At 35.5% G+C, this 72089-nt stretch overlaps 1 protein-coding gene across 4 annotated transcripts; it reads right to left on the bottom strand.

The window, feature by feature from the left end:
* Window positions 1–18959: 18959 nt before the first annotated feature.
* LOC131162558 (B3 domain-containing protein REM16-like) lies at window positions 18960–48463 on the bottom strand. Of its 4 annotated transcripts, none has more exons than XM_058119167.1 (5): window positions 48191–48463; window positions 47943–48064; window positions 20243–20723; window positions 19790–19977; window positions 18960–19506 (listed from the first exon to the last, which is right to left on the bottom strand). In XM_058119167.1, the coding sequence occupies exons 2-5, from the start codon at window positions 48051–48053 to the stop codon at window positions 19213–19215; spliced, it is 1074 nt and encodes a 357-aa protein (XP_057975150.1). In that variant the 5' UTR covers window positions 48054–48064; window positions 48191–48463; the 3' UTR covers window positions 18960–19212. The 4 variants fall into 4 exon arrangements, with proteins under 4 accessions (XP_057975150.1, XP_057975151.1, XP_057975152.1 ...); XM_058119168.1 differs by having other exon boundaries at window positions 48205–48463; XM_058119169.1 differs by having other exon boundaries at window positions 20246–20723; window positions 48205–48463.
* Between the last annotated feature and the right edge of the window lie 23626 nt (window positions 48464–72089).

The raw sequence follows: 72089 nt of genomic DNA, 5'->3' as shown, positions 1-72089 counted from the left end.
GAGGGTCCAATCGTACCTCAGTGGAGTTTCAATTGACTTATCCTAGAGGGCCGACTAGGATCAAGTCCCACCTTTGGGCCGCACAACCCTGTCATGAGGGGATTTGAATCATGACATCCAGTTATCCATCTAGGGAAGTTTTTACAGTTATTATATATGTACAGAAAACAACAGAATTACTTATAGTTATTAAAAGTATATTCAAATAGAAATTTCAGTAACATATGTATATTTTAAGAAACACAGGAGTGAGTTACATGGTATTTTACTATTGCATGTTAATTAGATTCAGTTAATTACAGTATATGTATATAGCTTAAAGAAGCTCATGTGTCACGCACTAGTAATAACATATTTTGTCTTACTGAGTGTTGTCTCATCCCAATAATTTAATATTTTTTAAGTGATCCAGCTAGACGGGTAGATTAGGCTTGTACATAAAGGAGATATCAGTTCTGCCCTATTTATAGGGTATGTCATTTTTGGGTGAGATGTATTTGTATATAGATCCTAGGGGGAATCTGGACTTTTAAACTAGAGTGATGTACATTAGTGGTGAAAATTCTGGTATTGTGTTTCTGGTTGCACACTTTATATTTTCCGCTTGCCTAGGTATTATGTTCATGGGTATCAAAGAACAGGATATATTTACCAGACAGTATTATGTTTATTATTATTATTATAAAAAATGGCATGAAAAATCAAGTCGTTACAGTTACACACATGATTAGAGAAGCCAAAGCCCTCCAAAACCCAAATAAAAAATCCCCAGTCAACCCTATCATGCCTTTGCAATATCCACTTTTAATACTACATTTCCCCCTTTATTCTTTTTGTTGATTAAGTGAACCATTTCCTAATATTTTCAAATAAACTTTCACCCGGGAGAAAAGCCCCTTGCGTTGGAGAGATAATTCTATTTATGCAATGCGTCAATCGACCTACAATTATATCTTGAGAGATCAAGCTAATAAGGTTTATGCAATACACATTATTCATTCTATGTACAATGAATAGTGACTTATGATCCTTAGAATTATTTATTATGCATTTGTCTTTCTTAAACATTATTTCAAATCCTTTGTCACTAAGTTGACTAATGCTTAATAGATTGTGATTTAGACCATCTACTAACAAGACATCATCAATAGTGAGTGAAGAGTCTTTATCTATTTTACCAATTCCGATGATCTTGCCTTTTGCATTGTCACCGAAAGTTATATATCCTCCATCCTTTTGACTGAGAGAAGTGAACTTTAATTTATTTCCTGTCATATGTCTTGAACATCCGTTGTCCAAGTACCATTTTTCTTTAGATGGAGTGGACCTAAAGCAAACCTACAAGAGAGGATTCATGTGGTTACTTTTGGAACCCAAACTTTCTTAACTCTCTTTAAGTCTTGTCTAGTTTTTGTGTTTATCTTCCATTCATTTTTCACTTTGATATACTTTTTCTTGAGTGGACAATTAAACATTATATGTCGTTTATTTTTACACATGTAGCAAGTAGTATGCTCATAAATGTTTGTGGATGAAGTACTTGCATAGTGTTTAGATTGCTTTACAAAATACCCTATAAACAATTGTTTCTTTTTCTTGGTTGGTGTTCCATTGTAACCAATTCCTTCTCTATTGTTAGTCATCCTTTGTTGTCCTATCATTTTTTCAAAGTTTACTTTACCTCTAGTAAAGTTATAAATAATCTTCTCCTTATCTTAAATTAAGTTTTTAAGATCAATTATTTCTAGCTCTCTCTTGCCATCTTTATTCACGTGAGACTTAGCTAATTTCTGAGACATGTCATTTACTTTCTTCTCAAGGTCATCAATTTTTAGGTCTTTTTCTTCTTCAAAAATTTTCAAAGATTCAAGTTGATTTCTAAGTGTTTCATTTTTTTATTTCAATCTTATATTCCTTTTTGAGACCTTGATGAATTTATTATGAAGAGAGAATAATTCAGCTCGAAGTTCTTTATAAGAAGGCATACTTTCACATGAATCATTACATGATTCATTACACGAATCTACCAAGAAGGAGTAGTAAGAGTTTACCTCTTCGTTGTGTGCCATGAAGCACATGTTTGCTACTTCTTATTCGCTGGATTCGCTCTCTGATTCACTTGAGCTTGTGTCGTCTCAAGTTGCCTTTATTGCAGGCTTCTTTTTCTTCTTTTCTTTCTTGAGTTGAGGGCAGTCTGACTTGATATGTCCAGCCTTTTTACTGTGATAACAAGTGGGTGGTTCATTTTTGCTCTTGTATTCCTTTTTACTTTTTTCACCTTTTTCAATTCTTGACCCTCTGAATTTTCTAGTGAACTTCTTGTTTCTTTTAAAGAATTTTCCAAGTCTTTTAGTTATGAAAGCTAATTCTTCATCTTCTAATTCAATAAAGTCATTATCTTCTTCACTTGAATTTTCTTTCGAGGTATTTAGAGCTATAGACTTTTTATTTTTATTTTTGCTTTTTTTTCTTTTATAGTCATTTCATAGGTTAGAAGTGATGCTATGAGTTCATCTAATGAAGTTTTTTTGAGGTTTCTACCTTCTGTTATTGTTGTGGCTTTTGGTTCCCAAATGGGTGGAAGTGCTCTTAGAATTTTTCGAATCATCTCATGGGTGGAATATGTTTTCCTTAAGGCACTTAGTGAGTTTATGATATGTGTGAACCTAGTGTACATGCTTGTGATGGTTTCATCGGAGTTCATCCTAAAAGCTTCGTACTCACTAGTCAACATATCAATTCTACTATTTCTAACATCTACTGTGCCTTCATAGGTTACTTCTAATTTATCCCAAATTTCCTTTGCTGTTTTACACGTCATTACTCTATTAAATTCATTTGCATCAAATGCAGAATATAGGGCATTTATTGCACTTGAGTTAATTTGCAGCATTTTGTAATCTAATTCGATTAGATCTTTTTCTTCTCTAGGTACTTCTTTTCCATCCACTACTTCAGTAGGGATCATATTACCATTCGTAACAACATTACATGCCTTCCAATCCATTGCTTGAAGGTAGATTCGCATTCGTTGTTTCCAAAAGGTATAATTGAGTCCACAAAAAATGGGTGGGAGTTGAGGATTGACCCTCACCAAAGGGAGCTACTCCTATTTATGCCATCTAGATCTTTATATAGCTACTTGTTAGGATTTTCTATAACCGAGCTCTGATACCAATTGAAACCTAACGTGTAGTCCCAAGAGGGGGGGTGAATTAGGTTATTTAAAATTCCTTAGAGCCTTTTTATGAGTTCTTGACTTTTTACAATTCTTTTAAATACTTCTTATATTCTTGTTGATTAGGCAATCCACACAAACATTTACTTCTTCTATTCAATCCACAATCACAACATACACAACCAATTAATTAACTATTCAAACCAAACAAACACAATACAAGTAATCAACATATGCTTTACAATATTCAACTTAATTATTAGCAGCCATGTATATGAATGTGCAAATCCTGTAGTTGGCCTTTGAAATGAAAATTAAAATAATATCCTATCACTCTTTTCAATAACTTAGATTTTAAATAAACCCTTAGTTAAAAGAATTTAGGAGTTGATTAACCAACGTACTCCCTTTTGGTTTCCGCAATCAATGATAATCAACCCAATCAATTTAAATCTTAGATTTATTTAATATCCAAGGTTGTTTGTAAACACATCCACATAGTTTATATTGTTGCTAGAATTTAAAATAGAATAAGATAAGAGAGTGACACGGTGTTTTTACGAGGTTCGGCTTACCCCAGCCTACGTCCTCGCCTTAGGTCAACCACCTAAGGATTCCAGTATACCTTGTTGCTTCCAAGTGGAACAAAAAACTTTTACAATAACCAACCTCTTTTTCAGGAAGAGAAACCTCTCCAAGCAACAACCTATGCTTGGTGCAACGATCCAACTATACCTTGAACCGTTAAAGATCTAGTAGAAAGGAATGGATATCTACGTACAAAAACACTCTCAAACACAAAACAAGTTGTACAAGTTAAATCACTAATTGTACTTCAAAACCAAAACTAAATAGAAAATATGAAGCTCAAGGTTTAGAAGCCACCAATGGTTCTTTCTTATTGATATGGAAATTTTAGTTGCAAATAAGAACCAAAACTTTTTAATCAACCAGCAATTTCGTAGAGTTTCCCCAACAAAAGTGTGAGCAAGTATGAGTTTTAGAAGAGCTTTAGCATAAAGATCGTGTATTGCTTGAGCGTATATTTTCATTGAATAAGAAAGGTATTTATAGACTTCTTAAAGAAAAGTTTTCTCCTTTAACATCGAGTATTTAGGTAACTTTTCAAAAGATATTAAATCATAGAATTAATTTTGAAAAACTTCTCGTATAGTTTGAAATTCAAAATCTTTGTAGAGTCAATCGGTTGACTCACTTAACTGGGTCATTTTTGTACTAGTTAGTCGGCTAGACAGGCGGCTGATACCATTCTGTCTCTTAAAAACTAATTTTGATAAATTTTCAATCGGCTGGACAGGCGACTGACACTATTCTGTCTCTCAAAAAAAATTAATTCTGATTAATTGTTAGTCGGTTGACTCGACTATGTTCAAAATAGTCAATCGGTTGGACAGACCAGGGAGTCAGTCGGCTGACTAATCCCAGTTCAAAAATGGTCATTGACTGGATAAATGTTTTTCCATTCTTTGTGCTTGTTAGTCGGCTGGCCAAACATGGTGTGTTCTGGTCAGTCGGCTGACCAATCCTCTCTTTTTCATTTTTGATTTTTAAACTCTAGTTCATTTTGAAAAAACTCAAGTACCACTCTTTCAAAATCATTTTCAAGGGTTTTAGAAGAAATGGTTTCTAAGTCTTCTTATCCTAAAGGGCTTCACATATCTAAATTGTAATGAATTTGAAGTACTTGCAAACATTCTTCTAAGCATTATCTCCTTAATCACTAAGTTTTACAGCCTTTTGAGGTTCAGTCACTAGCTTCAAGTCCTACTTAGCCTTTAAGCTCTTAATTTGTCGTTCATTGCTTCAATATACTAAGAAGCTTTCACTTGATTGACTTTGATTTTAAGATTACTTCCATGATTAACCATGAGTGTCTTTTTCCTTAGACCTAAAATAAAGTCACTCAACAACACATGTTAAAACATCTTTCATTGTTATCATTAAAACAAGATTGAAAAACCCAGTTAGGTCAACATGGTGTTATCTCAAGAGGGGGGTGAATTGGGTATTTTCAAAATTGAGTCCTTCAAGTTCTAATTTTGAAATTTATTAATTACAAACTTGCAATCTACTTAATAACTAGCTCAATGTTTCACAATTAATCAATTTAATGTGTGTCTTTGTCAAGCATACAATTTTACCCAATTACTCACAACCTTATCAAATGCTCAATTCATACACAATAATAGATAATTTAATTGCAAGCAAAAATTAAAAGAAGTTAAGGGAAGAGAGAAGACAAACACGATTTTTACAAGGTTTGGCCTACCCCAACCTACGTCCTTGCCTTGAGCAACCCACTCGAGGATTTTTATGAAATATCCCATGTAAAGATGTCTCTGTTTTAGATTATCCTTTCCATTATAATCAAGACCTTCCTTTTCTAGGGAGTTTCTTTGAATTCCAAACAGTTTTTCAAAATTAGCTTGTCCTTCTGTAAATTCACAAATAATCTTAGATTTATCTTTTAAATCCCTTTCTAACTCTTGAATTTTCAAGTCCTTGTCTTTTCATGAGGGATGCATGAGATTGATTTTGACTTGATACAAACTTAGAAAATTCTTTCAATTTCAATTTCAGCCTATTCATTTTCTCAAGCATTTTAAGGGTATACAAATATTCTTGATGCAGTTCATCATAAGAAAGCATGTTATTTTCATTTTCTGAATCATTGGAATAATAAGAAGAAGCAAAAAAAAAAGATTGTACCTCATGGTTTTCATGAGCCATCAGACATAGATTTGCAATCTCGTCATCACTGGATTCAGATTCTGAACTACTAGTACTGTAAGTATCCCAGCCAACCTTTAGCGCCTTCTTCTTCTTCTTCTTAGACACTTTCTTCAACTGGGGACAATATGGTTTGATATGTCCAACTTCTCTACACTTTTGCTTCCTTCTGCTTGACTCTCCCTTTCCTGTTTTTGAGCCTTGAATTTCTTGGTGTATTTCTTGTTCTTCCTCATGAACTCTCCAAATTTCTTAGTGATAAGCGTCATGTTATCATCTGATTATGAATCACTTCCCTCACTAGAGCTGTTGGATGATTCCTTAAGCGCTGTAACTTTCTTAGTTTTGCTTTACTCATTCTTCTTTTCATTTATTGCTAGTTCATAAGTAATGAGTGAACTGATCAATTCATCAACAGACATCTCCTTCAGATTCCTTCCTTCTGCTATTGCAGTGGCCTTAGCTTCCCAAACTGGTGGTAGTCCCCTAAGTATCTTGCTGATCAACTCATAAGTAGGGTAAGATTTACCAAGAGCATTTAAAGAATTCATGATGTGTGTGAATCTTGTGTACATGGATTGAATAGATTCTTTAGCAGTCATTTTAAATGCTTCATATTCACTAGTAAGCATGTCTATCCTACTATCTTTTACTTCCTTAGTACCTTCATATGTGACTTCTAACTTTTCCCAAATCTCTTTAATAGTGTTATAAGCCATCACCCTATTTGCATAGTAAGTTCATTGCAGTAGCATTTATTTGCATAGATTTCCAGTCTTCCTTTGTATATTCATCTTCAGTCTTAGGAACATTTACCATATCAACTACTTTCATGGGAACATGGTTTCCCTTAGAAACTATTTTCCACACTTTCCAATCTACATTTAACAAGTATATACTCATCCTACGTTTGCAGTAAGTGTAATTTACACCATAGAAAATTGGTGGTCAGGTGGACGAGTGTCCCTCACCGAATGGAGTTACGCTGATGTGTGTTAGGTGATCATTTTACAAAAATAACGATTAAGTCTATGTAAACCTGCTCTGATACCAAATGTAAATTCAAGTGTTATCCCAAGAGGGGGGTGAATTGGGTATTTTGAAAATATTTAATTTTACTTCAACAGTCAGTTCCTATTTTAAGATTTAACACAACCAATCACCAGAGCTTGAAATTAATTCAATCCAATAATTTTATATTCAATTATACCCAATTAATTACCAAGTGTTTGTAAGATCATTCAACATACACACGTGCAAGATAGATAATGAAATGCAATGTGGAAATTAAGAGTAGGGAAAGAGATAAAGCAAACACAATTTTTACGAGGTTTATCCAACCTGGCCTACGTCCTCGCCTTGAGTAACCCACTCAAGGATTCCACTAAATCCTTGCTCCTTTAACTAAGACGGGGCTTCCCTTACAATCTGCTGCTTACAAGAGGTATAACTTCCTCCTAATCCGCTGCTTACAAGAGATACAACTCTCTCCTCAAACCCGATTCACAACCCGAACCGTGATTACAATGTAACAACTATGCAAAAACTCAATGACGCTTCTACACATGCTGATGAGTACAATAGAAATTCCTAACACATATTCATATGATAAAACTTGGAGATCAATGAGTGTATGTAATGTGGTCAATAAAATCTCTAAATAATCTTTCGTTAAAAAATTATTCCGCTTCAAATATTGAATCCAACTAAATGATCTTAATACAAATATGTAATTCACTTTTGCTCCAAAAATCTAGATCGATCAGTTTTGTTCCAAATATCCAAAACACAATATGATCTTTATATATGAATATGTATATATATAATATGTGTTCCAAAGATCAAAAACCTAATATAATATTTTTTTAGAAAATATCCCTCAATAATATATATATTTATGAGCTCTTATGATATTTAATCAAGTGGTTTTGTAATATCGAAAACATCGAGTCTTTAAATAAATAAACACTTGAATAAAAAATATTCAACCTTTGGTAGAACTTTTCTCAAGAAGTGATCTTTTCAAACAATATATAAGCACACTCAAGATCAATCTCTCAAATAATATTCAATGATAAATTTTTTGAGATGAAAAACTCTTTGACAACAAATAATAACAAATAAATCGATTTACCAAACCTCAATACCAAGTTGAATGCACAATAATCGTTAGAATGCCTTTTGAAAATCAATGCAGCCTTAACTCAGTTTTGACGTATATGCTTTGAAATCCCAAGAAAAAGTTCACCAGTGTATTCAATGCTCTCCCAAGTTGTGCTAAACGTTCCAGACACTCAATCTCATGCCAAAAGTGAGGCACTAGGGTTTAAGACCCAATTTATAAGTGTTCTCGGCCTCAAATTCAATCTTGGCCGTTAGATTATGATGATTAAAACCTAATTTGTCTATATTCTCGTTGACACTTAAGTTCAGCGCCCGACATTCATCGACAAGAGGACACCTTCGTCGACGAGTGTTCCACACTCGTTCGTTGACGTGAACATGAGTTCATCTACGAGAGACCCATCTAAAACTTTTGGGGTCTCGGTATTTTCTCGTCAATAGGAATGAAGTGTTCATCGCTGAGTGACCTTCATGAGTTCGTCAATGAGGCCATAGTGTTCGCCGATGAGGCCTCTAAAAATTTGCCTCTAAAATTGTTAAAGCTTAGGACATTGTAAATAAAGATTTCATGATATGCATGTATCCTAAAGTCAGTCTAGGGTATGATTTTGAGCTTCTAGCTATATCATATATATTATGTAAATACAATGAAATCTAAATACCCATTCCCATGACTATCTTGAACTTGACACTTGTATCTCCATTCTTCTACTCTTTTAGTTCCATGGATTGTGTGTGGTTGTATACTCTTTAATCCTCATGGCTTCCATGACTTCCTCAACTTCCGTGCGTGCTAAATAATGTTCCTGTTCACACTCTCAATGCACATATCAAATACCAAGTAATTTTTCATTATCAAAACAAGATTAGACTCATAGAGCCAACAAACTGGTTCGGTGCTGGCACTACGAAAGAGCTCCATCAATCCCCATCACTTATATACACCAAAAATCTTCTCTTTGTCCACCTTATAAAGGAATTAAAAAAGAAGTATAAGGAAAAAAAAATGAACCGCTCCACCTTATCAAGTTATCAATAAAGAATATATATCTGAGCCCCCAAGGCATTGACGCAGTGGTAAAGCAATGGGCAATCAAGTAGGAGCATCAGAGGTTTGAAACCTAGTTGATGCACTCAGTTGTTGCTCCTGGTTGATGCAGTATGGCTGTAGCAACCCCAAATTACTACCATTTTTTTTCTAGTCTCCGATACCGTGTTATAATATCCTAAACCCGAAATGGGTACCGAGCTAACCTGTCCATCACATAAATCTAACCATGCGACGAAAGGAAAATACATATAACATCCTAGATACAATACGAGAGTACTAATGCCATCATTATTGCAAAGGTTACTCTTCAAATGTTTTACTTACATTACAACCCCAATTGTATCAAAAACATCACTATATACATAAAGGGTCCCACCAGCACTTACTTTTAATAACACTATCTAAGTCCTGTCCTGGAGTGCTAAGCTCGATCCCCTTATGGTCTTGAAATGTTGAGATATTTATTGGGGTGAGACTCCTCTCAGTAAGATGGGATAAGTTATTACCAATGTGGAGCAGATGAGCTTTTACACAAATAACATAACTATTAATTAAATTGTAACTGAGATGGCAATTAAATGTAAATACGTATCATTACTCACACCTATGCCATTTAAAATACACGTTTTCTATTTGATCATACTTTTAGTTGTATTACATAGTTTCTGTTTTTGTAAATCTACGTATATATATATATAACTATGAAGACTTCCCTGGATGGATAACTATAATTATAAAGTAACCCCACATGATCAGGTTGTGCGGCCCGTGGACTAGACTTAACCATGGCTAGCCTACTAGGCTAAGTCAAACTATGATCCGTCTGTAGTATGATAGGCCTACTCAACCTGGTCCAAACTTCCAAGGAGCTCCTCTACTCTCCTCTGAGGCACAATCGACTACCATCACCACACTCTATCTGAGATGTATGGTTGCACTATCTATACTGTATTAGTTATGGTACCGTGCTCTGTGTTCTATTCTAGTCCATCAGGATTCTGATATTGTATAATACTATTCCTATATATTACTTTTTTACCATGATTCTATATAAACTGAAATATCATGATTCTGTAATAACTATAATACCATGATTCTGTAATAACTGTAATATCATGGTTCAGTAATAACTGTAATATCATGTTTCTATAAAAGCTATAATATCATGATTCTGTAAAAGCTATAATATCATGGTTCTATAAAAACTGTATAAAATTCTATATTAAAACTCCATACTAAAACTGATATTTCTCATGCCACACAATTTGAATGATGCTACAACAACAAAACCAAGGCTTAGTCCCACTAAGAGGGATCGGCTATATGAATCCTTTTCCACCAATTTATGCGATCATGGACCATTTCTTTTGATAGATTCAAGGATATTAAATCCTTACTCACAATCTCCTCCCAAGTTATTTTACGTCAACTTCTACCCTTTCTACAGCCCCTCGCAGTAACTAAGGCACTCTTCCTCACAGGTGCACTATAAGGCCTACGTTCATAATGCTATATAATATGTATGGGAAAAATTGTATTTTACTACTGTATGAGAAAACTATATTTTCGGCTGTATGAAAATAATATATCATCTATACGGTTTTTCCTGAAACTCAAATTTATGAATTTTCCCGAATATGTATAACATATGAAAAATCATAAATTTCTATACACATAATTTCATATCCTGTAACATCCAAAAAAATCATATATTGAAATCCCATAATCATATATTATACTTTAGCCTGTAAAATTTCTAAAAAATAATTGGCATAACTTATTCCCCTTACTTGCTTATTGAGAATGTGCTTGTAGGGACCCTAAAACAAAGCCTCTGGCAATCGGAGCTCAAAACCCTGTAATCATATATTTTATTCTAATCGGCTCAATCTTGGTATAATAGCTACTTTTACATTCCTAGGCCTACACACTCCCAATAACTAGTTAAACTGTAAAACAACTGATAATTCATCTCCCTTACCTCAGCCTTGGAATGATGCTTGGAATGCCTAAACCAAAAATCTGCTTCAATTCACTTGCTAAGGGTCTCTTGTTGGATTTTTGAGTCTAACCCCCATTTTGATGCTGACAAAGCACAAGTTACTTATGTGTGTATTTAGCATGTGAATAGGTTCATATTTCAAATCACACATAAGGGAACGGAAATGGAAGCCACAAAGACGCATAAAGCTCATACATCCGGCGTTTTCCATGAAGAGGAGCAAAGAAGATAAATAAGATATTTAATTTTATTTGTAATGCATTTAAGTTTTTATTACTTTGGTCTGTAATAATGCATGCATCTGCATGATATGCTTAAAATGCTCAGATGATCGTAGACCGACCCTAAGGCAACTTACACCAATTAGAAAAGCCTTTTCCATAAACAATAAAATCATACCAAAGGTATTAAAATAACTTAAGGTCAAAAATAGGGTTTGCAAAGACGGTCGACCGACGTTGGGTTTTTAGGCTTATTCAAAAGCCTCCGTTGACCGAACCCTTTTAGTTCAAATCAGCTTAGTCGACTAAACCAGCCCTGAGTCAAAAGTATAAAGTAATATATATATATATATATATATATATATATATATATATATATATATGAATATAATAATAATATAATATACATTAGATATATATTTATATAATTAAGCATTAGGGATGCTTCCTTAGTGCGCATCCAAATGGAATTGAAATTTTAGAACTCCAGAGAGTTGGAATCCGCACCCCCCGGCCCCCCTCCTTTTCTCTTCTTTGACCGTGAGTGACTCTTTCTCCATCTATCAACTTTCTCTCTCCTCCACCTGTCTCCCTCTCTCTTTAATTTCTTCTTCGATACTCGGCCGATAGAAAAATAGAAAATACCACTGCGTTCCTATCTCGACCACCAACATTTTAACTGGAGTGAATTCGTATTTAGGGTGTTGTAGGCACCACTCCGGGGATAAGGTAAACTCTCTCTCTCTCCTCAATTTCTCACAAATCTTCAGCTAAATTAACGATCGAACACCACCACAGGGTCTTAGGTTTGATCCTCGTCATTTTAATCGGAGCAGATTTTTTATTTGAGAATCCCAGGCACCACTCCAAGGCTAAGGTGAGGAGTACAAATTATGTTAGCTATTTTAGAAATTCAACCGGTTAAATTATAATATGTGATTATTAAATTGGAGCATTGGATTATATCAAAGTTTTGGGATTAAGTTAAATTGTAGGAAATTGATTAAATTAGATTTTTGGGATTTAATGAGATTAAATTAAATAGGTGAAATTAATCATTGCCGCGTGTTTTTTAGAATTTAACCAATTAATAGGAGCGTGTGAGTCTAGGAATATTAGAATAATTGTAATTATGGGGTTGAGCTAATTGAACTGGGAAATATGATTTCAGGATTTTGAGCTTCGAACGTCGTAGGGCATGGATTTAGGGTTATTAACAGGTCTCTCAGTAAGGCAGGTAAAGGGAATAAATTATAACAATCATTTTTGAAAATTACTGGTTAAGTAAATATGTGAAAATGAGAATATGATATTTTGCCTAAGATTACTATGATACGAATAGCAAATAAAATTGTGTGACATATGATTAATACTGGAAATGTGTTTCAAACTAGGTTATGAGATTTGCAACAAGAATAAAGAGTCTATGATATATATTGAAATGTTTTATGCAGAAATGAAGATAATGGAAACGAGTTATGTTTTATATACTGAATTGTGATTATATTAGATTTGAAATATGGAAAATGTTGAAAATTGGAATATATATATATATATATATATATATATATATATATATATTGAAATGTTTTATGCAGAAATGAAGATAATGGAAACAGGTTATGCTTTATATACTGAATTGTGATGATATGAGATTTGAAATATGGAAAATGTTGAAAAGTGGAATACAGATTTGTTTTATTGAGAACGATGAATTGTGATATACCAATGTGTATTTTACTGGAAAATGAAGGAATATGATATATATGTACATAAATGTTTTCTTTGATGAACGAGAAAATAAGAAATATCAATATTCTTTATTGAGAAATGCTGAAATACGTGAAATGAAATATATACTATTATGAGATGGAATGTGTATAGATATGATGGGAATGAAACAGAAAATGATGAGAATATTTCTAATGTGATGAAATGTACCAACATACTGAAATGTAAATATTGAAATGTGAATACTGAAATGCGAATACTGAAATTTGGAAATGAGAACCCTGATGGATTGGAGTTGGATAAAGAGCATGGTACCGTTGCTAGCGAGGTGTTAGTGCAACCACAAGGTCTCGTGGAGAGTGTGGCATGGCAGTCGATTGAGCTAGTGAGAAGGGTAGTTTCACCACTTGGTGTTCGGACCAGGAGTGGGCAGGCCAATCGTACTACAGACAGACAGTCTCCTTATTTTGATCTAACCGAGTAGGCCAACTGTGGTTAGGTCTAGCCTTTAGGCCGCACAATCCGGTCATAGGGGGAAGCATGATGATGTGAATATGCTCAGGGAAGCCATAAGTTACAGACTGAATGTGTACTGGATACTGAGGACACTCATGAGCTATATTATGAATTGAATATGAAAAAAATGAAAGAGTGTAAATTTAACTGCATAAATAATTAGGACGAAGTAAAACTCTCCGCCTAAGGGCTTATTGAGTAAGGTGAATTCCCTAATAATTATCAGTTGTAGCTGCACCCGAATTAATCGGGTAAGGTTAATTAAAGATTATGACAGCACCATCAATTACCACCCAGGGAAAGCTAATGTGGCGGCTAATGCTTTGAGTTGAAAATCAATCGAAATAGCAGTGTCAGCAAGGATGATTCAGCAACCAATTCAGATGGGTTTAGAAAGGCTTGGTGTGGAGCTGGTGGAGGGTGATCATTAGGCAATTATTGCTAATCTAGTATTACAGCCCACTTTGCAAGAAAGAATTAAAGCTACTCAGAGGAGTGATGCAGAGTTAGTAAAGCTTATGGATAAAGTGCAGAATGGACAAGAGGCAGAGTTTAGTATTTCAGATGATGGAGCCTTGAGATTCCGGACTAGGCTGTGTGTACCTGCCGACCCTGAGATTAAAATTATTATTTTGGAGGTGTTAGTGCAACCACAAGGTCTCGTGGAGGGTTTGGCATGGTAGTTAATTGAGCTAGTGAGAAGGGTAGTTTTGCCACCTGGCATTCGGACCAGGAGTGGGCAGGCCAATCGTACTACAGACAGACAGTTTCCTTATTTTGATCTAACCGGGTAGGCCAACCGTAGTTAAGTCCAGCCTTCGGGTCGCACAACCTGGTCATGGGAGGAAGCATGACGATGTGAATATCCTTAGGGCAACTATGAGTTACAAACAGAATGTGTACTTGATATTGAGGACACCCATGAGCTAGATTGTTAAATGAATATGAAAAACTCTTCATTCGACGGCTTACTGAGTAAGGTGAGTGCTCTGATAAGTATCAGTTATAACCGCACCCTAATTAATCGGGCAAGGTTACAAACGATACTGAATAGAGGGACGTTACATGTATCGACGTGTAATCTCCCCTATCCTCGGGAACTTTCATTGTTAAACATTGGTTGCATATGTATGAGTAAGACTACTGGTATCAAAACTTATGAAATTATGTTTTATATCTATATAATTATGAGTACATATCTGTATACTTTCTCAAATGACATAATCATTAAAATGAGTGTATTATGATATAACTAAACTCATATGCCACACACTGTAAATAATTTATTCTGTCTTACTGAGATGTGTCTCACCCAAACATTTAAATATTTTAGGAAACCATGACAGATCAGTAGATAGAGTTCCGAGATAGAGGGGAGTTGGTATTTGGTAGACAGGGGAAGTGTTTTGTATTGGGGATATGTTTGTGAAATTCCCTAGGGTATGTTATGGATTTTGGGAATATGTATGGATGTATAGAACTTTGGTTATTTGTATTCTGGATGGTTTGTAAATATTGATTTTCACTGTTAGGTTTGTTTGTATAAGATAGACTATTTACCCGGTACCAATTTCGGGTCGGCTTATGTTAGAATGGTATCAGAGTTTTTGACGTGGTAAATGTTTGATTAATACTTATTATTTATTGGAGATGAAAAAAAATGGTATAAAAATTAGGGCATCACAGACTATCCCCTGAGAATTTCACTTTTCACCTTCCTTGATCGACTGAACTCATAGTTCAAAATAGCCTTGGTCGACTGAACCTTATAAATAGCTTACCACATTTTGCCTTGGTCGACCCAACCCACAAAGGGTTTAGAATTGCCCTGAGATGGTCGACCAAACCTGCATTTCAAATTTGCCTTGGTCGACCGAATTTATTAAAGTTGTCGACCGAACCTCTCGGGTTGGTCAAATTTTTACAGCAGATAAATGGGGTTATTTTTAATTAAACATCATTAAACAATTTCAAAATGGCCCCCATGACCCCAAACGGTCATATTTTTCCATAGTCTATATATACTCCTCTCATTTGCTTAATTAGCAATTTTTTCTCTCAAATTTTTTAGTTAATCAAAGTTCCCCCAAATTCTTTTTCATTGCAAAAGTCTTTATGGGGTAAATTTTATACTCTCCTAAACTCTCTTTATCACTCTTTGAAAATCTTTTGAAAGAGAGAATTTTATTTTTTTTGGGCATTTCGCTTTTCAAAATCACTTAGTTGTGTTGACTTGTTTGGCCGAACAAGGAGTCCAAAATTAATTGAAAACTTTAGACACCAAAGGATCCTTTTGACTGTTGTCCAGTGTTCTTTAGTGGGTTTGTTCATGAATTGGTTGACTTTATTAACTGCAAATAAGATATCTAGCCCAGTTAGTGGCAGATATTGTAACGCCCCCACAACAGTTCGATAATTTGAAGGATCTAAGTAAATGGCACCCAAGAACAATGATAATTTCTAAGAAGAGGACATTGGAGAAGAAAAAGGTTTGGCATCTAGCATTTTTTTCCATTGGAAAAGATTGTAGATGTACTGGCTTTGTGAAAGGAGAAGACCTTCAGCTAGTTGATTTGCTTCCAAGCCTAGAAAATATTTTAGGTGCTCGAGGTATTTTACGGCAAATTCTTGACTCAGATTTGTGATCAGTTGCGAGATGGCTAGTGGACTCGACCCAGTGATCAAAATATCGTCGACATATACAAGGAGAAATAATGAATTTGACCCCTATCTGCAAATGAAAAGAGAAGTATCAGAGCATGAGTTCATAAAGCCAAGAGAGAGTAGATGCTCTTGTAGTCGATGGTACCAAGCTCAAATAGCCTGTTTTAGTCTGTATAGGGCCTTATGTAGTCGAAAAATATGATTTGGGAAGTTGGGATGCACATAGCAAAGAGGTTGTTGCATGTAAACCTCTTCAGTCAAGTTGTCGTGAAGGAAGGCATTTTTAATATCAATTTTATGAATCCGAAAATGATTTCATTTTTTGAAAGTAATTGGAAATTGACAAGTTACCTTTCTTGGTAGAAGCCAAAAATTGTTGAGTTTGTATGGCGCGAGCGGAAGAGTGAAAGGACCTACAGTGATATGAAGTGCTCACGGTTGTGGTTTATGGAGGGCTATCCTAGCAAGTTTGGAGGACTTTGACAAGTAGCTTGAATATCATTAGCAAATGGCTTCCCCACGTTTTTTTGGAGTGCTCATTTGGAAAATTCAAAGACATTGAAGACTCTCTTTCCCTTTTGATTTCATGTATACATAAATCCATTGGCTATAAAGAAACAAATAGAGAAAATGTTGTAGAACAGAAAATACTTCAAGACACGGTACAAGGTCGTTTTCCTTAAAACATTATTTGCCCCCATCAGATCGGTGTGTATTGAGTTAACAAATCCGTTTCCAAATACAATGAAGCTTAGAATATAATCTGATATCAGTTTGCGTTATACACTAATGAAAAACTGATCACAAACATCCTTAAAAGAATCTGAACAAATTTCTGGATTTTTTTTTTGCAGAAAACAGAACCCAGAATTGAAGAAGATATAATTTTTTAAAGTCTTATGAGAGAAAGAGAATGAGAGAATGATTGAATATTTCTATGGATTCTTGGAGTTAATTATGTCTTTAAATAGATAGAATTATGCTTATTCCCAATAGTTACAAAAGTGTTTATTTGAATAAATAATTACATCTGTTCTAATTTAAAAATCAGTTAAATAATTGTTATGCGCCAACTAAATGCGCCACTAGCGCCCTACAGCCCACACCACGTGTGTGCGTGTGCGGACTTCGCACCGTCTAAGGGGGCACTAGAGTACACATTAGCACTATTGCTTAATCAACTTTAAGAAAATATTTTACCTTAAATGGAGGTGCCACCCTTCTTTAAAAAAAAATATATATATTTTACGTTATCATTTATTAATGACTTTTCCTTTTTCACTCTTTCCAATGTGGGACAAACCTACATAGCATTAAATGCTCCTCATAAATGCTTTAGAGAATAAAAAAAATGAAAGACTTTGAAAACTCATAAAATTAATTATTTTAGAAAATATTTCAACATTGGCCAAAAATTTTAGAGTGATCGACTTTTTCCAATAATCAAATCATGTGGTCTTTTACTTATTATGGTAGTCTAAAAGGTTTAGAACAAGCTTTTGCCCCTATCTTTTTAGAAAAGATTACTCTCTGAATATTGAAGTGAACAAACAGGATAATGTGTAGTGGCTTATATCTGAAAAAAGGTGTTTTACGTTGCACTCCTATGCATATTTGCTCAATTAACATATACACTCACCCATATCTCCAACAATATTTCCCTTCCAAGGTTATTTGGTGTGTTATTATACTTTCAAAAATATCTTTCTTTTTTATGGATAGCTACTTTGGGAAGGATTCTTACCAGTGATCTACTTCAAAAGGTGGGAAATGCTCAATCATTGTTTCTTTTTGTAAGAATGTTGAAGAGTCATCGAATCATATACTTATATTTGCTTATTTACCTCTTAAGATTTAGACTTACTTTTTGAAATTATGCAACTTATACTAGGTGAGCCCTACTTCTATTATTGATTTTTTGCATGAATGGCAATTAAAGGTCCTTAAAGAATGTAAATTGAAGATTTGGTATTCAATTCCGACAACTATCTATTGGAAAGTTTGGAAAGATAGAAATTGTCATTGTTTTCTTGATTAGAAACAAAATTGCAAGATGATCATCACTTACATTTTAAGAGATTTATTTTCTTGAACTCGTCTTACTCAAAATTTTTTATCTTCTTTCCTTATGTTCTTGAATATTTTTTGTTTCCTTATACTTTTTGAGTTCTTGTTTACCTCTCTTGTATGCTTTGATTAAACTCCATCTGAAAAAACAGTGTCAAATTAAATATATCTTAAATGTTTCAACCATCATAACTAAAACATCCATCTTATAATAATTCAATTAACCAGAATAATGGAAGACTATTATTTCAAATTTTCAAAAATTATGTTATAATACAATAATATTATTTCTTTCTTAATTTATATATTTTTTTATATTAATTCATTACCATAGATACAATTATTATGTGCAATAATACTGCATTATGAGGACATCAAAGTCCAACCAACAAAAATAATAGGAATTATTTAGTCAATAAAAATAAAATTTTCACGAAACTTATAACACGAGGATTAAAATGAATTCCCAAATGTGAGATTGCTATCATGTTAGATTTCAGAAATCAGTGTTACAAGAAAACATGAAATGAGTGTAAGCATTTATAATTATGAAGATGGATACTATGTTAATATTCCTTCGAACTTTGAAAAAAAATCCTGTTCTATTTTCGATCATCTTTGAAAGGGTTGTGCCAAAATTAGGGCTCCAGCTGCTTTTAACCAAAGACTTAGCATATTACTTTGCTATGCAACAATAGAGATCTGGTGCAAACAGTAAAAAGAAAACAAAAAGCAAACAGAACACAAGCATGGGATCCTAGGGTAAACCAACTATAACTCGACCAAAATGTAGTCAGAAAGAAATGACCAAAACGTGCAACACTTCACAGACCCCAGCTTTTGCATGCAGACCGAAATGTGAGCAAGTCCAAGGGATGCCTAGCATGCAGATCCTTCTCTTAGCATTTCACGGTAGCCTTCCACGACCCTTCGGAGATGTCAGCGGTACTATCTCTTCGACAACTCGAAAGATGTAAACATCCAAGACCACAGTATCATTAAGCTGGGCAGCAGGCTCAAACAGACACACATCGAACTCTTCTATGTTATTTTCTACAGAAAAATGCTTCCACCCACCAGTTAGTCCTGCATAACTTCCACGAGCATAGTATCTGGCAGGCCATGTGTTTTCCTTGTGGCGGAGAATCACATCTTGGCTTTGGCCAGAGAGGTGCTTATTCACCCATTCCGATGGGATTACCTGCACGAAACAATTTTTTCAAATACAGTAACTGGTTATAGCCAAGTTCAACAGTGCCCATCAACTGTTGCAGTGTTGAATTTTTTATGCATTTGCAGATAAAATTCTTCCTCTTGCGCTTCTCATACTTGTTGGAAAATAAAGTGAAAAAGAAAAGCAATGGAAGCAGACAGAAAAAAAAAACTGCAACATCAAAATTTGAACATCAATCCTCCAACCCACCAAACACTAAAAAACAGGTCTAAATTATGATCCAAGTGAGGGAATTGCATGAAAATTTTACCATAAAGAATCTCTTGTATACATGTGTGGGTCGCATAACTACTAAGAAACCCTCTTTGCTGGATTTTGCTAGTGCCATCTCCAAGGCCATCTCCTTTTCATCTTCATTGACAGGCCGTCTATTTGATACATATTGCACATAATTTGCTGTATTTCCATTGATGTTTATTTGTCCATCACCAGAATTATCTGTCAGCATGAAAATTGAAAAAGAAATATATGGATTAAACTTAAAAATAAGTAACATCCAACCCCAAACCCTCCTCCCAACCAAAAAAAAGAGAAAACCAACACCAACAAAAAAGAGAGGAAATAAAATTACCACAAAAGCTTAACATAAAATTATAAACTAATTTTTTTCCTTGAGAGCAATGTCTAAATGCAGAGGGATTTGTTAAAAAAAGATAAGGAAAAGAGGATTCTTGAAAAATTAATAGTTTAAAGAAAAACTGACGACTTTCAACTTTCTTCCAAATGCTTCGCTTTGTACGGGGGATGTATCGCTGTCCTGGTGACTCCAGCATCACATTGTCCACCTTCTGAGATTTCTTTGATGAAGTGCATTGATCATCATCATGCAATGAATTGCAAACAGCCTCCACAGAATTCTCCCTTACATCCCTCTTTGGCCTGCACCCACTTTCAAGTTTCAAATGCCCACACTTCCTGATGAAATATGTAGCTTCCTTCTCACATAAACTTTGATGGTCAAATATTAAAACGTCAAAATGTGAGTTCCTGTTGTATCTAAAGATCAAGAAATCATTTTCTTCTAGACAATGATCTTTTACAAATTCTTTCCAACCATTTTTGAAGATCAAAGAATCACCACTTGATGTCAACTCTACATTCCACATAATGCCACTTGGACCTTTAAGAGCCACTGTTTCAGGCAGTTTATCCTTCAGATTGTCAGCAATTTTTTTGGGAATGATCTGCAGTTCCATACAGAATTAGACTTCATATTATACCTTTAGAAAAATATAGAGATGTGTATTGACACATGGTGAAATAGAAATTATTAAGAATGGAATGCAGTTCAATTATAGCTACATGAATGCACGATGCAATAGCAGGAGAAAAAAAAAAACCACTTATTTTCCTCTTAAAAACTAATTCTTAATAACTATTACCAATCGCATTGACTTACAAAGGGCAAAATAAATCTTCATGAACACGAATATTTTATACAAGAGAATTTGCTAAATGTTGGAGAACAAATTATGTGGTAGGCTTCATCTTATAATTTTTTCCCCTTTATGGGTTTTGTTTTATTGTTAATGCTGATTTATTCCTCATATTTTATTCCCACATAAATATTAATCTAGAGAATATGCACGCGGATATCAAAAACCTGTCCTCCCTCCTCTCTCTCTCTCTCTCACTCTCACATGTGCACACAGATACACAAAATTCCATCTGTAACCAGCAACACCATTGCATCACAAGCACATGGCAAGGCATAGAGAATTGCAGAATGGATCCAGAATTTTGGTTTCATTCTAGTATCAGATAACACAAGTGAATTATAAAAATAAATCATTTTTCATTACCACATATATAGAACTGCTCTCTCCCTCTCACACACACATGGACGCACACACACACACCCAGAAGCGCGTGGGCGCATTGCACCTAAAATTCCATCCATAATGACATCACCACAAAATCATAGCAGCAAAGGCACCTAGAATTGCAGGATGAGCCTAGATTTAAGATCTTCTATCAGATAACACATAAAATAGTGAAAACAATCATCACCGCACAAAATAGAACCTAATTAAAAACCAGGCAATTAAACATAGAAAATGAATGTTGTTTATAGGAAAAGAAATTTACTGAAGAGAGTACAAATATACCATGATAAAGTATCCTTGAACAATGTAATGGCCCACACAAAACTCATTAGCCCGAGAACCTTTGGGCTAGCCAAATAGCAGAAGTTCATAAACCAGGTTATTGCTTGGTTGTATGTTTGCCCATGCTTATATGTCACATAAATATTCTCGCTACAACCGATCTGGAACCAGAAACTAGTAGATAACAATTTCCCGCACTCCATGTCATATCACATGTCCAATCTTGCCCAAGTGGGGCATACATCTAAACTAGTCCAGTGTTTGCTCATGCTTTTAAGTCATGGAAATCTTCATTATAACCGATCTAAAACAAAAAACTAAGCTATCATAATTTCTACCACTAAATGCATAACGTCTTCAGTCACATCTAATGTCCAATCTCACCCAAGTAGAGCATATACATATACGACTCCAGTGTCCGTTTATCCACATGTAATACACCTTTCCTGTATGGGCTGGTCATGTTTTTGTAAGTTGGATCACTTTAAAGTTGCTCTTTTAGACTCCAAAGTAACTCAACTGGAAACATATACTACGTTAAAAATATTATATCCCAACGGCATTACACATTGAAATGGCATAGTAGAAGGGAAAATGCTTCTTTCCCAGATTGTTTACAAACAATCCCGTCTGGGTCTGATGTGGGTCCTCCATTGGGCCCATGCAATTGTTTTGGGCTGCACACAAGTTGAAATTATTCATGCCACATTGGACCAGGATATGATTGGTTGTAAACAACCTGGTAAGGCTACAGGACCTTTACAGAAGAAGATACAGCCATAGCATACAATATGTTTTCAACATAATGAATAAACAATTGAGAATCCAATCCCACCCAAAACAAACAAGAAACAGAAGGACCTGAAAAGATTGAAGAATCTAAACAGCACTTGTTCCTTTGACAATGCACATAAACTGACTGGAAAGGTATCTTCTCCCAAAGAATTCAAAATAAATGTCATAACCCAAGAATAGTCCCACCAAGCGAAGCCATGGGAGGGGTGGCCTAGATACATAGTCCTAACCTCTTCGCATTTCTCACACAATATGACGACTACCATGACTGGAGCCTCTGCACTAGTATATGACAAGCTAAGACTTCTACCATTGCACCCGGCTATAAAAAGACACTAAAAAATGAACAGGGAAAAAAAAGGAGGTTGCAAAGAATAGGTCCTCATTTTAAAGTTTAAATAAAGAAGAAACAAGGAACTTTTCCCATATTCTTTTATCAAGAGCTTTATCTCAAGGCCCAAACAAGAGGGAAAAAACATAATTCTTCCAAGAGTGTAGACTGGAATATGGATCCGCAAAATAAAACACTTGTCAAAAAAAGGGGGGATTCAACAAAATTCTTTTAGCTCAAAAAAAAAATCCCAACTTCATTAAAAAAAAAAAAAAAAACCTGTTTATTTTTCTTGTTTCCCATTATATCCATTGTGTGCCAACAAAATGGGACGGAACATGCTTTCATCCCCCCCCCCCCCCCCCCGCGGCAACGTTCCTGCCAGAGCAAGGAATTATGTACTTGTTTTTTTTTTTGTTTTGTTTTTTATTTCCCCATCTTCAAGTAAACAATATTTGACAAAAGAAAAAGGCATTTTGCATCAACACATTTTAAAAAGAAACAACACAACAACAACAAAACCAAGCCTTAAGTCCCACTAAGTGGGGTCAGCTATATGAATCATTTTCTACCAATTTATGCAATTATGGACCATTTCTTTTGACAGATTAAGGAATATTAAATCCTTACTCACTATCTCCTCCCAAGTTATTTTAAGTCTACCTCTACCCCTTCTACTGCCCTCACAGTAACTAACTCACTCTTCCTCACCGGTGCACTATGCAGCCTACGTTATAAGTGTCCATACCATCTGAGTCGTCCCTCCCTTATCTTATTTTCTATAGGAGCTACACCTAACTTACCGCAAATATGTTCATTCATTAATTTATCTTTCAATGTTATACCACTCATCCATCTAAGCATTCTCATCTCAATAACTTTTACTTTGTGGATATTATGTTTCTTCGTCGCCTAACATTCCGATCCATATAACATAACTGGTCTTATAGCTATCCTATAAAACTTCCTTTTCAATTTTAAGGGTATTCTACGATCACAGAGGACACTTGAAGCACTTCTCCATTTTACCCAACTTGCTTTAACTTTATGCATTACATCATTTTCAATTTCTCCTTCAGCTTGCATAATAGATCCAAGGTATTGAAATCTATAAGTACTATTTATTTCTTCATCATCAAGTTTATCTTTGTCTCCAATATTCCTCCTATCATTACTAAAATTACATCTCATATATTTTGTATTATTTCTACTTATCCTAAAGCCTCTAGATTTCAAAACTTCTCCCCATAATTCTATTTCAGCCTCTACTCCGTCGCTAGTTTCATCAATTAATACAATATCATCTGCAAACAATCTCAATATCCTAATCTACTCATTCTTATCCTCATCCTAACTCGAACCTATACTCTAGTAAAATCATCTATTAAATTCTATAGAACCGTTAGGCTCTGATACCACTTTATAACGCCCTGAACCCGCCAAGTGGGGCATGGGGTGTTATTTATTCCATTCACCTATCTCTGATACCATAAATATCATCCAAGCAGCGGAATATAATTAAGCATCCTCAAAAAAAATACCAGAATACTATATTACACGACCAAAAAAGAATTCCCATTTGTCCATATTACATAACCATAATTTTAAAACAACATAAACTTAAAGACTTTAAAGTTCCTACAAACACTCACACTACGCTATGCTAACCAACCCTGCCCTGAGCTTGCTAAGCTCGATCACGCGAAGATCCTGAAAAATGAGTTATATATTGGGGTGAGACACTTCTCATTTAGGATGGAATAAATTATTATCAGTGTGTAGCAACATGAGTTTTAACGTATACAAAATATACTCGTTTATTAATTAACAGCAATAGTAAGGACACTTGTAACTATACTCACACACATTCAACATCAATCATACCACAGAATCTGCATACACATACACCACAGCACATCCATATTTACCATACATTCAATCCACATTCATGCACTCACACCCATAATTGAAAATGCACATTTACTTCACTTCCCGTGGTTCTCAAGGCATCCCTCCCCATCATTCCCCCCACATTCTTACTTCATACACTTCCATAGTCACAACACACACAGCCCTATTCATAGTAAAACAATAAGACGACCTCTTCATGTCTACCAACGCCTTACCCCATCTATATAAATGACAATATAACGACCTCCTCAAATCCTGTCAATGTTATATTGCGATTTATAACAGGTACAATATAACGAACTTTTCACTCCTGCCAACGTTATATTGCAATTTACATGAAGAACAACACAATACCATAACATATCAATTAAATGCACCACAGCAATCACAACCAGTTTATAAAAAAAATATTAATCTCATGCCACACGATTTAAGCATTAAATCATAATATAATAACCAAAAGTCATTGTTTCCATATACCTAAATAATTCAAAAAAATCATATATAATATTTTGGTATCTAAAGTAGGTTCACCATCTTTCTTTAATGTCTTCGTCCTTAACCAAGACAATATCATCCTCACTTTTTATACATTTTACATTTCCTAAGTCCTTACTCTTCCTTTCTCTAGCTTTAGCAAGTTTAAATATATCTCTTTCCCCTTCTTTTGTATCTAATCTATCATACAAACCATTAAATGATCTGTATTTAGCTTCAGTAATAGCCTTTTTTGCATCTTTTCTTGCCTCCTTATACTTTTCAAAGTTATCCTTGTTTCTACATTTTTGCCACGTTTTATACCAAATTCTTTTTATCTTTATGGCTTTTTGTACATCTTTATCCCACCACCAACTTTCTTTGCTATTTGAAAATCTTCTCCGATTCACCTAAAATCTCTTTTGCTATCTTTTTAATAGAGTTAGCTAATCTACTCCAAAGAGTATTTGCATCTATCTCATCCTCTATAGTCCAATCCCCATTTTTGATCATTTTATCTTTAAATTTTATTATATTTTCTCCTTGTTCCACAACCTAGTTCTCTTATACTGGTTTATTCTATCCTTTTTCTTCCATTTTTTAATACATATATCTAACACTAAGACTTTATGTTGTGTGGTTAGGCTTTCACTTGGAATAACTTTATAATCTTTAAATGATAAACGATCTACCCTCCTAGTAAAAAAAAAAAAAAAACTATTTGACTTCTATTTTGTCCACTTTTCAACGTCATTAAGTGTTCTTCTCTCTTCTTAAAGCAAGTATTCATTATACTAAAATCATATGACATAGCGAAGTCTAAGATCATCTCCCCAGGCTCATTTTTGTCTCCATATCTGTTGACTTTTTGAGTCCGATCCCTGTTTTGATACTGAAGAAGCACTTGGAACTAATGTGTGTGCCTAGTACTTGAACAGGTCGTTAATTCCAAACACACACATGAGAGAGGATTGATGGAGGCTAGAAAAGACTTAAAACACATAAAAAGACTTAAAACACATACTCCTGGCGCACTCCATGGAAGACGGAAAAGCAAAAAGACAAGAAGATATTTGTTCTTATTGTAATGCATTTTGTTTTGTATTTGAGCTATAATAATGCATGGCATGCATGGTATGAATGAAAGCTCAGTAATGACCGTAGACAGACCATAGGGAAACACAGGACCTTAGGGATCACCCTTCAATCGACCGAAGCTGGATTTTTGGGACTAATTAAAAAGCCTAGGTCATAGATCGACCCTAGGTCACTGCACATCACTTGGATAAATCCCCTCAATCTTACAAATCATAATTATGCAAACAGAGGAAAACTATACTCAAAAACAAGACCCATTTTTTAAGTTTGAAAGGGCTACGGGTGACCAAACCTACCGCGTTGAAAACGCCTCGATCAACCGAATAGGTAAAAAGTCAAAAAGGTTGACTTGGCTCGAGTGACCGAACCCAAAATGAACACACTATTCATGGTCGACCGAACCATGAATGCTGACTTTTTCACCTTCTTCGGGCCCCCAAACCTTACGTTCAAATATACCTCGGCCAACCGAAATGAGAAGTTCGGCAGACCGAACTATGAACCGGGCGACCGAACCTCGAGCATTTGGAAAATCGCCTTGGTTCAGCCACCTGAACCTGTCCTCGGGCACCCGAAGTTGAAAATTCAGCTTTTCCAATTGTGAGTGTTCGGGCGACCGGCCCTAAGGACCGGGCAACTGAATCTCCCGGGTTGCCATATTTTAACCGCAGTAATTAGGGTAAATTTTTAATTAAACAAATCTAAAAATCTTTTTGAGAGTATTAGCTAGTGGTTCTCCTGTATATTTTTGTTGATAAATATTTTTGGGAGAAAAGTTTTAGTAGGGTTATATCTTTGAAGTCCATCATCATATACATCCTTATTCAAAGATTTCATTATATTGTTGAGAAAGATACACATTCTCACTTGAGCTTAATATTCATATCATATGTGAGTGCTCATACTATATTGGTGTATACATCAGCTTGTGTAGAAGCATTTCTATTATACACAAAATTTGTATTTGTTGATTGTAATCCAGGCGTGGCCTGAGGTGGGTATTCTCTGCCCCGTAAGGAGAGTTTGTAAAGGTTGAAGTCAGCCCCGATAATTTGACCTGGTATTGTATTTGGTACCGCTCCACCCATTAAGTGAGCATTAGTGATAATCCTCGGACTTGCGAACTGAGGCGGGGACATAGGCAGTATTGGCCAAACCCCGATAACATATCTGGTGTCAATTTTATTTTCCGCAATTTACTTTCTACACCTATATGTTAATGTTTACCGTTTGAATATTTGATTGGGTTTCTAATTATATAGAAAGACCCTAGGTTTGTGTAATACCATTTGTGGAATTTTTATTTGACCTAGGAAGAAAGTTTTAAATACCCAATTCACTCCCCCTCTTGGGAATACACCAATTCCAACAATATCCATACCCTCTATGTATCCTCTCATAATTTTTATTATCCCTTCCAATGTGTCCATTCAGATCTCCTCCCAAAAATATTTTCTCAGTCGCTAGTATGCCTTGCATAATACTATCTATATCTTCCCAAAATTGTCTCTTAAGATTTTTTGCTAAGCAGACTTGAGGAGCATAAGCACTAATGATATTTATTATCTCGTCCTAATACCATCTTGATTTTTATAATTCTATCTCCAACTCTATTTACATCAACAACGCTATCTTTTAAGTTTTTGTCTATAATAATTCCAATTACATTCTTATGCTTTTCTTTTTCGGTGTACCAAAGTTTATATCCTAACTTTCTCTTCCACCCACTTAGTTTCTTTAAGGCAAATTATATTAATTCTTCTTCTGATCATTGTATCCACAATTTCCATGTTTTTACCCGTAAGTGTCCCTATATTCCAAGTTACTAATCTAATCCTAGTTTCCTGAACTAAGGACTTTACCTGCCCACGTCCATAATGATTCAGGAACCCTCGCCTATTTGACACCGTACCCGAGCACCAACACAGTGTGTCGCTTCAAGGTGATGACCTAGCCCAACCTCACCCACTTTTTGCTACACCCGGGTGGTACAAGTGCAACGCATTACTCATAGGGGACATCCCAGCAAATATTCGGTAAGGATTCATATCATAGTGATCTGACAAATTTTACACCGGTTGTCAGCTACCTAACGCAATCCTCCTCCTTTACCCAGGCTTGGTACCGGCTGTGTGTGAAAAAATTAGGACATTAAATGCATCACAGGCAGAGTTTTTAAAAAGAAACACATCAATTATATGTTCCATAGAGTCTCAGGGGGTTGAAACCCACTAAAACTACAGAGTTAGTACACTATTCTAAAAATTATAATCTACTCCAACAGCAAAACTAAACTGGCATCATGGTACAATTACACCATTCATTTTATTTGAATTCATTACACATCTCTTCTCCCAATACAATTCCTAGCATCTTGATGTTTTCAATGTAGGTTTCAGTCCCCTGAAGTAGGCAAAGTCAGTTTGTTCATTGTGTATATATTTTTTTTAAGAAAAGGTGATAATTAGTACAACTTAAAATTGTACTTTTCCAACTTAGAATTAGAAAAAATCACTCAAACTTTGAGTAGTGGTTGGGAGCATATTAGTTCAAGAACCAATGTAATAGGGTAAGCATAATTCGGGATAAAACCAAATTAACCAAGTAAATTCAGTCGGTTTGGTTCTGTTAAAAATTTATTTGATTTGGTTCGATTTTCATTTTCGTTGAATTTCGATTTTCGATTTTCGGTTCGATTTTTGAGTTTGGTTAATTCAGTTAACCGAATTAACCAAATAGTATAAATTAATAATAAATAATTATATATATTATAAATTAAAATATTTTATATATTATATATACTACAATTTTATATATTTTATATATTTTATATATATTATATATATTAAAATTTTATATATTTTATATATATTATTTATATTTATATATATTAAAAATCAATATTTTATATATATAAAAATATTAAATCGGTTAAAATGTGTAACCGATTTAACCAAAATTTGGTTCGGTTGGTTTTGAGTTCTATTAAAATGGAATTTCGATTCGATTCGGTTAGGTTAATGATATTTTTTAACTAAAATTTTTTGATTAATTCGGTTAATTAACTGAACCGACTGAATGCTCACCCCTACAATGTATGATAGTTTGCAATCTAACCTCTTGAAATAAGAAAAATAGTGTTAGTCAAGAAATTGTACAGAGAACAGATAGGTAAATGACACGTGGTTGGTGAGGTGGCATCCAACAAAAGACACTTTTTGATTCAAAATGAAGAAAGCTTGGCTAGAATCCATGCAGCTAAATGAAGCATGGGCAAATGAACAACCAAAGAGTGATCAGGTGTCTTGTAGTCGCAAGAAGGAACATGTGCTCAAAAGAATTCCTCTTATGTGAAGTAGTGTTTGGAAGCATATAACGTCACTGTGCTAGCTTAGAATCTAACCTCTTGAAATAAGCAAATAGTGTTAGTCGAGAAATTGATGTCGTAGGGTCATCCTTGGGATTTTCCTACAAAGAACAGATAGGTAAATGACACATGGTTGGTGAGGTGGTACCCAACAAATTCCAAAAGCAGCATATATTTTCCATTTTGAAAATGATTAGACTCTAGATACTTGATTCTTGCTAGAATTCGAGAATTCGAGTTGAGTCCAATTACGTTATATCGGTTTGTCATTTTAATCCACGCAAGTTTCTATCCTTCCTTGTAGAACTTGCATTTGAGTGTGTTTAATTCCTGTTTAATAATTGAAAAGTCCTCTTTATTGAAGCATAATTGGACCCACCATTATCTCAGAATTCAGCCAAGGTATATGCTCAAACTTTCCATCATTTGACCCTCATTAATAACTTAGCCAGTCGGGTTGGCAGAGATTGTAATCCAACAAATACCTCTATTTATGAATTTACTAGTTGACAAAGTATTTGTACGTTAAGTTTGCACTTAGCAACCATGAAGGCAAATCCTTACAAGAGGAGTTGTGTTTTCAATAAAATTATTGCAATTGTACAATCTATCAGCAATAAATTGCATCAATATAATGCTACAAATCTAAAACTACTTATGAAAAATAATATTTACAATATCATACTCTCACACATGCATCAGACAGCCTAATCCCACGCCTCCTTGCATTCTTTTTTTAGGGAAAATTGTTCATTATGTTAACACTAGCAACCAAATAAGTAGAGCTTAGAAAGTACTCTTTTTCAGGATAAAACTTAGTTGCGTCACAAAACACCTTAGAAGCACCAACAACAGCACATGATGGAGATACAGCACCACACCAATACTATGATACAGAAATTTCCAAAAAAAAAAAAAGTATACAATATGATGGGGATATGTAAATTAAACAATTTTAAAAAATACATACTTAGGCATGTATAGTATTGGCTCATTCCTTTTAAATGTAAAATACTGCAGTAAAGTAAATTTTATAGGCCTTATTAATGTACATCCTACAAATAAATTTCAATCGCATTCGTGGCTAGCATTCATACTTCATAATTTGATATTATTAATGTACCACCAGATCTATAACGTTGATCAATAATGAAACCTAATAACAAAAAACACGTGACAGGCAACAAGCACTAAAGACAATAGAAAACATTGGTCCAAGAGCAAGTAGTAGTCTAGCAAACAAGAAAAAACACAAAAGATGCATTGGGTTGTCTCATAAAGTGTTAGGTTTTGTCCAAAAAATGAGTCCGATAGTGTCTGGGTTGTGCTGGAAATTAAATTGAGTCTAATGTCTGACAAGTGTCTCATGTTGGATGAGTGTTAGTGTTGGCACATGTAAAACACTGACACATGGTGGTTCTTTAAGTGTCACTACTTCCTAGCAAAACACATCATACACGCACGCACGCACGCACAAACATTTTTTTAATGAAGCAGAGGTTTAGCAATAAATACTTCTAGTGCAACCATTTTTCACCAACTGTAAGATAAATACTTCTAATGGAAACACTTCATGTTATCAGTAAGTATACCACGAAAAATTCTAGGCCTGCCAAACAACCACGTAGGGAATCAACATAAACAGAATAATCTGCATCATCTGACTTGCACTATGTTTCTACACCAACCAAATAATCAGACTAAATATAAATGGTTCAAATCAAATATTCATGATACATTCTGGTGCATTTGATCTACTAAAAGGCACTCATCCACAAAAAGGAAACAAGGGGTACTAGATCTTGTAATATGTGAAGGCAGATCAAATGTCCCACTTTGCATTCTTTACACTATCAATTTATTAGTTTAGATTACCTTAATTGGTTATCTCTTCCCCCTCAAACAGCATCCCACCTTGTGCAGATGGTGGTAATTTTGTGCCAAGCCCAAGAACAAGTTTGTTGGCATTACAAGACTTAAAATCTTGTTTTGATGCTAACCAACCCGTGGAACTGAACATAAGTGATGATTTCAGGGCTCACATATGTGAAAGCAAGGTCAAAGTGCTCACAAGGATCAAATGAAACTTAAAGAATCAAAAGCATGATTTTAAAGATGATATGTTACTTGAAGTCAAGATGGAACCAAAGAAGCAAAGCAAGAGAGCCAAAGAAAAGCAAAGTGCTCAAAGCAAAACAAGCATGAAGACTTGAGTGTTTCAAAATGTCAAATATCCTAGAAGTCTCTATGTAAGTGCTTCATAGTTTAAATATCTTTTGAAATATTGTTGAAGCTCTTTAGGGGATATTTATGAACTTAAGAGACCTATTTTAAAACCCCGGAAAATGTTTTATGAAAGATCAAAGCAAGAGAGCAAAACTAATTTTGAAAAACTAAAAATGAAAAACCAGAAAAATGACTGGTCAGCCAACTGACCAGATTACACTGGGTTTACTCAGCCGACTGACAGGAAAACACCGGAATGAATAACTGCCCAGTCGATTGACCATTTTTGAACTGTGTCGAACCAGCCGACTGACATTTATTTGGGTTAAATTCTGAACAAACAGAAAGGTGTCAGCCGCCTGTCCAGCCGATTGATCCTGTGAAAATTGCTTACCCAGTCGCCTGTCCAGCCAACTGACTCCACGGGATTTCAAATTTTTTAACTTAATGGGAAAATTCTAAAAATTAGTTTTTCAAATGTGAACGCTATAAAAACTTGGAGGACACTCCAAGTAACTTGGGGAACAAGGAAACTAATCCTAAAAAATGTATAAATACTACCTTAATCCGAAGAAATTAATACAAAAAAGCAAATACACAGCATACTTGCATTAAATCTCTCAATATCTCTCAAAGTTCTCTATTGCTCATACTCTTGCTGGGGGAAATCATCTGAATTGTTGCTGAAACATCAACCTACCGTTCTCATACTGAGTTTTCTCAATCACTAAAGAACCCTTGGTGAATTCTACACTTGAGCTTCAATTCTATTTCTTATTGATATTTAATTTCTTGAAGTACATAGTGCTGAAATTGTACTAACTTGCTCTTTGTGAGAATATACTTGTACGCAGATTGTATCTTGTGTTTCTTGTAACTCTTTGACGTTCCAAGGTGTTTGGAACATTGGCTAAGCAAGGGGATATCGCTTAGAGAGGCCGGCTCTAGCCTAATTGAAGGAGTGACAGAGTGAGGGGATATCGCTTGGAGAGGCGGGCTCTAGCCTACTAAACAAGTGTGTAAACGGTGTTGTTCCGCCCGGCAAAGGAACTGGTTTTAGTGAATCCTTTGGTGGTTTGCCAAAGGCGAGCACGTAGGCTGCGTATAAGCCGAACCTCGTAAAAGTCGTGGTCTCACTCTCTCTTTCCCTTACTCTCTTTACATTCAGCATATATAAACTGCGTGGATGATTTAATTTTCTTAATTATACAAACTACGTAATTTAGAAGTTAATAAACTTAAAGTTTAATTTTGATTTGGAATTTCGGAAACCAAAAGGGAATACGTTGGTTGATCAAAACTTTGCGGAAACCTCAAAAGGAAGTACGTTGGTTGGTTAACACCCAAAGACAAATTAACTAAAGAGTTTATTTAAATTCTGAGTTGTTCGGGAATTGAGTTGTGGTTTGCATTGAAGGAACGATTTCATATATACAGGGCTTGGTTCAAATTCACATTCATTGCAGGGCTTAAATATAAATTTATATACCCAGGGCTGACAACAAAAGTTGAAAGTTGTATCTAATATATTGATTAAATATATTGTTGTTGAATGGTTTAAAATTTGATATTGATTGGAGTGTGTTTATATTCCAAAGTTGTGGTTAAGCTTACATTCTAAATCTTTGCTTAGAAGTGCTGAATCTTGCAAGCATTCATCAATCTTAATAGTGTTGCAATTAACTTGTACTTGGCAAAACAATTGGTTGTTTGATTGAGCTTTGTTTTGATTACTTGTATTGTGTGGTTGTGGATTGAATAAAAGAACATTAAATTTTATTACCAAGAAGTCGAGAAATCTTTGAAAAAATTAAAAGAGGTTAAGAATTTTTTAAAAGATTTGAAAGAAATTTTAATAACCCAATTCACCCTTCCTCTTGGGACTATACATTTGTTTTCAAAGTTAATTTAGGACATTATGTATCTCATCTATGACTGAATGGAAAAACATGTATTTGCCCTCATCAGTGGGGAATAGCTAGCAAGGAGAAGATAAAGGGATCCGGTGAAGGATGGGCAATTCAATACTTGGTAGAACAACTAGACTAGCGTCAACAAATTAGGATCCTCTCCTTCTCCTTGCTGTTGGCCATGGAGAAGTTGGCACAAGTTGATTTGAGCTTGTACATGATAAAGGATAGGTAGCACTAGCATGTGGCTTTATCATCTTTCTTGTTTGCTCTACTTTTTCCTAGTACTAACTTTTACTTGCATTGTTGGCGGTTCCAAAGCCTACCTCAAAGCCATTGCCTTCCTAGCCCTAACAAGCTAACACCAAGATCCCACTATCCAAGAAGGCAAGGCCAAACAGGACGAGAAATAGATGGCCATGGGTAAAGCACAATGGGATGCAATTCGACAAGCTAGGAATGGTCACAGAACTTTGAAGACCAAGGAGAGGTTGCTTGGGCATAGGCCACTTGGCCATGATGATAGACCCTCTTCTAGGAGAGCTAGGGCAAGAGAGGCGACATCCATTGTGACCATCTCATAAAAAGGGATCTAGTCACCTAGAAATCGAAGGGCGATTACTCCTGCTCCCCAGGCTCTGCCCCTTGGAGTGGGCAGCACTGGGGGCTATGCCCTGTAAAGTTTTATGCATGTGAAACTCACAAATGACTTATTAGCACTTAACTTTTGTCCTTTTTTATCTTGATGTTTCATAGGTGATGATATCTGACCTTGGATGTTTGCTTGGTAGCTGGTTGGCTTTAGTAAGGCTCATGGTCGACGGGCAGCACCTCTTCTACTTCACGGCCCTAAGTAAGAGGGAGAGAGGCTAATAAGGCAATTATAAAGGTTTCAAAGAAGACAATTATGACAAAGGTGCAGTGGACAAGATCCTGGAGAAGATAAAAAATTAGGCTAAAGCTACCAAGGACATGGTCAGCCAACAAGAAGGAAAGAAGACAGACAGCACGAAGGAATATGCAATAGTTAAGTTCAGTGCTCCCAAGGCGTACTAAAAGGAGCAAAATGAGCATGAGAGCCTCCTCCAGGTTCACAACTCAAACTCTACAAGAAGATGGTCTCTAAAATGCTAGAAGATGCCAGAATTTCTTGAGTGGATATCAGTAGCCTGGACCCCTTTCAGCATGAATCTGGAAACGAGCAAACCGGGTAAGGGGAGCTGTCTTTAAGGAAGATCATGTTAGCATCCGTGAAGTCAACACAGGATCATCACTTTTCACTATCTTTCTTACCAAAACTACTATTGGATATGAACCAATCATTCCTGCTCTATGAAAGGAATACTCTTAACAACCTCTGAGTTCAGTTGGTCATTTATCCTATAGAGAGAAGCAAATGGGATCCATCCCATGGAGGGGGCATAGATGTAATGTTAACTATAAATAATACCAATTAAATAGTTTAAAGGGCTATGATGTTAGATCATAGATTATTCATCTTGACAAGAAATTATCTACATCATTAAATATGTGCCACAATCACAAAAGGCTATAGCTCAGTAGGTACAGCACCTCATTTGCACATGTGAATGTTTTGCAGGGGAGAGCATTAGCAATGCAGTCACGATAACTTACCTTCCTAATGAAGCCAACTTTCAGGAGCTTCTAGATCACTTCATCCATCACCTTATTTACTTCACCGCTGAAAATTTGGTTCTTTCATTGGTCAATAGGCCACATCTATGGTTAATTGGTGAACAATGATGTGAGTGTTGATATCAGGCATGCCTTTTGGAGTCCAAGCAAACGCATAGGTGATTCCTCACAAGAAGTTCATCAGCTCACACTTGATACAAAGATCTAGGCTGGAACCAACCTAAAAATCTATTGATCTTCCTCCCTTAGCAGCTTCCCAAGTTCTCATGGCAAACACAACATTTTCAATCTGTCTCCCTTTTCTTTAAGGTTGTTACATAAGATTGTCTAGCCATCCACTAGACCCCTGATGTGGGACAAATAAAGAAAAAGAAATAGAGAGAGAATTAAGGTGGAGAGAGAGGGGGAGGGGGAGTGGGGGGGGGTGGGGGAGAGGGAACAATTCTGAATTAAAAATATAAAGCTGTCCCACAAGAAGACACAAACAAACAAAGTACTTATACCTACATCTAACTAAAACATATGATTACACAATAAGCCCAACATAAAAAGAAATTATACAAAATTGAAACAAAAGTCTATGACACGAATAACTACTAAATCTACGCAAAAATTCGAACACCAAATAGGCAACCTAAACGATGTAGGTGATCCTCTATATCATACTCCCACATCTGAAACTGCTGAGTACTAGATGACAAAACAAGTGGCTTAAAGGTGCCTCGGTAAGGTGTCAAAAAATCCTCCACATAAAAAAATGGATTAATGATCATATAATTAGGAAAATCAAGTAAATATAAATAGATCCAAGTTTCTTAAGGATGGAAGCAATGCCAACGGCACACGCTGCAGCTTCTTAAAGGAACTTATCTGGCCCTATGATGCACATCTGCAACACATTTGTAATCCACATGGCAAGTTTTTGCATAACCCTAGCATGCAACTCATGGATGATACGAACAAAGGACTCGGCATGCTCTCAAATACAGGCATTTGGTGGCAACAGAACAAGATCAATGGCAGCATGGGATTTGCAACCAAAACACACTCAAAAAAACTCTTACCCGTGGACTTGTTCACATAACTATTATAAGCAAACTCAGCAGTGGGTAGCACCAAGCCCTAATTGCCCTGTTTTTCTCCACTACACATCTAATTAGATCACCTAGATTACGGTTAAAAAAGTCTATTTGACAATCAGTTTTCAGGTGGCACGCAAAAGAAAATAGCGAGTCCCACACATTTTCCAAAGGGTCATCCAAAAGTAACTAGCAACTTGATATCCTTGAAGTTAGTAAACTATGCAATTTGACTAGCTCCTTAAAGAACAATTTAGCCATATAAGAGGCATCAGAAGTCTTATTAAATAGGATGAAACGTGCCATCTTGGAGAACCTATCAACTACTAGAAATGTGGAATCATGCCCCTGGGCTATTCTAAAGAGTCCAAGAAGGCAAGAACAAAATCTATACTCAAGTTTCTCCGAAGTATGTGTGGCAATGGAAGATGGGTATAAAGACCAATGTTTTGTCTCCTACATCTGGCTAACTGTACAAGATTAAGACACTGTCCTAGCAACAATCCTCTTCATACAAGGCTAATAAGAAATATCCTAAACTAAGCCAATGGTTTTATCAGCTGTCACTTCCTAAATGACCAACTAACCCAACAACATGCAGGTCTCAAATTAAGAATCTCTTCAGGAAGTGAGGCGAATGCATAACCTAACACCCCTAAACAGGTAACCCTCCTGATGTATGGCAAGCAACTAAATATTAGAAATCAGAGAAAGAATTGAGAGAATAATGGGAGAGGGTACGAAGAAGAAGAGGAGAAGAAGAACAGAACAAAAGAGAAGAGGGAGGGGGCAGACAACAGAGAAATATACAAAATAGGAAGAGAAAAGAACATAACAGAGAATTAGATACAACGAAAAAGAAGAAGAAGAAGAAGACGGTAGGGCAGGAGCGAGGGCCCCCGGGGGGGGGGGGGGGGGGGGGGGGGGGGGGGGGGGGGGGGGGGGGTGGGGGGACTGCACTTGCAATTCTGACCCAAACAATCACAATAACTTGCACGTCCAGCATTTATACCCATTACTACTAACACATATTTACATAAAAACCCCAACGAAACCAAAGAAAGTCTTATCACACAATACAAAAGAAAGCCTAATTACAATTTCCTAAATCTACGCCTAAAATAGGTGTGCCAAATGAGCGGCCTGAAAAAAGAAGGCAGTCCTCTGTCATACTCGTATGGTTGAAAGGAACTCTGCTCCGGACGGTGGGACTGTAAATATGACTGTAGCAACTTAGGAGCGCTTCCATGGATAGCATTCTTAGTAAGCCATGTAGCATCTAACTCGGGACCACTCCACGGAACCAAGTATCAATGGAAACCACCCTGAGGAGATGTCACGAACTCATCATCTAAAATAGACTCCACTGTCACCTCTAGATGAGAAATAGAAGGAGGCTGAGGAGCTGCTTACCCTTCATGAGCAGATGGCAAAGCAAGAGGCTCAGAGGTGCCTCGATAAGGTGTCAAATCTACCACATTAAAAACTGGACTAATGGTCATATGAGCAGGAAAATCAAGTAAATATGCAGTAGGTCAGGATGAAGAAAAGGCCAATGGCATAGATATGGAACTTTTTAAATGAATTTCTAGGGTAGCGTTCAGGTCTAATGGGTACCATGCCACTATCACCTACATTGAAGTCTCTAGCTCTCTTATGCACATATGCAGCAAGTTTGTAATCCATATTACTCATGGAAAGTTTTCGCTTAGCCTCAGCATGCAACCCATGAATGTGAGGAACAAAAGACTCAGCAGCCTCTAAAATATGGGCACTTAGTGGCAAAGGAAGCAGATCAATGGGTGCATGGTGGGGTCGTAACCAAATACACACTCAAAAGAACTCTTACCCGTGGACCTATTCATAGAATTATTATAAGCATACTCAATATTACTCGTGGAAAATTTTCGCTTAGCCTCAGCATGCAACCCATGAATGTGAGGAACAAAAGACTCAGCAGCCTCTAAAATATGGGCACTTAGTGGCAAAGGAAGCAGATCAATGGGTGCATGGTGGGGTCGTAACCAAATACACACTCAAAAGAACTCTTACCCGTGGACCTATTCATAGAATTATTATAAGCATACTCAATATTACTCGTGGAAAATTTTCGCTTAGCCTCAGCATGCAACCCATGAATGTGAGGAACAAAAGACTCAGCAGCCTCTAAAATATGGGCACTTAGTGGCAAAGGAAGCATATCAATGGGTGCATGGTGGGGTCGTAACCAAATACACACTCAAAAGAACTCTTACCCGTGGACCTATTCATAGAATTATTATAAGCATACTCAATATTACTCGTGGAAAATTTTCGCTTAGCCTCAGCATGCAACCCATGAATGTGAGGAACAAAAGACTCAATAGCCTCTAAAATAGGGGTACTTAGTGGCAAAGGAACCAGATCAATGGGTGCACAATGGGGTTGTACCCAAATAAACAGTTACACACTCAAAAGAACTCTTACCCATGGACCTATTCATAGAATTATTATAAGCATACTCAATAGTAGGTAGCACCAATCCCCAATTGCCATGTTTTTCTCCACTACACACCTAAGTAGGTCACCTAGACTATAATTCACAACCTCAATCCGACCATCAATTTGTGGGTGGCAAGCAAAGAGATCATCAAGTGAGTCCCACACATATTCCAAAGTTTCTTCCAAAAGTAACTAAAAAACTTGATATCCCAATCAAACACTACGCAAGTTGGCAACTATGCAATTTGACAACCTATTTAAAGAACAATTTAGCTATATAAGGTGCATCAAAGGTCTTATCGCATGGGATAAAATGTGTCATCTTGGAAAATCTATAAACAACGAAAAATATGAAATCATGTCACTAGGCTGTTTTTGGGAGTCCAAAGACAAAATCCATACTTAGGTCTATCCAAGGTATGTGTAGCAATGGAATAGGGGTATAAAGACCAGTATCGTGTCTCTTGGATTTGGCTAACTGATATATACAACACCAAGACACTATCCTAGCAATATTATTCCTCAAGAAAGGCCAATAAAACCAATCCTCAACTAACACAATGGTTTTATCCCTCCCTAGATGACTAGCTAACCCTCTAAAATGCAAGTCCCAAACTAAAAGATCTATAAAAGAAGTATGGGGAAGGCATAACCTAGTACCTCGAGATAGGTATCCCTTATTGATTATAAAATTAAAATATCTCTGTGTGGACTCTCACTCACCTGCTAAAAGATGAACTTGAAATTAGGAAAATAAAAATAGTCACCTTCAAACAGTCAAACCCAAATTGGCTCTCGTGATATCAATAATAACTACTACTCTATTGATGCCATCACCCACCTTATTCTCAACACTGAAACAATGCTTAAGAACAAAGCATTAAGGAACTCTACCCAACCAACATGCTTCACACTCAACTTCTTCTGTGAGCTTAAATATAGCAAAGCAAGGTGGTCAAAAAAGTGTACAAACTATTGGAGTAACAAGTCAATCTCCAATGTTGAAGGGATCTAGCTACAACATAGAACTCTTTGTCATATATGCTATCTCTATCTAGACTTTGAAAATTTTTTTTCCTAAAAAATGCTATAGGGTGCCCTCCTAACTCAAGATCCTACCTATACCTAACCCAAAGGCATCACAAGCCACATCAAAGACTCTACTGAGGCCTGGATGCTTAAGTACAAGTGCTTCCGTCATCTTCTGTTTGACCTCTCTAAAAGCTCTAGTAGCTAAGCAGCTCCAATGAAACTCCCCTTTCTTTGAACAATCAATGACAGAAGCCATGATGGTGCCAAAATGCATTATGAATCGCCTATAGAAAGTAGTGAGCCCATGAAAGCTACAAACCTTAGTAATAGTCTCAGGCTTAAACCACTTTCTAATGGTTCTGATGGTTCTAACCTTATCTAGCTTAATGGCTACACCCCTGAAAAGAACATAAAACCAAGAAACAACACACTAGATTATAATAAGTTGCAGTTCTTGAGGTTATCAAATAATTTTGCTCCCCTCAAGGTGACCAAAACCTCATAAATGTGTACCAGGTGCTCCTCCCTAATTTTACTGTAGACCAATATATCATCTGAATAGGCCACTAGGAATTTTCCTATGCTCATAAAAGTGTTGGGAGCATTAGAGAGTCCAAAGGGCATGAACAATTGCTCAAATAAACCATCTTGGGTCTTAAAGGTCATTTTCCACTCATCTCCCAGTCTAATTCTAATTTGATGATGCCAACTGTGCAGGTCAATATTCGAGTACCAACTATAGCCAGTTAACATATCAACCATATCCTCAAACCATGCTTGAACAAATAAGAATAAAAGTAAATGACAGTGTATGTCTAATGACTTGTACAATGTAGGGTTGTGAGTGTTTTTGGTTTTGGTTATGAATGGTTTTGGGAGAGTTTTCTTTTTATGTGATTAATTGTAATCTCTCAGGACCCTCCTATGTAACCATGGTATTCCTTCACCATAAGTGAGGGTAATTAATAAAATTTTGGTATTTTTCTTAAAGATTGGTACCAGTGATAGCAAATTTCGAGGGCAAAATTTTTGTAAGGAGGTGAGGATGTAGAGACTAGAAAAATTTAAATAATAAGAAAAACAAAGAAAAGATGGAAAATGATTTGGTGTAGACCAAACCATCGATGCTTTGGTGGGAGGCCAAAAAATCATCGACGGTTTTGAGTTACCGCAGCCAGGTAAGGGTAAAACAATGAAAATATGTTTGGTTAAAAACCAAACTGTCGACGGTTTCAGGAAAACTGTCGACGATTTTGCTGCGGGTCTGTCAACTATATAAGGAATTCAAGTCACATTTTTTGGGAGAAAATCATATTTCTCTCCTTCTATCTCTAGGGTTGCGACCCTCCCTCCTTCTCTCTTTGATTTCTATCCCAATTCAAACTCGAATCAGTTAGAAAATATCATTTCGAGATCCCGACGACGATTCTCCACCATTTGATCGGAGCAGTTTTGTGTTTTGAGATTTCCAGGCACCACTCCAAAGTTGAGGTAAGGATGATAATTGTGTTATCTACTTAGAATTTAACTGATTAAATGGAGTGTATGGGCATAGGGATGTTTAAATGATTATAAGGGTTGAGTTGATTGAACTGGGGGAAAATGATTTCAGGGTTTTGAGCTCCAAATGCCGCGGGCGTGGGTTTAGAGATCTTAGCAGGCACCCTCTCAGTAAACAGGTAAAGGGAATAAATTATAACATATATTTTTGGGAAATTAACTGGTTGACTTAAAGTATGCGAAAATGAGAACATGATATATGGTTTTGGAAAAACTATGATATGGGTATTTTCCCTATGATTATTATATTATGATTATCCGTGAAAAATTGTGTGGCATGAGGAATATGGAATAAGAATTTTATACTGGGGATGTGATTTATACTAAAATATATGATTTGCACTAAGAAATGATGATATGAGATATACAAATGTGTTTTTATACAGAAATGATGTTATGAGATATACAGATATGATAATATGAGATATACTGATATGTTTTATACATATATGAATATATGAGAAACACATATATGTTTTATACAGATATGATGATATGAGATTTATACAAATATGTTCTATATAAAATTGGTGGTATGAAATCCATAGATATGTTTATACAGAAATGTTGATATAAGTAATACATATATGTTCATACAGAAATTATGATATATGATATACACAATGATGTTTTTACAGAAATGATGAAATGAGATATATACAGACATGAGATGAGATATATACAGATATGATGAGAACTATACAGACATGATGAAATATGAATACAGAAATGTAGAAATGAGAACCCTGATGGATCAGTGATATACAGAAAGCACGGTACCGTTGCTAGCAAATGTGTTAGTGCAACCATACGTCTTAGATAGAGTGTGGCAGTGACAGTCGATTGGGTCTGTGAAGAGTAGAGCTACCCCCTAGGGTCCGGACCAGATTTGGGTAGGCCAGTCGTACTACAGACGGGTACAGTTTTGATCTAACCTGATAGGCCAACCACGGTTAGGTCCCACTTTCGAGCCGCACAACCCGGTCATGTGGGGTGAATACATGACGATGTAACATGAATGTCCTCAGGATGGTTCCTCATTACAGACGCGATAATTATGTTACAGATATGACAAACAGCCATGAGCTATAGACGCATTGTGTTATATACTAGTGGATGCTCATGAGTTAAAACATGTTTATGAAAAATGAATAGCCATAAGTTACAGATGTGTAGTGTTATATACTGGTGGATACTCATGAGTTAGAATATGAATATGAGAAATGAAATGAAAAATGAACAGTCATGAGTTACATACACATTGTGTTATATACTGGTGGATACTCATGAGCTAGAACCTGAATATGAGAAATGAAAGCTTAGGAAATTATGTTTATATAAATATATATATATATATATATATATATATATATATATATATATATGACTATGAGTACATATCTATATGTTTTTCTCAATTGATATAACTAATTAAATGAATGTGTTATGATATATCAAAACTCATGTTGCCACACACTGTCAATAATTTATTCCGTCTTACTGAGAGGTGTCTCACCCAGAATTTAAACATTACAGGAAATCAAGCCAAACAAGTGGAGCGAGCTCCGAGGTAGAGGAGATCTAGTACCCTAGCATTCCAGGTATGTGATTTCGAGTTGGGGATATGTTCTGTATAATCCCTAGAGTATTTTATGGATTTTTGAGGATGTGTATGTATATGTGTGGAGGTTATAGTACTCTGGTATTGTATATGAGACTCAAACACTTTATGTATTCCACTGCATGGATGGTGTGTATTTATGAACAGATATATCCCCGGTATTCCACTATGGACTGGGTTGACATTGTTATCATGGTATTAGAAATATTTGATAGATGATTGATTATTGTTTATTATTGTAAAAAAAAAATATGGAAGGAAAATCGGAGTGTCACATGATGAAAATGAAGAGAAGAGATTGATGTATTGTGCTAATGCCTCAAGGGTCTATTTATAGGCACAAAATAACCCTTCATTCTCCATGTACTTAATAAATAAGTCATGTATATATTAAGTAAATACAATCCTAGATTTAAGGTACATTCATATAATTAATTTAATGCATTTATGAGATATATGAATGAATGACCATAACTCAATCTAAAGTACATCTTCTTTTTCAAGATAACAATAAAATAATAATATTATAATACATAAAAAAATATAATAATATTAAAATACACCAACATAGAGAATATATTAAAATTATATTTTAAATATATTGGTTCCATTTGGTTAACTATAATTATTGAATGGGTCGTAATCAAACCAATAACTGAAAAAAAAAAATTCAAACCAAAATAAAATAAAAAAATGGCTAACTTAACTAAATTTTTCGTTTGATTTAATTTAGTTTAGTGGTTTAGTTTGATTTTTCAATTTTTCATCAAGCTGCTCAAAGCTAAACTCAGTAAAACCTTATATTTCTAAGCAGACATCTACTCATCTCAAAAAATGAACTCAATTTTAAATTTAGTATTTAAATATCCTATCCATTAATTTAATGTTAAATTAACTAGTTTATTGTACACTAATAAAATAATTTGTTGCACAAATAAATGGTATGGGAAAGAGATCACTGGAAGAGGGGAGACCACTAGGAAGACTGATCATCTTTCCATGTGTCCCACATCGGAAATAGGAATTTGTAGTAGGGGAGAAGGGAAGGGAATTGATGGCTAGCGCCTTAGTGGAGCAGGGGAGGGAGGAGTTGAAAAGGGGGAGAGAGGAAGCGAAGCAGTCCCACATCGGAAAGAGAACAAACCATTCCCTCCTCACCCGGAGTGCAGGCATGCGTTTGCGGGCCATCACCTCACAGCGGTGTTTTCTAAGTGTAGTTGTCGGCTTTTGTCCAGAAGTTTTAAGATAAATAGGTCAAAATACTAAACGATGCATATGCCCGAGTCCAAGTCGATTGTGAGAAATTTAAGCCTAGCTGGTCTTTAGCTGGACTATTTTTTATTCGAGTTCAGTTTTAAAGATGGTAAAACTTGGAATTTTTTTTTTTTTTTTTATAAAAAATATTAAATAATGATTCACGTGGGAATTTTATTTTTCAATTCAATGCGTCCATGGAAAATTGGTTCGGCTAGTTTTAAATAATGATTTGAAAATGCATTTAAAATGATATCTATATACATCATATTAGACACACGCTGTTTTAATATGTATATTTCTTTCCTTACTGAGATATGACTCACCCAAAAATATGATTATTTCTTTTTCAGGACATCCTCGAAGTCGAAATTAGGGAACTCGAGGCTTTTTAGACTTTTTGAGAAGTACTAAGAAAAATGGTATATACTGATAATACTTTGGGAAATATAAATATTTATGTTTTATATCTTTATGTTTTAAGTCGGTTATAAAAGGAATGATTGTGAAAATACTAGAATGTTTGGAGAGATATGTATTTATGGTAATGCAGGTATTGGATGGATAGTATGGATGTTATACAATGGTAGTAAACTCTGGTATTATTGATTATGATTTTTATATTATAAGGAGATTATGTTTATGTTTCCACTGCATATGTTATGAATTATGGATTATCTGGAATTTATCAAGTATAACGCACCGAACCCGAGATTAAGGGTTCAGGGCGTTACAACCTCCATACAGTTGATGAACACAGTCGAGGGGTGACCGACTGGATGACTTTCCACTGGATGTATGTGGATGCATGGGAGCATTAGAGAGAGCATATCATCCCAGTGGAGCAGGAGGATGATCTTTTGCATCCGGATGACCCATCCATGTCATTCATGTTGGACGATTGTGTAGATGCGGAGGACGTTGATGCACTAGCCATGCCACCTTGTTCTCGTCTAGTATCATTATATGAGTCATCTTCCCATCCGCTTCACATGGATGATGATGATGCAGTACCTCTAGGCGGAGATGATAGACATATAGGATGATGATAGACAGGAGACCGTATAGAGATGACCAAGAAGGAGAGGGCAGATGCAGACGACAACCACCCCAAGACTGGAGACAACCTCCATGTGGCACTTAAGTGGGCATTTGTTATATATGTACTTGAACCCTATATTGTGTTGTGTAGTAGTATGATTCTTTTGATTTCATTTGTATAACATCAATTCTTTTGATTTCATTTGTATAACCTCATTGCATTATTTCTGTATAATTTGGGATGTTTATTTGTTATTCCCTAATTTGTATATGTGAATGTAAGTTGCATATAAAAGTTATGTATGAAAGTTGTGAATGAAAGTTGTGAACATACAGGTATCGATTGCCAATGAAAAATGTTTTATTTGAATATGTGCAAGGATGGATATACTCGATTTAAGAGGAGACTCTACCAAAATTTTTACAATTATTTGATGTACTATGAATGTGTATGAAAGTTGTGAATAAAAGTTGTGAACATACTGGTATCGATTGCCGATGAAAAATGTTTTTTTTTAATAGGTATATGGATGAATATACTCAATTTTTAGAGGAGACTGTCAAAATTTTTACACTCATTCGATGTACTATGAATGCGTATGAAAGTTGTGAACATACTGATATTGATTGTTGATGAAAAATGTTTTCTTTGAACAGGTGCATAGATGGATATACTCGATTTTAGGAGGAGACTTTACCGAAATTTTTACAATTATTTGATGTACTATGAATGTGTATGAAAGTTGTATATGAAAGTTGTAAACATACTAGTATCGATTGCCGATAAAAAATATTTTCTTTGAACGGGTGCAAGGATGGATATACTCGATTTTAAGAGGGGACTCTATCGACATTTTTACAGTAATTTGATGTATTGTGAATGTGTATGAAAGATGTGAAATACAAAATGACATTTATTGTAGTTATTTAAAGACCTAATTGAAATACAAAAGTTATTCAAGTACAATAATTTTTAATAATATCGTGGTAAGTAATTATTATTGTATTTTTTGTTTTAACATATTAAGGGAAAGGAATATGCACATTCTTAATGAAGTTTTTTTTAAAGAACATTTTGATATTTTTTTTCAATTTTATGTAGTAAGAGGGAAAATGATAATGGATATTAAAATGATGTGATGACTAGTCTAACATGTATTTGTCTTGAATTAATTCGTCCATAACCGTGGGCGAAAGGAGAAGAGTTAGATCAATGTGCGCGAGTCGCTTGGAAGGACCGGGGCACACTACCCGGTAAAAAGCAATGGACAATGGACAATTGACAAACGTGTTGGGACAATGTTTCACTCTACTATTACTAAATTAATAATATATACATACCGATCAAAAAGGTCCTGAAAAAGTTCGGAGCATGTTTACTGATAAAAATAAATTTTTTCTTCTAATTTTTCAAAAAGATTTACCTTCCTAACATTTGTATGAAAATAAGCTAAAGAAAAGTAAAAGAAGTATTTTTCAAGTATAAAGTTATAAAAATAGTAACCTCATATTTTGAAGGGTATTGAATTTAAATTTGCATTATATTTAGATGAAATGTAATATAAAATTATATTAAAATTTATTTAAATCTATCTAAATCTAAATATAAGTTCGAAACCTATATTCCCAAGCACTATTTCAATGAAAAAACTTGCTCTGTCTTTTGACATCTCTAGATTATTCACTACTTGGAAAGATAATCTCAACTAGATTTCTAAAATACCACCAAGAGAGAGAGAGGGAAGCAACTTGTATTATTTTAATTTTTCCCTTGACTAATAAATTAATTTTTGCTTTTTGTAAAAAAATAATAAAAGATTTTGACATGGTTTGCTTGTGGAAATACTTTAGTTTTCATTTATAGTTTTCAATTGATTACAATATGGCATATTGTTTTCCTCATATCTTAAATTTATATAAAAGAGTTAAAAAATATATATATTTTTTATTTTCTTCATTTCAAACTCTTATTTCACATATGTGAGCATGAATCCGGACCTTACAATATGATTTGTGAGATTCTACTCCCACTTCACGCCTGCGAGCATGAAATTCAGATCTTACAATATGATTTGTAAAATATATCTATTGAGTTTCTTTTAAATCACTAACATTCAAATTTAAGTTCCAAAATTCATGAATTCGCATACTATCTTGTATAATTTATTTTAAAAAAAAGTTATATATATATATATATTTATATAATTAGTTTGAAATCTTCAAATACAAAATAAATAAATAAATAGTTTATACAAGTAAACAAACTATTTATTCAAAAATTTTGCAACTTGTTTGTGCCTAGATCAGGCTGGTGAGTTTAACATATGCATAGCAAAGAAACCAAGATGGGTCATCTTGCGTTACACAAGCAGAACACAAACAGGGTCAATTCGTTGCCTACAGTTCACAAAGCAAAATGGCGACGTCCTAACTACGATTACGAAAATTGAACTCACCAGCTGCTGGTCGAAATCTTCAGATAAAAATTGAGCGAAATGCATCGACTGAAAATGGGTCCAGTAAAACAACTCTTCCCATTTCCTGCAGTCCTCACATCCTTCTCCCATTTCTCCTCGCGCTGTCAAATTCCAAAAACCAAAAAAGTAAAAAGCAAAGATGAGATCTGACCTTTCCATCTGCAGTGAAATACAGAACAATGGCCGCAAAATCAATCCAGAACATGCCAAATGATAAAACCCATTACACAATTTCACCGACTCTGATATCAACGCCGAGATATATTAACAAAACGCAGAGACTTCCATGAACTGCGCCAGAGCAAGCACTGCGGAGGAGTGAAGACCAATCAAGCCAATCACTATCAAAATTATTTTCTTCCTTCTCCTCTCAGAACAAACCCTCTAATGCTAAATGGGGTGACAAGGAACATTCATGCATCTTTGTTGATTGCTTTGTTCTGAGGAGGGCAGTAGAGTGCCTACTGCCTAGTGCCTACCCTACCAATGGCTCATGTGCCCTTCATTCAAATTATAAGACAAACATGTTTGTTGACACGAGCGCCTTCTAGATGAATTTCAACCCTAAAAGGGTTCTGGTAAGGTTTGATTAATTGAGCCATTACTCCCGAATTATTAGTAAAATTGAAGTTTTGATCTGATATAAAATGTAAATCGAAACCAAATCATTTAAAATAGTTAATTGAAATTCGATTAATAGATTTTTAAATCAATATCCAATGCTTAACTAAATTGAACTGTTAAGTATAATTTAAAATTTTAAAGTCACTACAAATAATATTTTTTATTTCATGTAAATTTAAAGTTTTTAAAATAAAATTTAAGTATGAAATTTGGATTAATATAACTTTTAAAATTTAAGTTATTAAAATTTTATATGATATTGTATATAATATGTATTTTTGTATATTTATAATATATTGGTTTGGATTGGTTAATTATGATTATTAAATGGGTCGAATCAAAACCAAACTTATAACCGAAAAAATTAAGAACTTTGAACTGAAACTGAATCGAAAAATGATTAGTTGATTTTTCAATTTGATTTGGTTTGATTTTACGATTTGATTCGGTCTTGTAATTTTTCTTGCCCACCCTTGTTAAAAGATACTTGCGTTCATTAGATCATGTACCATTTGTCCTATAATTTGAATAAGGGGTTAACATTCGATCGATTTGGTTAATTTGATTAATTAACTAAAAAATGTCGGTTAAAAAATCTCATTAACCGAATCGAATCAGAATTTCATATTAACCGAACTCAAAATCAACCGAACTGAATTTCGGTTAAATCAATTAACTGATTTTAACCAATTTAATATTTTAATGTATATCAAGTACAAATAATATATATAATATATAAAAATTTTAATTTATATAAAATATAAATAATATATATAAATTGAAGAAGGATGGAAAGACTATTTTTGGTGTAGAAATATCTGAAAGAGTTGAGGCTTCCTACACACCCAGTCTGCACCCAATTGTTTTCCAGTCCAATGAGGCTAACTCTAAGTCATCTTCTATTTTGTCTTAGAGAAAGATACCAAACAATTTCAGTTCAAGAGCATTCTTGTACTAACACTTCTGCCCCGCGAAATAAAAGTTATAAAGTATGGACTCAAAACCCTGAGGTTCTTGGTGATAGGTTTCATGTCAATGGCATCTTGAGAACAATACTTTCTCAGTTGGAGTATCCAATGAAAACAGTCCTTGTGGACGACAGTCACTTACAAGGAAATGTAGGGTTCAGACAACATTGATGTCAAGCTTACCATCGATGCTGCACCTGGCAAAAAATACAAAGTGGTTTCTCCACAAGATTTTATGTTTACAAATTAGCAATATAAATAGAAAAACCCAAGTGCAGAATTGCATTAGCTGGGAAGAGTGAGAATCCAACAAAACCTATTGACTATAATCAAATCGGAAAAGTAGATAATAATGGTGACATATCCTAGCTCGTGGAAAAATCTTAAACAAATCATGATTCAATGGCAGTTGTCCATGTTGAGTCTTTCAGTAACACACAAACCAATGGCAACTTTGAGGCCATCATAGATAATATGGAGCATGACCAGGATTTTGGAAGTTTTGCTCCTACTACCGAAGACATGTCCACTTTATGAATACAACTCATTAGTCAACCCAAAAGTGAGCACAACTCACTAGCAATAGCCCGTCTGATGAGCACTGCTCATGAGGACCAAAGACATGTCCTCTTGATGAACTTAACTAATGAGGCAACCTAAGAGTGAGTACAACTCACCAGCAACGACCTATCTAATGAGCACTGATCATGAGGCCCGAAGACATGCTCAATTGATGAGCACAGCTCATGAGGCAACCCACTAGTGAGCACCGCTCACCAGCAACGACCTATATGATAAGCACCACTCATGAGGCTCGAAGACGTGCCTTGTAATGACCTGAATTTTTAAATGGAATTTAAATAATAAAAGAAAAGGGAAATGGAAGTTGGGAAAAGAAGAGAAGCTGCCAAGCTTCGTCGACAAACACAGGGTTTCGTCGACGAACACAGGGCTTCGTTGACAAAGAAATACCGAGAGGGGTTTTGGTGTTGGGCTTTTGTGGAGCCTAGTTATGTTTTGATTTGGATGACGACTCGACCTCTATTTAATTAGAGATTTCTATCCTAAGGCTTAGTCCATGGAGCGAAGTCATGGCCCAAGCCGCAACGCTTATGGACTAAGCGGTATAAGTCGTACTTGTGGGGGGTCCGGGGGCAACGTCCCCGGGGAAAAATTTTGGAGCCCATTCGGAACGGAACCCTAGGCGCAACATATAAAAGGGTGCTTTCGGGTGATTAGGGTTTTATGTGGTTGTATCCGCGAGAGAGAACGAGAGCAAGAGAATTGTATCGCCCCACTCTCTGTGCTTTCTTCCTGATAATATTGAAATCCCTGCAACTCCGTGGACGTAGGCAAAATTGCCGAACCACGTAAATATTGTCTTGTGCGTGTGATTGAATTTTTCTTTGGCGTTATTCTTTCTCTATTTGTTTCTCACAGGTTTCGGGAATTTGTTCGTATATTCCTAACATTTGGTGCCGACTGAATTTCGTCGACGAAGGACGGGCTCGTCGACGAAATTCCCCGTCTATAAATGTGAAAAATCCGATTTTTCTTCACAACTAAGCTTCCTCTCCACTCTCTCTCTCTCCCCTTCGGCTCTCTCACTCTCTCTCTTCGATTTTGGGCTAGTTTTACGTCGGATCGAAGATTTGAGGCTACCACGACGCTCCTGACAAAGTTCTCTACAAGTTTGCCGGAGCGGATCGTTAGGAAAATGAAGTTAGAAATCATCCCTAAGTTGAGGTAAGGCTTTTTAAGCCAAATTAGACTTTGCGATAGTTATAGGAATTGATGTACGCATGAAAATACTGATGTTCAATACTGGGAGTTTTGAGTTTCAGGGTATTGAGTAGGAAATCCTACGGGGGTCAGACTAGAAAATTTTAGGGGCTTTCTCAGTAGTCAGGTAATGGAATAAACTAAAGCAGTTATTTTCTATGCAAGTTATAATTAATTATGAGCACATTCATTTTCAGAAAAGCATATGCTATATTTGTTTATCACATATGAAATGTATGTTTGGAAAATACTACTATTATGATTAAAACGTATATGTATGTATGAGATTCTAGAAATGATGATTTTTAGAATATGAAGCATGACTTTAAACGACATATGTGTGGCGTGAACATTATTTTTATGTGAAGTGAATCATGATATGAATGATTTCACGAGCAAAGCATATTTTCAAGTATTTTGAAAAGACGAGTTATGCTATACTGAGTTTGACGAATATATGATAAATGAGTTATTTTTAGAATGTAAATACCTGAAACGTATCTGGCGCAAGACCATGTATTTATATTATCTGCACGAGGCTGTATTTACGATGTTGGCGCGAGGCCATGTATTTATATTATCGGCACGAGGCCATGTATTTATGATTTCGGCACGAGGTCGTATCTATATTTTTGGCACAAGGTCGTGATGATGTTATGTATGTTCATGTATTATATGTTATTACAACCAGGGTGTTAGTTTAGTTCAGTTCAGGGCTCGGTACCGTAGCTATATGTGTAGATCGGATATCTACTTCAGATTAGTGCTAACCATCCCACAAGAGGATGAGAGATAGATAGCCGATGTGGCTTTCAGTAGAGTGTGGACGTCCACCTGGCAGTCCGAACCAGGATGCGGCAGGCCCATCGTACTTACAGACATATTTGATTTGGCAGTGGACGACCAGCCATTGTCGGGTCCCGTCTTCGAGCTGCACAACCCGTCATGGGGGGTAATACATGACATTAACTAGCTATTCATCCTGGGTATATTTTCCGTATTACAGTTATAGCAGATGCTTATGTATGTTATGATTTATTAACAAATATAAAAGTACATGATTATCCAGTATGATAGTATGATTATTTCCAGAGTTATGAAATGTACTGTATATGTATAAACACTTTAAATGTTCATGTTGTCACACGACTGTATTTAGTTTATTTTTCCTTACTGAGAAGTGTCTCACCCCCAACATTAAATGATTTTTCTGGAAACCCAGAGAAACCGGCGGGTCAAGGCCGCCGTTGAGTGAGTGGAGGTTCCCTACTAGAAAGGTAAGCGTTGAACTAGGACTAGGAGATTTTTGTTGTATGGTCCTAGTGTTGTTTTTTAATTTTGGAGATTGTACATATAAACAGTATATTGATGATGTAGTAAACTCTGGTATTATGTTTTAGAGATTGGATGTTGAGATTTTATGTTTACTGCTGCTAGGTTTTCCGCTGTGTTTGACAGATATCCCCGCTACCCACGGGTTCGGGTTGACCATTTTACTTATTATGCTACAGTTTACATTAAGAATTAGAGGGATGTTACATGCCCACTTAATGAGTATAGCTCATGAGGCAACCCAAGAATGAGCAAAACTCACCATAAATGACCTATATGATGAACACCACTCATGAGGCCTAAAGACATGCCCATCTGATGAGCACAACTCATGAGACAAACAAAGAGTGAGCACAAGATCACCAGCAGCGACCCATATGATGAGCACCGCTCGTGAGGCAACCCAAAAGTGAGCATAGCTTACCAAGAAATGGCCCATCTGATAAGAACCACTTATGAGGCCCAAAGACATGCCTATTTGATGAGCACAACTCATGAGACAACCCAAAAGTGAGCACAACTCACCAAGCAATGGCCCATATGATGAACACTGCTCATGATGTAGAGACCCAAAAAAAATATAATAATAATAATAAAAAATAAAAATGGAAAAATTGATTTGGTGCTGATCAAATCGTCGACAATTTGGGGCAGCTCAAGAAAACCATCGACGATTTTGAATTACTGAGGCTCAAAAAAGGTAAAACGGTAAAAATCAATTTGGTTAAAAACCAAACTGTCGACGGTTTTAGGAAAACCATTGACAGTTTTGTCCGGGCCAATATACCTATAAGTAAACATAAGCTCATATTTTTTTGAGAAAATTTCTCTCTCTCCTCTCTCTCTAGGGCTTCAAAATGCTCTCTCTCTCTCTCTCTCTCTCTCTCTCTCTCTCTCTCCCTCTCTTCATTTTCTCCCCAAATTACAACTAATTGATGAAAAAAATATTGTTTCTGGGTCCTATCTTCAATCCTCAACATATTAACCAGAGTGGATTCGCAGTTTGAGCATCCTAGGTACCACTCCAGGATTAAGGTAAGGGGAATAAATTATGTCAGCTTATTTTGGTAATTTAACTGATTAAAACTAAGATTCTGAGTACATATATGTTGTATATGATTTTTTGAATAATTTAGGCATATGGAAATGGATTATTATTTATGTATTTGAGAAAAAACTAAGTGAGTAGGGTAATCATCTTATTTTTCTAAAAAATGTAAATTATGTGTTTAAGAAAAATTGTGGAGATGATCATACCCTTGTTTTCAACAAATATATTTTTCCTAGGCAATTATGAGATTATGATTTAAACATTTAAAATGTGTGACATGAGAATAAATGGTTATAGTTACAGAAACAAATTAGTGGGAATATCTTGTGTGATATAATAAAGATAAGATGTGATTATTTGCTGTAATGTGATTTCATATTGAGATATGATTCTACGCAGACATGTGAAATGATACTGAGTTATGATTATGTGTAAGTTGAGAATTTATATTGAGATGTAATTATGTGCAGAAATGTCATTGTTATACCAAGTTATGGATTTCACAGTTTGATACGATTACATGAATGATTAGAAATTGTGGAAATACTGATGGTGTTAAAGTAATAAGGAAAAGGGGGATGGCGAAACAAAACACCCCGATAATTATAGAGAAAGGAAAAGGGGGACGGCATAATGAAACGCTCCTATAATTATAGAGAAAGGAAAAGGGGGACGGCGAACCGAAATGCCCCGATAATTATAGAGAAAGGCAAAGGGCGACGGCAAAGGGCGACGACAACATGAAATGCCCTGATCCTCGGGACTTTTGTCTGAGGGCTTGCTGATTTGGGGGACAGCGATACGAAATGCCTCTCAGCGAGTGCTTGTTATGAATGGCTGAATTGGGGAATGGTAGCAAGAGACGCCTCAATTTCAGCAAATACTAGTTATATATAGATTATGTGAAGTGTAGATTTATGTGAATGGGACTTTTGAGCCGAATAATGAACCGAAATGATATATATGTGTTATGAAATTGTATAGGTGTGAACACAGTTTATAAATGCTATCTTATTTAAAGTTATTTAGGAAATGTATAATGTTACATAATAACTCATTTGACACATAATGATAATAATTTATTTCGTCTTACTGAGAGGTGTCTCATCCTAATAAATAATTTTACTTTTCAAGATCTCCAGGAAAGCCAACCTAGGAGCCTAGGGTCGGGGTATGGACATTATAGATAGGGTAAGTGCTGATATGGATTAGCGTATATAAACTTTTTTGGTAATTTTGGGTTACAGTTTTATCTAGGAAAATGGTATAGAAATGGTTGTAAGATAGAACTCTGGTATGTATAGTTTTTAGAAAGGACTATTTTTACTTCCGCATGCAGTGGATGGATATAGATGTAATATTCAAAATATTATAAATATATGTTTTATAATTATTATGAAAAATTAAAATGAAAGAAACAAATGGGGACGTGATAGTATGGTATCAGAGATGTCATGTGATGACGTTATTATTATGTTTATTATTGTATTATGTTATGAGAATTTCTAGGGCATTACACATGAGACCTGAAGACATGCCTATTTGATTGTTTCCTCAAGTACAAATATGTTAAGCAACAGGAAAAAGGTGATGGTTTATATTACTGGTATTGTATTTACAGATTCAGTGACACATGATTATATAGTAATAGATTTTCACAGTATTGTAACTCATTTGCCACACACTAGCAATAGCATATTTCGTCTTACTAAGCGTTGACTCATCCCATTACTTTAACATTTTTCAGGTGATCCAGTTAGGCGAGCAGACCAGACTCACAAATAAAGGGGCCTCAGTATTGCCTTGACAGTATAGTGAGTATTTTGGGAGTATTTTTGTGTAGCCTTAACTAGTTGAGGGTATTTTGGGAAACAGTCATACATGTATATTTTGGGAAACATTTTAGCACTCTGGTATTGTATATAATTATATATGGTTATGTTTATTTGAATCCCACTTCTCGCTGCTTACGTAGATTGTTGGGTTTAATCCATTTTGGTATCAGAGCATTATAAATTTTGCAGTATAAAAAACAAAACTCCAGTTAAATTGCATGTCGTTACAATTTGGTATTAGAGCCTAGGTTGCTAGGTTCTGTAGACTTTAGAGTGCAGCAGAAGCAATAATAGAGTATAGGAAATGATTTGAGGGTTGTTCTGTTGTCTGGGTACAAGATTTACCATGGTGGTTTCTGTGTTTTTCCTAGGGTGACGATTTTAGGAAAATCATGGTAAACTATTTTCGGGTCGTGTGTCTAGGTTGCAGAACTGGATATTGAGTTAAGGTCAGGGAAGGTAGTTAATTTTAAATTGGTATAGGATAGGTTTGTATAGGAAATAGGGTGCTTAAGTGTATTTCTTGTTTCAGGATGGACCCGGGAAGCAGTGGTACGAATGCTAGGGAGGATAGGCCAGGACCTTCCATAATAGGTAGAGGAGATTCAGATGTTGTGCTACGCAACATCACTCAGCAGGTGATGGCTGAGATGGCTAGGAGCTCTGGGGAGCGTGGCTGTTCGATCGAGCAGTTTACGCGGATCAAACCCTCATCGTTTGCTGGAGGAGATGACCCGATTCTAGCTGAGAATTGGGTCCAGGATATTGAAGAGACGTTGGGAGTGCTTCCTTGTTTGGATGAGCAGAAGGTAGTATTTGCAGCATATAAGTTGACAGGGGAGGCAAAGCGCTGGTGGAGATCAGTGCGACTGATAGAGGAGTAGAGGCCGGTTCCAGTGCCACTGATGTGGGACCGATTCAAGGAGTTGTTCTTCGAGCGGTATTTCTCTGCTATCATTCGGAATGCAAAGGCAGCAGGATTTATGCACCTGATACAGGGGTAGATGTCGGTATCCCAGTACGTGGCTCAGTTTACCGAGTTGTCACGTTTTGCTCCACATCTAGCACCTGATGAAGAGAAAAAGACAAGGAAGTTTGAAGAAGGACTGAGGCAGAACTTATTTGAGCAGGTGATTGGCTTTAGAGTTCAGACATTTATAGAAGTTAAAGACAGAGCTGCGATCATTAAGAGTGGTATACGGAGGGGTATAGCGGCTCAGAATCAGATTCAGAGGCCTACGCCTCAGAGCTTTTAGGCTGGCTCCAGTAGGGGTCCATGGAGAGGAGGTCGCGATAGAAGAGATCAGAGGCAGATGGTGAGACCTCGTGAGAATCAGGGTGCGTCGAATGTCCCGGTATGTAAGACATGCGGGAGACGTCATTTGGGGGAGTGCCAGTTTGGGAGAGATGTATACTACCATTGTGGGAGACCCGGCCATATGGCACGTGCATGCCCAGGACTGCCAGACCAGGTCCTAGCTCCCAGGCCCTATCGGGGAGGATATTAGGTGCCTTGTGGAGGACAGCAGAGGAATGTGGCCCTGGTGAAAGTTTACGTGTTGATGCCCGGTGATGCTGAGGCTGCCGCGGATGTGGTGATAGGTACTTTTACTATTTTATCATATTCCCTTATTGTTTTATTTGATTCAGGTGCTACTCATTCCTTTGTCTCTGCATTGTACGTTAAATTTTCTGGAAATGAGACTCAGTTATTAGATAGAGAAGTCTCAGTAGCTACACCATCAAGGTCGGTGTTAAGGTGTAAAAGAGTACTCAGAGGCTATCCAATAGAAATTCAGGCGAGAGTGCTACTAGCAGACTTGATTGTGTTTGAGATGTGTGGATTTGATGTAATATTGGGTATGAATTGGTTGGCAACTAATCACGCTAGTATTGATTGTTCTCAGAAGGAAGTAATTTTCAGACTCTTTGGCGAGCAAGAATTCAGGTTTGTTGGTTCTCGTGTATGTGCTCCATCGCAGCTAGTATCAGCAATGCAGGCGAGTAGATTGCTCCTAGACGGAAGTCAGCGGTTTGTGGCTTTTGTAAAGGAAGTGTCAGAGAATGTATTGAAGCTTGACAGTACCCCAGTCGTACGAGAATTTCCAGATGTTTTTCCAGAGGAGCTACCAGGGTTGCCTCCCGAACGCGAGGTGGATTTTCCCATAGATTTACCTCTAGGGACGGCACTGATTTCTAAGGTTCCTTATCGTATGGCTCCAGCTGAGTTGGGAGAATTGAAGAATCAGTTGCAAGACTTGCTGAATATGGGATTTATATAACCCAGTGTATCGCCATGGGAAGCTTTAGTGCTATTTGTAAAGAAGAAAGACGGGTCTGTAAGGATGTGTATTGATTATAGAGAAATCAATAAGGTTACTATTAAGAATAAATATCCTATACCCCGTATTGACGATTTGTTTGATCAGCTTCAAGGTACATGGGTATATTCCAAGATCGACCTCAAATCAAGTTATCATCGGGTGAGGGTAAAAGCAGATGATGTTGCAAAGACAACTTTCAGGACCAAGTATGGGCACTACGAATTCCTCGTTATGCTGTTTGGTTTGATGAATGCCCCAGCTCTGTTTATGGATTTGATGAATAGAGTCTTTCATCAGTATCTGGACTAGTTTGTGGTAGTTTTTATTGATGATATACTAGTCTACTCAAGGAGTTTTGAGGATCATGAGAGACATTTGAGATGGGTACTGCAGACTCTCAGGGAAGAGAAGCTCTATGCCAAGTTTAGCAAGTGTGAGTTCTGGCTTGAGAGAATGTTGTATTTTTAGGTCACGTGATCTCAGGAGACGGTATATCAGTGGATCCCAGCAAGATCGATGCGGTAGTGAATTGGGCCAGGCCGAAGAACGTGCAAGAAGTTAGAAGTTTCTTGGGACTGATAGGTTATTACCGTCGATTTGTTGAGGGGTTTTCGGCTTTGTTAGGACCTCTCACACGTTTGACCAAGAAGAATGCCAGATTTGTGTGGGATGAAGAATGCGAGCAGAGTTTCCAGGAATTAAAGCAGCGGCTCGTCACTACACCAGTACTGACGATTCCATCAGGAGGTGATGGTTATATGATTTACAGTGACGCGTCTTTGAAAGGGCTCAGTTGTGTACTGATGCAGCATGGTAGGGTGGTGGCATATATGTCTAGGGAGTTAAAAGAATATGAAAAGAACTACCCTACTCACAATCTGGAATTGGCTGCAGTTGTACATGCATTGAAGATTTGGAGACATTATTTATATGGTGAGAAATGTGAAATATTTTCTGATCATAAGAGCCTAAAGTACTTCTTTATACAAAAAGAGTTGAATATGTGCCAGAGAAGGTGGTTAGAACTCATCAAGGATTACGACTGCACCATCAGTTACCACCCAGGTAAAGAAAATGTGGTAGCTGATGTATTAAGCCGTAAATCAGAGGATACAACGTAGTTAGCAGCACTAATTTAGCACTCGATTCAGATGGACTTGGAAAGACTCAGCGTGGAATTAGTAGTAGATGATCCTCAAGCGTTTATTTCCAATTTGGTTGTATAACCTACACTATATGAAAGGATTAAAGTCGCCTAGGGGAATGATCTAGAATTGGCCAAAGTGATAGCCAGAATATAGGATGGTCAGGGAGAAGAATTTCAGCATTTCTGATGATGGGGCTTTGAGATTTTGCACTAGATTGTGTGTGCTTGCAGATGACAACATCAGGAGGACGATTTTAGAGGAGGCACACAGATCTCTATACAATGTTCATCCTAGCAGTACGAAGATGTATATGGATCTGCAGGAGTATTTCTGGTGGAGTGGCATGAAAAGGGAAATAGCAGAATTTGTGCGACAGTGTTTGAAGTGCCAACAGGTTAAGGCTGAGCACCAGAGGTTGGCTGGTCAGTTGCAGCCACTTTTCATTCCTGAATGGAAGTGGGACTATGTATCCATGGATTTTTTTACTGGGTTACCACCGACGCTGCATGGTTAGAATGTCATCTGGGTAATTATTGATAGGTTGACGAAGACAGCGCACTTTTGCCCATTAAGGTTAACTACCCTATGAACAAGTTAGCATAGATTTACATACAGGAGATTATTCGACCCCATGGAGTGCCGGTATCCATAGTCTCAGATCGTGATCCACGTTTTACATCGCGGTTCTAGAGGAGTTTGCAGGAGGCATTGGGGACTCAGCTAGCATTTAGCACCACTTTCCATCCTCAGACGGATGGTCAGACAAAGAAAACGATTTAGGTACTTAAGGATATGTTGCGACCGTGTGTATTGGATTTTTGGGTAGTTTGACTCAGTATATGCCATTGGTGGAATTTGCCTACAACAACAGCTACTAGGCTAGCATAGGCATGACTCCTTATGAAGCACTCTATGGTAGGAGAAGCCGATCTCCTCTTTTTTGGGATGAAGTTGGTGAGAGGCGAGTTTTGGGACCAGAGATAGTACAATAGACATACGATAAAGTCCGACTCATTTGAGATAGAATCAGTGCAGCACAGAGTCGACAAAAATGTTACACGGATACTCACCGTCGGAAACTGGAATTTGAAGTGGGTGATCATGTATTTCTAAAAATCGCACCATTGAAGGGAATCATGAGGTTTGGGAGGAAGGGTAAGTTGAGCCCTAGGTTCATTGGCCCATTTGAGATACTCGAGAAGATTGGGTCAGTTGCCTATCGGCTGGCTTTACCGTCATCTCTATTCAGGATTCACAACATGTTTCATGTATCTATGTTAAAGAAATACATCCCAGATTCTTCCCATATCATCAGCTATGCAGAATTGGAACTCAGTGGCGATCTAGCATACGAGGAAGCTCCAGTACAGATCCTAGATAGAAAAGAACAGGAATTGTGCAGTAAGAAAATACCACTAGTCAAAGTCCTGTGGAGGAATCACGCGATAGAAGAAGCTTCGTGGGAGCTTGAAAGCGAGATTAGACAGAAATACCCCCACTTGTTTAGTGGGTCATAGCAGTGATGTGTAAATTAAAGTAGTGATAATTTTGTTTTGTACAATGTAATTGTAATGTAAAGTATAAGATAGGTAGTATTTTGGTTTCGGGAGAATTTTCTTTTACACTTGTAATCTCCTAGAACTACCCTTGTAACCACGGTATTCCTCCACCATAAGTGAGGGTAGGTAATAAAATATGTAGACCATTTAGCCTTTAAAGGATAATGAATTATATGAACAGTAAATTTCAAGGACGAAATTTTTTAAGGAGGGGAGAATGTAACGATTCGAATAATAATGGTATTTAAATAATATAGAGGGAGGAAAATGAAAATAGTAACAGTAGGAGGCAGCAGACTTCGTCGACGAATGCGAAGAGTTCATCGATGACGTTGCACTTTAGGATGTAAGACTCAAAAGAATTTTGCAGGTGCTCGTCGACGTACACAAGGGATTCGTCGATGAGGGTGCAAGTGGGCCTTGTCGACAAAGACAAGTTTCGTCGACGAGAAGATATCGAAAGTGGATTTTTGGAAGTCTGAAATTCATCGACGAGGGTGCAGGTTCATCGACGAACTTTCTACAGGACTCGTCGACGAGGTGATGTGGCTCGTCGACAAAGGCAGCAGTATAAATAGTGCTAAACTCATTTTTTCTGTGTAGGAAACTCACTGAAACCTCTCTTCTCTCTCCTCTACGGTCCTTCCCTCTTTTCTTTTCGATTTCGGCCCCATCAGTCGCCAGATCGATGACCTGAGGCCACCACGACACCCTTGGCGGAGTTCTTTTCAAGTCTACTGGGGCGGATCGTCGATGGGATCGAGTCGAATTTCTCCCTAGATTCAGGGTAAGGTCTTTTAAGCAAAAATTGGCTTTCCAGCAGTTGTAGGAAATGCTGTAGACGTAGAAATAGTAATATTTTATTCTGGGATATATGGTTTTCAGGGTGTTGAGTGGAGAACCCTGCGGGTTTAGGACCCGTTATAGTTGGAGGATTTTAGTAGGAAACAAGTAAGGGAAATATGCTATGCTAGGCAAATTTAGTATGATTTTCACTATAGTATATATATTTATACCAGATTATTAGTCACTGCAGGAATTAATACAGTTTCACAGTTCATCCATTATGTATAATATGTTTTAAATTACTATGTGGCTTGAGAATATAAATATAGTACAGAGACATGCTTTACAGTATTTTTCAGAGCTATATTTTACAGAAAATACAGACAGAGGAAATATTTTATAGTAATTACAGAATACCATGATTATATAATTGATACAGATACCGTTTACGGTACCATGACATACAGCTTTACAGTTCATTTCAGAAATACAGTTGATACAGATACAGTTTATCACAACGTCATGGTTATATAGTTATTACAGAATCATGGTAAAACAGATAGTTGTATATAGAGATGTATTATATATAGTATCAGACCCTATTGGACCATTACAGTTTACAGAGCACGGTACCGTTGCTACATACAGTATAGAGTGCAACCACCTATTCAGATAATACGTGGTATAACAGTTGATCGTAAGAGCCCACGAGTGGACAGGCTCCCCATCAGATATGGGTTGAAGAGGGCTGATCAGACTGATGGAGTATAGTGGTTTATCCTGGTCGGCCAGCCAGGATAGATCCCGCCTACGGGTCGTACAACCCTGTCATTAGGGGTTAAATCATGACACACAATTATCCACAGGGAAGTTTTCAGTTATTATTATGTATATACAGATTTATAGAGATAGAAAATATACTTATATATATTAGAAGTATTTTGAGTAGAAACCTAAAGTACAGATATGTTAAGCAATAGGAAAAAGGTGATGGTTTATATTACTGGTATTGTATTTACAGATTCAGTGATACATGATTATATTATTTCACTTGAGAGTAGATTTGAACAATTTCAAACATATGAGAATATTTTTGATTTTTTATATGATTTAAACATTTTAAAATCATTAGATGAGAACAATTTGAAACAAAAATGTTTGACACTTGAGCATATTTTAAAATGTGGAACACATTTAGATATTAATGGTTTTGATTTATTTTCAGAATTGAGAATTTTAAAAGAAAGTTTGGAAGAAACTAGTACACCAATTGAAACATTGAACTTTATAAAAAAGATAGATTGTTTTCCAAATATATTTATTGCTTATAGAATTTTATTAACGATACCTGTGATAGTAGCTTCTGCAAAAAGAAGTTTTTTAAAACTTAAACTTATAAAAAATTATTTGCAATCAACTATGTTACAAGAAAGATTAAATGGATTGGCTATGTTATCAATATAAAAAGAAATACTTGAAAATCTTGAATATAAAACTTTAATTAGTGATTTTGCATCTCAAAAAGTTAAAAAAATTAATTTTAAATAAAAAAAAATTAAACAAAATATTAAGGGCCCCTAATTAAACCATTCATCAAGGGCCCTATATTGTGAAGAGCCGACCCTATCTGTCGCAGAACCCTACCATCCAATGAACAATTTATTTTGTAATATAATAATTAAAGTTATTTTAAAAATTATTGTTGACTCTATGAGTCCAATCATGTTTTGATAATGACAAATCACTTGGTATTTTACCTGTGCATTTAAGATTTTGAACAAGATCATGACTTAGCATGCACAGATGGTAAATATGCTATGGAAGCCACGAGGAATTTGAAGCACATACGACTTGACTTAATCCATGAAAGTAGAAGAGTAAAAGGATAAAAACAATTTAGATTTTCAGTTGTAATTCACATTAATTTTGACTTTATTTGCATGTTTCATAAGATATGATGTGATACTCAAAATGACATATAGACTAACCCTAGGATGAATGTTTTTCATGAAATATTCATATGCATTTGTCATAGTGTGGATCTGCATTTTAGAAGGATCATAAGCCTGAAAAAACAGGGCACTTGTCGACTAGCCACATGGAGTCGTCGATGAGCGAGTGTAGTACACTCGTCGACTAGTGAGTCATCTCGTCGACGATCAACTGGTACAGACATTCGTCGACGAGTCTGTCGAATAGAATGACACTCCAACGCTGAAACAGACATATTTTTATTATTAAAAATATTTTCAATGATCCAATGGCCAGAAATCTTTTAGATGCCGAGAATACTTATAATATCAACCCAAAACCCTAGCTTGACACATTTTGCTAAGCTTTGCCTACTTTCAATGAATTCACATCAAGTTTGGGCATTCTTCATTCTCGTCTCCAAGATCCAAGTGCTCACACTTATATCATCTTGAAAAAACTGGTTTGATCTTGAGGTTTGATAGATAGAGTTTACTTTACATTCAATATTATTGTCAAAGTTCATCTATTCCCGTATTCTTTCATTTAAAATATTTATTGGGAGCAAGAACCCTAGTATTCCATATATTTGGTTGAAAAATCTTTTGTTATATTCAAAGATATATTTTTTTATTCAAAAGATTTCATATTATTTCTGCAAAAGTATTTGAAAGCAAGAGCTTAAATCTTTGTGATATTCAAAGTTATATTCTTATTCAAAGATTCTATTATTGTTGCAAAAGGTATTTGAAAACTAACTCTAGGATCTCCAAAGCATTTATTTTTAAGAAGTCATTTTTTGGGGAAATACTGAATAAGGGCTAGATCTTGAAGAGATCATTCATATGCATATTTCTCAAGTAAAGATCATATTTTTCACATACATCATTGAAAAAAATACATTCTCTCTTGAGCGTCATATTATATCTTGTGAGAGTGCTTAGAGTTGATTGTACTCATTAGCTTATTGAGAAGTGTCTGAGTGTTTGGAAATTTTTATTCATTATTTGTATTAATGGTTCGGTTTGTAAATCGTGAGGAGGAAGTTAGTTACGTCTCTTGTAAGCAGCAGATAGTTAGGAGGAAGCTACATCTCTTGTAAGCAGCAGATTGTAACGGGAAGCTTGGCCTAGGTTTAAAGAAGCAGATTAGTGGAATCCTTGGATGGTTTACCCAAGGCGAGGACATAGGTCAAGTTTGATCGAAGCTCGTAAAAACTGTGTTTGCATCTCTCTTCCCTTAACTCATTTAAATTTCCGTTTGCATTTAATTATTGCCTTATTGTGTATGAATTGAATATTTATTACATTTGTGAGTGATTGAGTAATCTTGATTATTTGATAAAGTCACCTAGCTTGTGCTTGTGAAGTTGTGGTTTTCAAAATTAGGATCTAAAGACCAATAATTTTTTTAAATGCCCAATTCACCTCCCTATTGGAATTGCACCTAAATTCACAATTATAATTTGACAATTGCTAAACATTAATAACTAATATATATATATATATATATATATATATATATATATATATATATATATATATAGAATATGAATTTAGATACTTTTGTTTTGATCACGAGAAATTAAGTACTTGGGTTTGAGTTTGAATGTGGGCATGGGGTAAATTTAGAGGCACATACAAGAGTTAGAAGTGTGAGACTAAACCTTGACCAATAGAGCTTATGCTAATTGAATTGATGTCTAATAAGCCTAAATACATGGGATTATAAATGAATTTAAAGATTAGTTGTTAGCAGATATGCGAAGGATGAAATTTTAAATCTGCCAACCGACTCATTTAAAAGCGAATGAAAAAGGTTTAAACTGTATTTGACTTATTTAATGTGCATATCAGTTATGAGTCGATTTAAGCGGGTCAAATTCAATTTAGATTAACGATTTTTTATTCATTTTACCAGCTCTAGATAGAAGCAAAAAAAAAAAAAAGATAAGAAAGAAAAAAAAAATCCAACACCACGTGTCAGTGTCAAATTGAATCTTAAGGTTCAAAAATTATATATATATATATATATATATATATATATATTCATATATATGGAGCTATTGTCGCTTATTAGGACACATAAAGAGTGATGATGTCACCCTTTCTAATTCTTGAAATAAATAATTCAAGTAAATTATTATGATTTTTTTTTAATAAAAAATGTGATCCTTGCTATGCTATTATACTGCACATTGCGCATTTTATTAATATAATACCATGCATTGTGAGATAAAAAAATAGTGAGTCATGCCACCATTATCGGTTCTTGTGATAAGTAAATCAAATAACTTACAATAACATTTTCTGTGAAGAATGTGAAATGACTTTTTTTTTTGACATATAAAGAGTGATGATGTCACCCTTTCTAATTCTTGAAATAAATAATTCAAGTAAATTATTATGATTTTTTTTTAATAAAAAATGTGATCCTTGCTATGCTATTATACTGCACATTGCACATTTTATTAATATATTACCATGCATTGTGAGATAAAAAAATAGTGAGTCATGCCACCATTATCGGTTCTTGTGATAAGTAAATCAAATAACTTACAATAACATTTTCTGTGAAGAATGTGAAATGACTTTTTTTTTTGACAGTTAAAGAGTGATGATGTCACCCTTTCTAATTCTTGAAATAAATAATTCAAGAAAATTATTATGAAATAAATAATTCAAGAAAATTATTATGATTTTTTTTTAATAAAAAATGTGATCCTTGCTATGCTATTATATTGCACATTGTGCATTTTATTAATATATTACCATGCATTGTGAGATAAAAAAATAGTGAGTCATGCCACCATTATCGGTTCTTGTGATAAGTAAATCAAATAACTTACAATAACATTTTCTGTGAAGAATGTGAAATGACTTTTTTTTTTGACATATAAAGAGTGATGATGTCACCCTTTCTAATTCTCGAAATAAATAATTCAAGTAAATTATTATGATTTTTTTTTAATAAAAAATGTGATCCTTGCTATGCTATTATACTGCACATTGCGCATTTTATTAATATATTACCATGCATTGTGAGAAAAAAAAATAGTGAGTCATGCCACCATTATCGGTTCTTGTGATAAGTAAATCAAATAACTTACAATAACATTTTCTGTGAAGAATGTGAAATGACTTTTTTTTTTGACATATAAAGAGTGATGATGTCACCCTTTCTAATTCTCGAAATAAATAATTCAAGTAAATTATTATGATTTTTTTTTAATAAAAAATGTGATCCTTGCTATGCTATTATACTGCACATTGCGCATTTTATTAATATATTACCATGCATTGTGAGATAAAAAAATAGTGAGTCATGCCACCATTATCGTTCTTGTGATAAGTAAATCAAATAACTTACAATAACATTTTCTGTGAAGAATGTGAAATGACTTTTTTTTTTGACAAAATTGATACAAGGGTATAAAAGAAAAGAAAGACATCTCACGTTCTTTAAAGCAAATGTTATTATGACTTATTTGAATTATTTATCACAAGAACCAATATTGTAAGGATCACATTTTTAATAAAAAAATTCATAATAATTTACTAAGAAAAAGAATAGTACCCATTCACCTCTAAAATGTAAAATAGCATTTTAGTCTTCTTGGGTAAAATTTTTTGAAGGGGCTAGCTTTCTTAAACGGTGATGAGAATTTCTGGTTTTCTCTACAAAGATGTTATCTTCTTTTTTTTTTTTAATATTTAAGATAATATTCAACAACATCACTTGAATTTCTGAATATAACACTACACTTTTTAAGATTTTAAAGGCTATAAGAAAGCTTTTCGAAATTTAATTTTGTAAATAAAAAGAATTTTTCACTAATCAATACTTTAAGTTAGTGAAAAGAAATAAAATTTTATTTATAGGAAAATGACAATTTGACCTTTTTATTTAATTATGATAAAATAAATTTAAAAAATGACATTCATTTAATAAATTAAATTAAAAAATTACTCAATTAAGCAAAATACATTTTGAAAATTGAACTTATCAGTGAATCAAATACCTAGTTTTTAAGTTGATTAGTCTCCATTGACATAAGCATGACAACAAGATTAGATTATTATTTTAAAATTTTTTAAAATGTACAAAATAAATAAATAAAACTTATAATTTAAGAAAAAATAATTAGGTAATTATATTGTTCCATGATATTTGCTATACAATTTTCGTGCAAATTAAATGACTAAATATATAACAACAACAACAACAACAACAAATCAAGCCTCAAGACTCATTAGGTAGTATTGGTTATATGAATCCTTTTTCGTCAATTTATGTGATAATGAATTGCTGTTTGCAGATGTGTAGCGGAAGCCTCACACACCCATGAATTAATCAACAAACAATCGGTGTAATCACTCAATGATGAACAATAGGAAAGAAACAATCACTCAGCAATGAAAAACCGAAAGCAATAATCAAAAGAACCAAGATTTACTTGGTTCGACAATTTGCCTACATCCACAGGAGCACCAACTCTAATTCTCACTTTGAACAATGTCAAGCTTACAATAGGGTTACAAATCATTTATTATATATGAATCCTATGTGCACAAGATTCTTAGATTCTATCTAAACCATCTCTGTAGCAATTTCCAGAAGAAAATCCCCTAATCTACCCAATCTACTAGCCTCTCTATTTGAATTACGTGACGTACGCCTACTAAAACCATTGACGATTTAGGCTAAACCTTCGACGGTTAGAAGCCTAGAGGAGTACTCTGCATTTTGGCTGAAACCTTCGACAGTTATAGCCTAAATCATCGACGGTTTGCTCTCTTCCTACAACCTTCTCTCTCGCTCTTGCTCCTCGCTTCACGTAGCCTTCCCGGTGCATGCGTTCTACTCAAAATATGAGCTACATCCCAAACAATCTCCACCTTGAAGAATATTCACTACTTAGGAAATCCAAAAGCATAATTGCTACTCCACTTGGGATAGTAGATTGAGACCGTCTCTCGTCTAGCACTAGGAGACATTGATCAAGTCCAAGCAATGCTTGAACTTGTCCGTTGTGACAAGCTTTGTCAGCATATCAACCGCATTATTAGACATATTAACCTTCTGAAGTAGAAGTTCTCCTGAAGCAATTAGTTCCCTAACCCTGTGATACTGCATATCAATGTGCTTTGGCCTCACATGGTACACCTGATTCTTCGCCAAGTAGATGACACTCAGACTATCATACTGCAGCTGAACTCCACCTTGTTGGACACCCAACTCTCTGACTAATCCCGTAAGCCATGACGTTTTCTTGGCAGCCTTAGCCACTGCCATGTACACTGACTCAGTAGTAGAAAAAGCTACGGGTGATTGCACCTTAGACCTCCAACAAATAGGTCCTTCCATAAGGGTAAATACATACCCTATGGTAGACCTCCTATCATCCAAGTCTCCTACACAATCAGCATCTGCGTACCCTACCACTAACAGATCACTCTGTTGTCTATTGAATATGATGTCATATCTGGTTGTACCCCTTAAGTACCTCAGAATCCACTTGATCACATCCTAGTGCTATCGACCCAGATTCGATAAGAACTTGCTCACCACACTAACAACGTGTGCCAAGTTCGGCCTCATACACACCATGACATACATCTGACACCTCACTGCACTATCCTAGGGGACCTTCGACATTTCACGAACCTCATCATCCATCCTTGGACATTAGGCGGTAGATAGCCTGAAATGACTCGCCAAAGGTATGCTCACTGGCTTTGCATTAACCATCCTTAACCTCTTCAGCACTTTCTCTACATAGCCATCTCGAGATAACCATAGTCTCCCTACAGTTCAGTCCCTGTGAATCTCCATGCCAAGTTTCCTTTTGGTTGCACCCAAGTCTTTTATGTCGAACTCTTTCCTCAATAGAGTCTTCAACCAATTCACCTCGGTGTAGAGACCTAAAAAAAAAAAAAAAAAAAAAAAAAAAAATAATAATAATAATAATAATAATAATAAGAATAATTAAGAAAAGAGGAAAATTGGTTTGGTGTAGACCAAACCGTCGACAATTTGGATGAGTTCAGAAAAATCGTCGACGATTTTGGGTTACTGTGGCCAAGTAAAGGTAAAATAGTGGAAAATTGGTTTGGTTAAAAACCAAACTGTTGACGGTTTTGCTCTGGTACAGTGGCCTATAAATAGTGCTTAAGTCATTTTTTTTAGAAAATTAAAACACTCTTCCTCTCTCTCTCTCTCTCTCTCTCTCTCTCTCTCTCTCTCTCTGGCTGCGACACTCCTCCTCTCTTTCTCTTTAATTTTCTCCCCAATTTTAGCCTAGATTAGCAGAGAAACATTATTTCGGTATCCCGACATCGATTCTCTGCAGTTTAATCGGAGCATATTAACTGTTTGGAGATCCTAGGCACCACTCCAAGGTTGAGGAAAGGAAGATGAATTTGTCAGTTTTTTTTAGAGTTTAACTGGTTAACGGGAGTGTGTGAGCCTAGGTATGTTGCAATAGTTATTATCCCAGGATTGAGCTAATTAAACTAAAATATATGATTATAGAGTTTTGTACTCCGAACGCCGCAGGCATTATTTTAAGATCCTTGTAGGCACATTTTCAGTAAATAGGTAAGGGGAATAGATTATGTTAGGCATTTTTATAAAGTCAACTGATTAAATTATATTATGTGATTTCAGAAATAATATAAGGGTTTTTCTTGAGTATACAGACTTATGAAAATGGGAACTTTGAAATGATATATGTATGTTTTGATAAAGTTGGGTTATTGAGTTGAGTAAAACCTTAAAGATGGTTATATCAATACTTTTAGCAGTATATTATAATATGAATTATCACTCAATCTGTGTGGCATGAGTTTGAATGTTATGTATAGTTAAATTTGTCAGTTTCTATGGTAATATATATAGACAAGGATATGGTTTTATATAGTAGTATGGTATGATAATGCTTTATACAAAGCTATAATGTGACAGAGTTATATACTGATTTACAATATTACAACGTTTTATATAGAACTATAGTACAACATATTATACAGAGTTACAACATTCTATATATAATTATAGTACAATATATTATACAGAGTTATTGTGATGATTCAAAGAATAATGGTATTTAAATATTAAAGGGAGAGGAAAATGGAAATTAAAAAGGGGCACAACAGGTCCTCGTCGACAAATGCGATATGACATATTGGACTCGTCAACAAAGGTGCGCCTCGTCAATGAGAAGATACCGAGAGAGAGTTTATGGCAATCTGAAACTCGTCGACGAGGCATGCAGGTTCATCGACGAGGGGTGCAGGTTCGTCGACGAACTTTCTACAAGACTCGTTGACGAGATGATGTGTCTCGTCGACGAACCTAAGGCTATAAGTAGCTAAAACCCAGATTTTTGATAGAATTTCCACGTAGGAATTTCTCTCTCTCTCTCTCTCTCATCCCTTCGTTTCCCCTCCCTTCTCTCTAAGTTTCTGGGCTAGATTTACGCCAATTCGACTATCTAAAGCCACTACGACACTCCTAGGGAAGTTCTCTACATATCTGCCGAAGTGGATCATCAATGGGGATAGTTTGAAATTCATCCCTGAATCAAGGTAAGACTTTTTATTCAAAATTTGGTCTTTCCATAGTTATAGGAAATGTTGTACATGGAGAAATACTGAAGTTTAGTTCTGGTAGTTGTCGTTTTCAGGGTATTGATCGGGAAACCCTGCGGGGGATGGACTAGAGAATTTTTAGGGGGGTTTCTTTTTAGAAATCAGGTAGGGGAATAAACCAAAGTAGTCATTTTCCATGCAAATTATTATTATTTATTAGCAAATTAATTTTCAAGAAGCATGTATTATATATATATATATATATATATATATATATATATGAGTAGATTGGTAAAAAAATGCATATTTGGGAAAATACTTCTATTATGTTGAAATGTATATATATATATATATTATGAAATGCCAGAAAATATGATTTTAGAATAAAATGTATGGTGTTATTCGGCATTGTGTGGCATGGATATTATTTTACATAGGAAGTATTATGTTATAACAATTTTACGAATAAGGTATGTTTTCAGAGATTATGAAATAATGCAGTACATGATGATTTCAAAATACATGATAAATGAATTATTAAATCAGAATGATAAGTATGAAATGTTCGGTGCAAGGTCATGTTTTACGTATGATTTCAGCGCAAGGCCGTATTTATGAATGTTCGGCGCAAGGCCGCAGATATGAAAGAAACTGGTGCAAGGTCATATGTATGTATGTTATTTTAGAAAATGCTATCAATCTATTTATGTTAAACAAGTATATTATCATGTATTATATGTTATCAGAACCCAGATGATAGTTCAATTCAGTTTCAGGAGTGCGGTACCGTAATTAGACAGATCAAATTATTATGTTCAGACTTATGCTAATCGCCCCTGCTAGTAGAGGGGGTGAGAAATGGATAATCGATGTGGCTTTCCGTGTAGAGTTGTAGACGTCCACTTGTCAGTCCGGACCAGGGTGTGGTGGGCCCATTGTACTTACAGACATTTTTTACTCGACAGTGGTCGGCCAGCCATTGTCGAGTCCCGCCTTCGGGTTGCACAACCCGTCATGGGGGGTAATACATGACATCAGCTAGCTATATATCTTAGGTAAATTTCAATATTATCAGATATATCAGATATTTCATGATCAATATGAATTATTAGAATTATGAAAGTTTATGATTATTCAGATATGTTATCATGAAT

The sequence above is a fragment of the Malania oleifera genome, chromosome 8, assembly GCF_029873635.1.
Source record: "Malania oleifera isolate guangnan ecotype guangnan chromosome 8, ASM2987363v1, whole genome shotgun sequence".
In the NCBI taxonomy this organism is placed as follows: domain Eukaryota; kingdom Viridiplantae; phylum Streptophyta; class Magnoliopsida; order Santalales; family Ximeniaceae; genus Malania; species Malania oleifera.
The sequence above is the reverse complement of the archived record's forward strand: the minus strand, read 5'-3'. Positions and strand labels throughout refer to the sequence as shown.

Bases quoted from the DNA above. Each gene is read 5' to 3' on its own strand.
- LOC131162558 (XM_058119167.1), bottom strand. From the start codon at position 48,053: ATGGGAGAAGGATGTGAGGACTGCAGGAAATGGGAAGAGTTGTTTTAC. The intron at 19,978-20,242 runs GTCAGTTTTTCT...TCATGCTGACAG, and splicing joins TTGGAAGAAAGTTGAAAGTC to ATAATTCTGGTGATGGACAA. The intron at 19,507-19,789 runs GTAAAATTTTCA...TGTTTCGTGCAG, and splicing joins TATACAAGAGATTCTTTATG to GTAATCCCATCGGAATGGGT.